We start from the raw sequence: 72,089 nt of genomic DNA on the forward strand, positions 1-72,089 counted from the left end.
CTATTTTCTTTATATAATGAGAATATTCCCTTCTCTCTGGTCATATGATTTGTTCATCCACTATCAATCACCCAACTTGATCCACCGAAGGAGTATGCTTATAAATAAGTTAAGCTTTTATTTTAGGTATCAAAATTTGTTTGGGTCCTTTCATGTTAGTCACAAGCACTTTTGGCACCCACACTGTCGGTGAATCAGGAACCAGGGGTCCCCGAATCCTGAGGCCGGGCCAGTAATCCGCCATGTGGCGTCCTCCCGCGGGGTCATCTCCGCGAGGTAAAAAAGACTAAGTCCCGGGAGAGGGCGCTCGGGGCCACAGTCGATGGTCCCCGAGTGCCCGGGTTCCCCAATGATCTGCAAAGATTAACTAACCGGGAAGAGAGTGCTCGGGGAGGTGAACAGTGACCCCCGAGCACCCAAGTCCCCCGACGACTAGGAGAACCGAGTACCGGGAGGGGTGTGCCTGAGGCTGCGAGCAGTGACCCCCCGGGGACCCGAGTACCCCAAGGACTCAAGGAAGGTAGTTCCGGGAGAGAGTGCTCGGGGCTACGAGCAGCGGCCCCCGAGCACTCAGTTTCCCGAGGATCCATACAGTCAAGTCCGGGAGAGAGTACCCGGGCCATGAACAGTGGCCCCCGAGCACTCAGTTCCCCGAGGACCAAGAAAGGGCGTTCTCGGGAGATAGTGCTCGGGGAGGTGAACAGTGACCCCCGGGCACTTGGGTCCCCGACGATCCCGGAAGCCCCCCGTCAGTGGCCCCCACAGGGGTCCAGCGATGAGGTGTCAGCCAGTGAAAGGCCCGATGCCGCATTTAAGAGCGCGCGTGGCCTGTCACCTCCAACTGCTCCCGCCACGCTCGGTGTTAGTTCCTGCCATATTCTGGCAGAAGGGCGTGGGGACATTTAATGCACGGGTCCCATCCCGCGCTATCCGGCATGCCTCAGGATACCATCGCGAGGCCCGAGGCATTCCGTCTGCTGTGCTGCTGTGGCAGGCGAACAAGATCGGGCAGGCACGCCGGGCCACTCTGCGGCTGCCCGGTGGGCCCTCTCCACGGCGCCCGTTGCCAGTGCCATCATGACGACTGAAGACCGGGCACGGGGCGCGTTTTCAACCCCCGTCACTTCGCGCAAAGGCTATGATGATGCCCTTTCCATTTATGGCGCCTTGGAACTCGCGCCCTCCCATTCGGGGCACGTTACCGTCGGCTGGTATTTAAGGAGCCGGCAGGCACGGACAAAGACAGTTAATGAATAGGAAGGCAACACTCGAACTCTCAGACAGGCGCACACAGAGTCCAACAGAGATCGAAGAACACCTTCGTACGAGCATAGAAACCGAAGAACAAGGAGCCCAAGGCTCTAGGATAGACAAACATTCTTGTAACTAGCACATTCCTGAGAGACATTCTCAGGGTATTTATAGCATCCACACATGAGTAGGGTGTTACGCGCAATGCGGCCCGAACCTGTCTAAAAATCCCCCAGCGCATGTACTCTTTTCTGCGTTAGATCATTCTACCCCACCTGCCATCGCATTTACGTCCATTTATTTCTCCAGCAAACTTATTCAGAATCATCCCCCCGGCCGAATCTCTAAAAAGGGGTCCCTCAGGATCCCTGCGATAGGAGCTAACCCTCCGACACACACATTCCTTTTCATAATTTGATCCTTTATATGAGCATCAACATATAGAGCAACCATTTTACTATAGTGGTTACTTTTCAAAACATAAGATGAATAAAAAGTAGATTGAGATGCATGCTCCTTGGGTTGCTTGACTTGTATGGTGAGATTATTTTGCTTGCCTCCCTTAATGAATTTGAGGCACTCATTGCTATTTATCACCACACGCTCACTTGACTTGCTTGTATGCATATGAAACACAAGGTATCTCTTTTGTTTGTTGTTCTTGACCTCAATGGTCTTGTATAGTGTATCCTTGAATTTGTATGTCTTGATACACCCATACTTAACCAAGGCATTTAGCATCTCATTCTCCTTTTGTAAGGCTAGCAAATATTGAACATTAGTAGCACAAATATTTATATCAACATTGTAACAACGAGAGCAATCATGACTAGTAGACACATTAGAGAGTAATGTTGCATCATTAGAGGGAGAAGAGCTACTCCTAAGAGCATCAATTTGCACTTTAAGAGTTTTATGAGTTTCATCTAAACATTTGAATTTCTTTTGAAGTGTAGAATTTCTACCCTCTAGACTAGCAATTGAGACATCGACCAGATTAAGATCTTTGGTCAATTTCTTAACTTTCTCCTTCTCTTTAGAAAGGAGCTCCTCGAGTTTAAGGTTTCTCTCATTTTCAAGGATGAGCAAGTCCACTTGCTTCTCGAGAATCTCCTTTTAACTCTCTATTGTTTTTATTAGCTCCTTTATTTTAGACATAATATTTTTACTTAAACCTTTAAGTAAAGATCCACAATCATTATCATCATCACTTAGATTGTGATTTTACATTGCGCCATTTTGCCATGAGACACTTGCGAGTGTCGTCGCCGTTGCTCATGTCACCAAAAAGTGATTTTGTTGGTGTAGAGGAGCGGATGGCGATGGTGACGACCCCTTCATCATCAGAGTGGAGTTGGAGTTAGAGTCTCACTCCTCGCTAATGTGAGCTTGACCCGAATATTTTTTTTTCTAAGGTCTTGTACTTGTCCTTCTTGAAAGACTTGTTCTTCTTTTCTTCTTTGTCCTTACTTTTCTTCTTGTTAGGACATTCGGCAATGAAGTGGTCAACTTCGCCACACTCATAGCAAGCTCTCTTATATGTTCTTCTTTTGGACATGTTTCTCTTGTGCTTGCTATAGCCACCCTTCTTCATGATTTTTTTAATTTTCTTTAAAAAGAAAACAATATGTTTATCATCGGAGCTCTCATCTTCACTTGAGCTCAATTCTTCAATTTGATTGCTCTTGCTTGCCTTGAATGCTACTTCTTTGTTCTTGGCGGTTGAGCTTTGCTTAACTAGGTTCTTAACTTCATTAGCTTCCTCCTCCATAAGCTCATGAACAAGAATTCTATCGAGCACATCAGTTGGTGTGAGTCTCTTGTAATCTCTTTTTTCTTGGATGAGAGTGACCAAGGTGGGGTTTCTTGGTGCAAAATCTCTCAGCAATCTTTGCACTACCTTGTGATCATCTAGATCTTTACTTCTAAACCTTTTAATCTTGTTCACTAACATCATTAGGCGGTCATACATTGCTTGGGGGTTTCATCATCTTCTATAACAAATCATTCCAATTTACCTTCAAACAATTCTATCTTGGACGCTCACGCTTGTGGTGTCTTCATGTGCGATTTGGAGTGTATCTCATATCACTTTGGCTTTCTCATGCCCATTCACCTTGTTGAACTCTTCGGGGCTCAAAGCGCCAAGCAATACACTTATGGCTTGTGCATTGTGGTGAAGATTTTGTTCTTGTTTGGAAGTAAGTTCTTTGTCCTCATCCGATAGCTCAAAACTTGTGCAAACAATCTTCCAAATACTTAGATAAAGAGAGATTAGATGCAATCTTATTTTGTGCCTCTAAGCGGCATAGTGTATGCAATCAAAATATGGAGCACGCTGGATGGTATGGATATAAAAGAATTAGATGCATTCAATTTATCATAAATTGAATTCAATTGCAACTCCCTTACTTTTACCGTTACCTGAAGTTGAAAGATCATCCTTTGGACTCTTTGGGCTTTTTGGACTTTTCTCCCTAGATGCTAACATCATAAATTTCTCCAAGCGGTGAAGCCTTATAGGAGATTAGGCTCTGATGCCAATTGAATATACGTGATGTAATCTAGAGGGGGTGAATAGGCATTTCTTGAAAATTAAAACTTCATAACGGTTTACATATTCCAAATACTTCGGGTCAATCCAGACACTCCTGGGTCCGAAGGTTCCGAGCTTAACCCAGACAGTCTGAATGGAAAAGAAAATCAAAAACTAAGAACACCTAAGCAAGTCTAGTTGAATCTAATAATTACCACATGTTTCAAAGGAATCTTAAGGACAATTTCACCAACCACCTATAGCTACAAATTCACAAACATATAGATCAGACAACTTTCCAAAAAGATCAACTAGAATGAGAAAGAATGTAAGAAAGTAAAAGAGACAAAAATTTGTTTCCCGAAGTTTGAATCAAACGATCCTATATCTCCATTGAGATGCTCACAAGAGACAAGTCTCTTTCAACCCTTATCCTCACCAAGCGACCACAAAGATCGAGCTTGCACTTACTCAAAGCTTCATCTTCCCTTGCGGAAGTGAGGATGACCTTCACAAACTTTCCAGGACACTCCACAAACTTAGGTGCTCTCCAAGTTACGCCTAGCCGTCTATGAGCTCCAGGCTCCAAGAGTAGCGAACGTGAATCGACAGCTTGATAATGAACTCAAGTGCTCAAAAGATGGATTTATGCTCACTAGTACTCAATCTCACTTTCCCAACCCAACTCTCTAAACATTGCAAGATTTAATGTACTAGAGAAGTTAGGAAGGCTATTAAATTGCTATGAATGTGTTTGTCTCGAGTTGGTTCGGCAACAGCAACACTCAAATGGAGAGAGGGAGGGGCATTTATACCTTTCCAAAAAAAACCAGCTGTCACAGTTTTTTACTAAACCAGAGTATCCAGGTTCAACCCGGAGACTCCGGGTTGGCACTTTAACACATAACCAATAGCCCTGTCCGGAATCCACACGGAGGGTCTGGATGACTGACAGATCCTGGAGTATCTGGATTAACCTGGAGACTCCAAGTAAAACACAAGGGCCCTAATCGATCACCCCCTGCCGGAGTTGAACTCAGAGACTAATCCAGAGTATCTGGGCCAGCTTGGAGACTCCGGGTACAGACTAAGACTTAAAACTTCTCGATGTTCATGGGGTGATTTGTGTCTCTCTTCTTTAGTCTAAATGGATGCCTTGAGCACTGAGACATCTTCAAGTTCATCTATACGCATTTCTCTTGATAGTACGAAATACCTGTACTCAAATTCAAAAATAAAATCAATTTAAATCTATTGAGTGACTACATACCGCTTCTCTTTTCCTTTTGAGGGACGCCAACGTCATTTAAATTCTTTGATAGGACTAAAACATATTCATAAATTTAATAAACTCATTAGTCCCTTAATTGTTTGTCATCAATTATCTAAAACCCACATAGGGGCCTGGATGCACTTTGAACTAGCCGCCACTTGCTTTACCTCAAGCAAGCGTTTTGACGTTGATGCGTGTCCTCTGTCTTGCAATCTTGACCGCCGGCAAGACTCTCCCGCTTCCGATCCATCGGGCCACCTTGTCACTTGCGTCGGCATCCCCTTCGCTTGACTTTGTCACATGCCGTCTTCATCCTTCATCCTCTCTATGCTTTGCTTGAACTCCATATGTACCGTTATGATCACCCTTGACTCCGTTCGATCTCCTTTATCGTCTAGCACCAAGTACCCACTTGGCTCTGAACATCCCATCATCTACCGTCAAGTTGCATCCATCACCTGCACACTATAAAACAACAAAACACATATCTCCAAATTCCAATAATATCTTTAGTTAGCCCATAACATAAATCCTCAGTTCAGAACTCATTCTGCAGAAAACGTGAGCACCAGATGTTCCGGCGTGTTCACTCACTGAGCACCGGAATATCCGGTGAGTATGTTTCCATTCAGCGCACTGAAAAATGCATTCTACAAGAATTGGTCCGGTGTGAAGCTTCGGTGCTCACTTTCCTGTCACCAGACCATCCAGCGCATTTATCTTTGCCAGACTCTCCTTCTGCAACCTCTTTGTAAAAATTAGTCTGGTGTATTATCCGGTGTTCATAAACTCCCACACCGGACTATCCGGTGGCTTCTTCAGATTTGGCGCCAAACTTAGAATTTCAAATTTTGCTGCGCACTAGAAAATACTCTGGTGCTATCAGCATTACATCACCGGATCATCTAGTCAGGTCTTCTACTTTTCACCAAAAATTTCTTCTCTGTAGGAAATGATTCGGTGCTCTCTAAGCCCATTGTCAGACAATCCGGTGTCTTGATCTTCATTTTTGCTTGAGCACAGAGTTGCTCCGGTATCAGCTTCAGTACCACATTGGACCATCCCAGTGAAGCCAACTTCCCAGATACTGGATATTTCGATAAATTCATTTTTCCTGGATCCAAGATAGAAACTCCAAGTTAGGTTAGCCATAAACAAAATCATGTACAAATAAGTTCATGTCAACCAAGTTTAACTCAAATCCAACGTTATCAATAACTCGTCAAACTAAGGCACATCTTAACTTGGTTTTTCAGTAGTTTTATGATAGTTAAATTAAAAGAAGTGTAGTTTTATGATAAAATAATGTAAAATAAGTGTGGTTTATAAAATAAGAGGAGAAAAATATAGTTTTGTGATAATTTTAACAATCATAGTGTAATTTTATAAAATTTACTGAACTCTTTAATTCATATCAGAACAATTTATAAGAGAACTTACCCCGAAAATAACATTAGATAGATATAAGGTACACTTTGGATATTTATCCTCTGGCAGTGGCGGGCCGGCCCACAGCACAGCACACACATGTGAGTGTGACACCCCTTTGCAACCTCTTTTTTTTTTTGGGTGCGGAGAGGTGTTTTATGCCAAAGTTGGCATTTGAACTGTAGCACCCTTGCCTCATATGCACATACACACGCACGGCCTGACTCTCACACTCACATAGCTAGAGAGAGAGAGAGAGAGAGGACAGAAAACAGCTCGATAGAGAGGATGGAGGTGGCCATGGCGGTGAAGGTGCTGCTGAGCCTGTGCTTCGTGGCGGCGTGCAGCCTCGCGATGTATCTCTACCACGTCGTCTGGGTGGCGCCGCAGAGGGTCCTCGCCGAGTTCAGGAGGCAGGGCATTGGCGGGCCCCGGCCGTCGTTCCCCTACGGCAACCTCGCCGACATGCGGGAGGCGGTGGCCGCCGCGAAGGCGGCGCGTGCGCCGAGCGCCGGCGCCGGCGGCAGCGGCATCGCGCACGACTACCGGCCAGCCGTGCTGCCCTTCTACGAGAAATGGAGGAAAGAGTACGGTACGTACATGTCTTCCATCTAAGCTCACATACCATCTGGTGCTTACTCATGTGGCAGCCATGCATGGCTTTCTTGCCGCTTTGATGTGTGCTATGATCCTTGCTCTGTTGTCTGTTGTTCTGCATGCTGTTGTTAGTTTTACTGTTTATGCTGTCCCTGGAGAGAGATCATGCGCTAATTCATCATTGGAACATACCGAAATTGATCACAGCTGTGGTAAAGTAGGAGCTAGTGATGTTGGGATCAGGATTCTCTGACATCGCAAGTCATCATCAGATCCACGCGTCAATAATAAAGGCACGAATGTCGACGTTAGTAGATTCGGATCCGTGATATTCATCCTTTCACTTACATTCAATGAATGTGTTCAGTCAGAAAGTAGTAGCTAGCAAACAAGTAGATATTGAAAAATAAGAAGTTGCTATTAAAAAAAACTAAATGTTGGTTTACTGAACCTCTGGGCAGCAACTAGCTTGGGGTAACGCTGAGTAGCTAGCAGCCTATGGAATCCAAGCCCCCAATCGTTGTTAAAAAAAATCAATGTATTAGTACATGTTTAGCTCAATAATTGAGCCATCACTAAGTTGGCCACTCCACAGGAATTCTTCCGTGTAGCGACAAAAGTTTCACCATTTTTTTTTATCTACTGTGCCATCCCTTTCAATGACTCGGCAATGATGAGTACATATCTTGTTGAGCGATATTAAATTGCCCAAAATAAACCCGTCATTCCATCTTGTCATCTTGATGTTGATCTTTAGTAATTATAGAAGTTTCAGCGCTGATAGCTCACTAAACTTGTTTTGAGGTCCATCTACGCAGCTTAAGCTACTTTTGCTGTTACTGTTACTGTTCGATAGCAGCATAAGTTAGGTGAGCTGGCCATCACCATGTACAACCCCTTGGACTGTAGTAGAACGGACATATTAGCGAGAGGACAAACGTACAAAGATTTGAAAGAATAAATCGTAAAGAAAGCTGAGATGGGTTAAGGTGATGATTTGGTTTTAGATGATCGTGAGCTGTAGTTTTGGCACAATGCAAAAGGACAGGGTTGAGGTCTTGGGGGTTGGGAGCTAGCCAAGTAGGAGTATATTCACCATGTGCAACTATGCTTCCGTGGAAGAAAGCTGCTTGCTCTTGGCTGGGTGCATGCATTACAATCTCATGCAGATGCGTACATGCGCTCGCGATTCTGTGCTTGGTCACGGGCAAAGCTCCTCTTGGAATGCACCGATTCCACAGCAAAACTCTATTTACCTTCAACCTGCTTTCAGTTAAATTTTCTTTGCTTTCGATTCTTCGTAAATGGCACACCAGCGTACAACTGCAACGACCAATGCACGGCGCAACGAGTAACCATCCAATAATGTTTGCACAATCAGGTCACACGTCACTACGATATGCAGTTACAATTGCACAGAACTACAGGAGTAACCAGAGGAAGAGACTACTGCCCATGTCGCTCCCTCGGACGACATGGGCGGCTCCCCACCACACCACCACCAGCCTCCCTCCCTCCCCCCCTCCTCCGCCTCACCACCGCTCGAGCGGGCTGTCGGAAGCTCGACAACTGCAAGGACGGTGGCGGGGGCTCACACCCCCTGCCAGATCTAGGTCATGGGGCGATGCGCGGTGTGGTGCGGTGACTCGAGCGACAACGGCATGTCGCATGGTGGTGGAGCTAGAGCGTGGTGGCTGGTCGACGCATTTTGGAGGATGCGATCGCAAGTTAGTCGACGGGTGGTGGCATCCTTGTGCAGGGTGAGCGCTCTTCACGGTGGAGGTCTGCGGGAGGCGATGGCGGTCGGATCTAGGGCGACGGCCTAGATCCACACGCTGGTGGCCTGGATCCGCCCGCTGTCGGCCTAGATTCGGTCGTCTAGTGGCGGGCCAGCAATGAAGGCGACCAGATCCAGTGATGGCGGTGGTCGGTAGAGTCGCACCAGCGGCGGAGGCACGACAGCGGCTGGTTTCGGCGAAGGGCAGTCGGGGCGACACTGCGGCAGTTGGTCCCACACGATGGCAACCAATTTGGTGTGATGATGTTGGTGGAGGCGACGGTGCGGTGATGTCGCAATTGCCTGAGGTGGTGCATGGCGGTCGAGAGGGAGGATCCACATGAAAGCAGCAGGGGTGGATGATGTGGCAGTTGGCTCTGAATGGCGACAGTCAATTCTATGCAACAACGAGGAGGATGGATCCATACAGAAGCAGCGCCCAAGACGAGGGCGTGAGCGTCAACGGTGGCGGTGGCGGAAAGTTGCCAGGACGAGGGCATGCATGCAGTGGATGGCGGGCATGGCCTCTGTATGGCAGAGTGATAGGTGGTGGTAAGACAAGGCCATCACAAGAGGCGACCACAAAAAACGGCAAGGCGCTCATGGTGGGACATGGAGGCTAGCAAAGGTGCAATGTCGCAATGGCTTACGCGGTGTGGCAGTGGGCGGACCCGCATAGCGGTGGCCATCTCAATGCAAGACGGTCTTCGTATGATGACTTGAGGTGACCAATTTGACGCGACCGATGTACTTGACGAGACGATAGGTCTGTGTGAAGCGCTCTGGTTCGATGCAACTATGGCTAGTTCCGCATGGTGGTAGTTGGTTTGGCGGGTGTCAGTTGGGCGACGAGGCGATCTCGGAGGTAATGGTTGGTCTGGCAAGGTGGACTGGTTCCTCCCTACAGTGGTGGGTCTTGCATGGTGATGACCGATTTGGTGCAGAGATGACATATCCGAGTTTCTAATTGGTGGCCTATCTTATTTAGCAACCGGTCACAGTCATTCTGTTGTTACTATTGTGTTGTACTAGTGATTTCTTTTTTTTCTGACTATAATTTTCTAGGTTATATTTTTTATTTGTTTATGTTTTTTTAATAGAAACATGCACTATCTGTGTCATTCGTTAAAAAAAAGGTCACTACGTTATCACAGAAGAAAATGACATTTCATTATCATCCGCAGCATGATTCCTGTCTTCTTGACGCAGAGCACGCGAGCAAACAAACATATAGAGTGGCTCACACAGTTCCATCTGGTCCCGGGATCGGTCGTACAGTTTTGGATCCTCACTCCCCAACGCGATCAGTTAGGACTCCTTTGAAAGAACTGAAAAATATAGGAATGAAAAAAACGAGGAATATGGTAGAAATATAGATGAAAAATAGGATTGAAAAACGTAAGAAATTTTCCAAAGAAGTTGTTTGGATAAGATGTAGAAAAAACACATAAATTATTAGTGAGGTAGTTTTAAGTCGAATAACATCTCAATCATAGTTAAAGTCTATTTTGAACAAAATCATCAATTAAGTAATCGATAGCATGCATTTGTTCATTTCATCAAATTAGAAAGCCACTGATTCCACTGACTTGTGGAGCAGCAAATAGTACATGAGAATTGAAATACACAGGACCATCGTTATTAAAAAAACCATCGTCATTTTCGCTGGCACTCTCATCCACTCGATCCGACGCTCATTTTTGGACTGTTCATTCCGCGGCATTCGCTTTATTTCACCGGTGACCAATCCGGGTGGCATCGTATTTACCACACTATGTGATCCTCAACGGGTAATTGTCACTTCCTGAGGCCCGTTCATTCCTATCCACTCACGACGAGCTGCGACGGTGGCGAGCTCAAGCGGCGCTGCGCGGGTGACTGCGGCGGGGACGAGCTGCGGCGGCGATGAGCTCGAGCGGTGGCGGGTGGCGGCGCGGCGAGCTCTGTGTGTTTTTCTTTTTGGTCAGTTCTTTGTTCCTGTTCTTCTGGCCCGGTGGCTAATGAGGATGGTGATGATCGATTTTGCCCTGTTCGTCTTCTCTGTTCTCTGGTTCTTCAGCGCTAATGACGACCTTCTGACTCGTTCCTATGCGAGCCATTCCTACGAACCAAACGGTGCTACAGTGACTGAACCCGTAGGAATTGAAATCATGTGTTTTTCCTCCGATTTTCCTCCGTTACAATGGACCCCTTAGAGTTGAAAGCAAGGTTGGCGTGATCGGTTGGGATGAAAATGAACGGAAACTGTTGGAAAAAATATCTAATCATTTTCATTTTTATATTTTCTCATCTAAACAGGAACAAAAACGTAAAAACCGAAAACGAACCCAACACTTCCGGTTATTCGCAAAAAGAACTAATCCGAATGGAAGTATGCTGATAACGATCGAAAACCGATAATTTATATCAGGAACATCGAACCATAGAACCATGACTTCATAGTATATATCATACAAACCCATAAATATATATTATATATGGTTGATTATAACAACTAAAGACATATATAACATTAATGGCTAAATCAAAAGACAATATCTCACAATCTCACTTAAATAAGTGTCCATAGCATCACATAAATATTTAAGTATCCATCGGTCCATACGATACAACCATTAAACCACACAAGTCCACGAAAATGATATATTACATTAATAGAATAGCAAAACACAAGGACAACAAGTGGCGAGACAAACATTATTCCTTCAAAGCTTCACTATGGGCCTAAAGCTCTTCCTCATCATACATCACTTCTGCCTCATCATACATCACCTCTGGATCACTTGCTTCTTCTTCCTTCTCCGACAATTTTGTAATGCATAAAAAGGAAATAATTTAGATAGCAATCTATGGTTGTACATGAAGAAACACTTATACTTTCGTACTAGCTTAAAACATGTTTCAAAGTATTTTCTATAGGTAGCAAGCATATATGTATATAACACAGCTGTTAACAACCAGCCAGAGGGAAATCAAGCACTGAGGAGAAGGGAGGAAGAATAGGAGGCAGGATCGAGAGTTCTATTCAGCATCCATAGGTTCCGAGAGAGAAACAGAGAGGATAGGGAGGAAGGGAAGGAGAGAGTTCATCTCTTTGTTACAGCTTGGTGCTTTTGGCCAGCACGCAGCCAGCTATAAGCGCGATGTCGTACCAGACACGGCTTCCTCTACGCTCTCTCTCTCGGGCCCGCAAGCCAGCAGGTGTTACAGAGCCATTCCGGCCCATGGACTCGCATATTAGGACGCCGAGCCCGTTTACTTCTTGGCTTGCTAGATGCTTGATCCTCCTCTTCTGTCACAGCCGCGCTCTTGCTTGCTGACGACTTCGGGTAGGCGGTGCTGACACTCCCCCGGGCTTGTGTGCCTGCTTGTCCCCAAGCAGGAGCAAAGGGAAAGGCTTGCCGAAGCTGTTCAGTGTCCTCCCATGACGCCATGGCGTTAGGCATCCTTGACCACTTCACCAAGACTTGCGGTACAGATTTTTCACCACGCCGAGCCAGCCTGCTCTGAAGAATGGTTTCTGGAATCTGCAGCTCAGAAGAAGTGTCAGGGAAAGATGGAATGACTTGTTTGTTACCTATAGCTTTCTTGAGCTGAGATACGTGAAACACAGGATGGATAGAAGTGTGAGGTGGGAGCTCCAATCGATACACCAATTTCCCAATCTTCTCAATTATACTGTAAGGCCCAAAATACTTGAAGGCAAGTTTCTAACAGGATCGATTTGCCAAAGATGATTGCACATAAGGTTGGATTTTCAGAAAGACCTTATCATTGACCTCGAAGGAACGATCTGAACTGTTCTTATCTGCCTGTTGTTTCATTCGGTGTTGGGCTCGGGTTAAGTGTTGGTGAATAACACTTTGCATGAGTTTCCTTTCAGACAACCATTGATCCAATTCTTGGACAGGACTGACCGAGAAGTGATCCAAACCGAAATGGCGAGGTGGGTGACCATACAGGACCTCAAATGGGGAATGCTTCAGAGATGAGTGGTAAGTTGTGTTGTACCAGAACTCAGATTGAGGTAACCATTTCAACCACTGCTTCGGGCAAGTGTGAACAAAGCAACGCAGAAAGGTCTCAATGCATTGGTTAACTCGTTCGGTTTGGCCATCCGATTGGGGATGGTAAGCTGAGCTCATTCTGAGTTGGACATCGGCCAATTTGAACAGCTCTTGCCAAAATTTGCTTGTAAAGACACGATCTCGGTCAGAAATAATAGATGCAGGAAGGCCATGGAGTTTATAAATGTGTGTCATGAATGCTTGAGCAACTGACAATGCTGTAAAAGGATGAAGCAATGGGACAAAGTGACTGTATTTGGAAAATTTGTCGACAATCACCATTATGCAATTTGCATTACCAGATCTAGGAAGTCCCTCTATGAAGTCCATAGAAATGATTTGCCAAGCATTGGAAGGAATAGGCAGGGGTTCCAATAAACCAGGGTATTTGGCTCGATCAGATTTTGCTTGTTGGCAAATAATACAGGATTGCACAAAGGCATGAATGTGAGCTTTCATACCTCTCCAAGCAAAGAGATGCTTGAGTCTTTTGTAGGTTGCAGGGAAGCCAGAATGCCCACCCACAGCAGAATTATGAATGGAAGCAATCAACTGCTGTTGCAACTGAGTATTATGACCTATCCAGATCCTATTTTTGTATCTGAGTAATCCATCATGCAGGACAAAATGTGGAATAGCCTGGGAATTCAGAGTGAGAGCTGCTATAATGTCCAAAGTTTTGGGATCAGCCTGATAGCTATCTTTCACTGAGTCAAGCCAAATTGGGCTGCAAAAAGAAAATGCCAACAACTGGCCTGAAGGATTAGGATGCCTTGATAAGGCATCAGCCACTCTGTTTTCACTGCCTTTTTTGTAAACAATTTGATATTGTAACCCTATGAGCTTTGTAAAAACCTTGTGTTGCCAATGTGTGTTGAGTCTTTGGTCAGATAAATGTACAAGACTCTTTTGATCAGTATAAATAAGAAACTCAGCAAGCTGTAAATAAGGCCTCCATTGATCAACTGCCACAAGAATTGCAAGGTATTCTTTTTCATAAGTAGATAAACCACTGGTTCTAGGACCTAGAGCCTTACTAATAAATGCCAAAGGATGACCTGCTTGCAACAGAACTGCTCCCACACCCTTGTCACTAGCATCAGTCTCAATCTGAAATTGTTTGTTGAAATTGGGCAAGGCCAGAACTAGAGCTTCAATTAAAGCGTTTTTCAGTGAAGTGAAGGCAGTGTCTTGAACATCAGACCAAAGAAACAATGTGTGCTTCTTCAGAAGTTCAGTGAGAGGTTTACTAATGATTGCGAAATGTCTCACAAATTTTTTATAATACCCAGCAAGACCTAGAAAGCTTCTCAATTGTTTGACATTTGTTGGTGTAGGCCAATCTCTTATGGCACTGATTTTAGAATCATCAGTAGCAACCCCATTTTCTGAAATGACATGTCCCAGGTAGGAGATCTGTCTTTGTGCAAAAACACATTTGGATTGTTTTACTTTCCAGTGGTCCTGAGCTAAAAGCTGTAACACTAGTTTCAAATGCTCCACATGATCAGTGAGACTTTTACTATAGATTAATATGTCATCAAAGAACACCAAAACACATTTTCTTAACAAGGGTTTCAATGTAGTGTTCATAGCACTCTGGAAGGTGTTAGGGGCTCCAGAAAGTCCAAATGCCATTACTCGAAATTCAAAATGGCCTGAATGTGTTTGGAATGCTGTTTTATATTCTTCTCCTGGAGCTAATCTAATTTGGTAGTAACCAGCCCTCAGGTCTAATTTGGTAAACCAGCTAGAATCAGCCAATTCATCCATGAATTCGTCAATGACAGGAATGGGGAATTTAGTTTTAACAGTAAGAGCATTAAGATGACGATAGTCAACACAAAAACGCCAAGAGCCATCCTTCTTTTTAACTAAGAGCACAGGAGAGGAAAAGGCACTGGAACTTGGCTGTATAATACCTGACTGAAGCATTTCAGCAACGTGCTTTTCAATTTCATCCTTCAACCTTGGAGCATATCTATATTGTCTGATGTTCACTGGTCTGGCCCCAGATATAAGAGGGATGTGATGGTCACAGTTTCTGCTAAGAGGTAATTCTGAAGGTTCTTCAAATACAGATGCAAATTCGTGAAGTAGGGCCTGAATTACTGCAGGTAATGGAGTATCAGCTGTATTGGAGCACTGATCAGTGATTTGGAATAATTCAATCATGGTACAAGCAGGTATATCAGGTATAATGCCTTGCAGCACAATTGAAGTGCCCTGATAGGGAAGAGAAATCCATTTTTGAGCCCAATGCACTTTCATAGGAGAGAAGGCTTCCAACCAATCCATCCCAAGAATTAAATCATAATGCTTAAGTGGCAAAATCTTCAGTGTAGAATGAAACAAATAATTGTGAATGAACCAATCAGCATGTGCTAGTTCAGAAGTGCAGAGAAGCATACCCCCATTGGCTACCTGAACCTTCAATGGTTGCATAACAGTTGAGACTCCCTGAAGGTGAGAAGCAACTGTTGAACTCAAAAATGAGTGAGAACTACCAGAGTCCACCAATATCAGTAGAGGAACATCCTGAATCCTGCCCGCAAATTTCATAGTTCGAGGGGCGTCCTGATTGGTCTGTGCAGCTTCAGAAAGGGCCATAAAGAGTTGCTCCTCTGGCATTGCCTCGGGTGAAACTGCAGAAGAGTCCACTGGTTCTTCTTGGAGCAAGTCCCACAATTCCTGCAAGACATGCAGCTGCACGGCGGGTGCGCATTTGTGCTCACGATTCCAGCGCTCACCACACTTGTGACATAAACCTCTTGCGCGCCGGTAAGCACGAAGGGAAGCAATTTTGTCATCCACTGATGGAGCTCTAGCTGCTTCAGTGCCACACCTGTCATCAACATTTGGCGCTGGTTTGGGAGGTTGATGAGCAGGCGGCGGTGGCAATGGATGAGGACCGCGTGGTAACGCCTTTGGTGCTGGGAAATCCGGCTTGTGGTACTCGCGCTTGCGTGGAGAGTCGGCCACCTCTTCCTGTAAAGCAGCGAGAACGAAGGCAGAGTCGAGGTCTTGGGGACGTTGAATCAGAACAACAGATCTAATGTCATCGTGCAATCCATCGATGAACCTCATGGTATAGTAGCGAGGGTCAGTCACTGAGTCATATGCGGTGAGCTGATCGATTAGTTCAGAGAACTGGTCGACATACTCCATCACAGACCCAGTTTGTCTAATATGAAAAGGCTAGCGAATAAGAATGTCATGCTGATCGCGGCCAAATCTATCATGAACTAGAATGCAAAATTGGGTCCAAGTCAGATGCCTAATCCGGTGCTCCATAGACTGAAGCCACACCGGAAAAATGCATGGTGGCAACCTTGATCCAAATTTCCTGAGGCACGCCATACAAATCAAAATAATCCTCACTGCGTGATTTCCACAGTTTGGGTGTCGTGCCATCAAAGGAAGGGAAATGCAATTTGGGAAGTTTACTAGAGACATCATGTGGTAGAACATGGTGATGCATGTGGCCGCGACCATGGCTGAATGCTCCAAGCGAATGATCATCCATAAAAACCTTGGAATGGGGCGAGTCATGCTTACCCTTGACCGGGAGATGAGAAAGGGTGGTGACCACCCCATGCCCATTCTCCCGGTGATGCGAGTCGACGTGGAGCCCAGCTGGGCCGACGGCTGTGTTCTCGGCAGATGAGGGTGCCGCAGCCGCCTCCGGTGTTGCGAGCAGCCTCGGGGAAGGGATTTCTTGCTCGAGCAGCACCCGATCGAGATGCTTGCGTAGCACGCCGACCTCCATCTTCAGATCGCCCACCGCAGCATCGACTTGCGGTTTCCAAGCACCCATGGACGAGAGAGTCTCCTCCATGAGCCTGAAGCGATCTTCGTGCTTCAGATCAGACTCGTGGAGTTGAGTCTCCAGCGCTTGCTTGAGGCTCTTCATCTCGTCGAGGATGAGCTTAGTATTGGGATCCATGGCGCCGGATCGCTTCTGAAATCTCGTGAAGTGATCGTGATGATCCAGATCGAGCAGCCAGGACCGGTGTCTCTGATACCAATGTGTTAACAACCAGCCAGAGGGAAATCAAGCACTAAGGAGAAGGGAGGAAGAATAGGAGGCAGGATCGAGAGTTCTATTCAGCATCCATAGGTTCTGAGAGAGAAACAGAGAGGATAGGGAGGAAGGGAAGGAGAGAGTTCATCTCTTCGTTACAGCTTGGCGCTTTCGGCCAGCACACAGCCAGCTATAAGCGCGATGTCGTACCAGACACGGCTTCCTCTACGCTCTCTCTCTCGGGCCCGCAAGCCAGCAGGTGTTACAGAGCCATTCCGGCCCACGGACTCGCATATTAGGACGCCGGGCCCGTTTACTTCTTGGCTTGCTAGATGCTTGATCCTCCTCTTCTGTCACAGCCGCGCTCTTGCTTGCTGACGACTCCGGGTAGGCGGTGCTGACACTGCATATAGCATTATTTGAGTTTCATAGTTGCAGCGCGTGCATAATAACAGTACTAAAGGGGAATTCTGCTAGTAGTAAAACTAGAATCCAATTTCCACAGTACAGATTACCAACCAAGATCGCACGGTGTACTCATGGCTATTGTAAATATATGCAAGATCAGGCTGGAGCGCAGCACTCTTTTATGCAGAGCATCAAATGTTATTGGGCAGCACTGAGTTGCAAAAAATTATACAGATCCGCAATGCACAAGTTATTGGACAGCAACAATGCGCAAGTTATTTTCATTCCAATAGCTTTGAACTACAAGAACTGCTTATCTGTTCCATTAACCAGCTCTCAAAAATGGTTAAGCACCTCCAGATCCGAGAGCCCCAAGATGGCCGTGCAACCCAATCTGTCCAGCCTGACCAAGAACAAGAAACTGCGGCTCATGTCACCCCTTCCGAAGAAACGACGATGAAATCTCTCTCCGGCGAGATGGCTGCGGAAGCCCAGAGATAGTTTAGTTCCTTTTATGTTGCAACCAAGATCGCACCGAGATGGGGCTAGATCTGGATAACATGATCTGAAACGAACCAGCTCCCATCCACCCACGAACCCACGAATTTGAATCCACTTTGCTAGCCTACAATCTACTCCAACTGCTAGTCTGCGGCTTCTCCGGTGGATGACATCGGCAGTTCGTTGCAGATGAGGGTGTCGAAGGATGGTGTGCCGCGTCGGACGGTCGGAGGATGCCGCACTGCGTCTCTCTCGGCTCTCAGCGTGGCGAGGTTCACAAAACCGTTTAGGCTCCGAAAACCGCTCACTGCTAGTTACCGGAAAATCATGATTACCGTGATAACTGGATAAAATTCGGCGAGAATTCGTTCAAAATTTACTCGATCAAATTTAAAATTCAGCGAGAATTCAGACCGAATCAATCGAACGGTAACCGGTCGATTTGCTACGGTTACCGACCGTATTTAGCGATTGATTGAGCGTTTTTTCGCATTTTTCGAATTGTCGGTAAACGTTCGGTTTAACAATTTATTGAGCGATTTTCTCAAATTTTAGTGAAGTTCAAAAAAAACCAAAAAATAGTTTAACCTTGTAAAATTAATAACTAATTCATCTGAACTTCAAATCAAATGATACAAATTTTGTTGGTTTCCTTGTAACATGATCTACATGAGAAGAGTATTTATACTCTAAAAAAATTGAATATTTTTGTGAGAAAATATATTTGCTAAGTCTAGTTAAATGCATAGTTTACTCTTTGTTAATCTAAAAATCATAAAACCAATTTTATTAGTCTTATTACATGATCCTATATCTTTTAAAAATACGAACTTATTAAATAGTTATTGTTACATGCAAGATTGTGTAAATGTGTTGTAACTGGATTAATTCATAGCTAACCTATCACACCTCTAAATTTAGTGAAACAACTTTTATTAGTTTACTTATACTATGCTTTATGTAGAAAAATAATGGTAGACATAAAATTTTAATTATAGTGATATTTCTTAACATATTCGCTTTATGTTTATGATCTTTGTAAAAATTATAGAGAAATTAAATAAATTCTAAATGAAATGAAATAAATTTTAAAGATCCTCTTAAGATACTTTAAAAAATGTATTTATATGTTAAGCTTTTTCTTAACATAAGGTAATAAATGAGCTGCACGCTTCAACTTTTTTTTTTATTTTCTCCCTATAGAATATGATGCAAATGATATTATTTTAAAAAAAAAATTCAAATAAGATCTTAGAATTATCTCTAATTTTTTTACGATTTTTTAATTTTTTTATTTAAATTCGAAAATCGATCGGTTTCTATTATGAACGTGGCGCGGTAATCTTGGTTACCGCGATTTTCAACGGTAACTGTCGGTCGTGTCGCGTCGAGTAAGCATGCGGCGGTGCAGTCGCACAGGAGTAGGCATGTCAACGGGGCCCGATCCCCGTTCCCCGACAGGAAATTCCCCTATTAGGAAACGAGGATGTGATCATTTTTTCCCCACAAAGAGTTTAATGGGGGAAAAATCCCCCCCCCCTCCGGTCAGATATGGCAGGGGCGGGGATGATTCCCCATCCTTCGTCCTCGTTTCTCCATAGGGCCCCGAATATCTATAAGCTTTACTTGTATTGAGCTGAGCTTACTTAACTCCAATCAGCTCAGTCCAAATTTTTTTGCCTAACTCCAATCAACTTAGCCTAAAATTCCTTATTGATAGCGGGGACGGGGACCCCGTCGGGTACCCATTCCCTACGTGAGGACGAGGATGGGAGAAATTTTTTTCCCTACTAGCGGGAACAGAAAATTTTCTTCCAATCGGAGACAGAAATAGTTACCCATTCCCTGCAGAAATTTTTTCAATTGACATACCTACACAGGAGTGGGCGGGCGACGAGCTGGCAAGTGGCGACGGCAGTCTGCAGGAGCGGCGGCGGATAGGGTTGGTTCTTGCCTCTTGGTGGCTGCTGGGCCATTGGCTGAGTAGCTGGTTGCCTCAGGTGGGCCTCAGTTGGGACAGCCAGCCAGGCTGGTGTTTCCGGGAGTCTAAACGGGACATACACCGGAAATATCTTGCCTAAATATGGGATATCGTAAAAACGGTCAGGATAAGATCTTAACCGTTTTCGGTCCCATGTTCCGGCTACCTCATCTCGTTTTTGTCCAGTTCCCGTATCGGTCCCGTGAAAAGGAAAACGAAAACGACCAAAAAAATGTAAAAAACGACACCAGGACGGACGGGATAGGATTTTCCCGTTTCATTTTCATCCTAATGATCCGGGGCACCGGGCACGTCACCGCCTGTCAGGCTGGCTTGGCCGATGCATCGTCCAACTATTGCGATGTGATCCCGCATTCCCGCCACGAGAGAGACGGCCGGGATGGGAATGTGATGGGATATTGGGATAGGAAACTGCGAGCGGGGACACCCGGACCGAGAATCCGGGGGGCCGGTCTCCTTCGGTTGAGTGGCTCGTCCGGGCATGCGAGCTCACCACCTTGTCGGCAAGCCGATAGGCCCCCTCGTGCCACGAGCCAGATCACGATCCTTTCGGGGAAAAAAGGGGGTAATAATAAAACTCCGCGGCTGACTCATGTCCACATCTATTTACAACCTGATGGAGATCCATACCGGATTCAGCTAATTTACTCTAGCAGTTTATGTTCAGTAACTACTCCTTTCGATTGTAAATGTAAGTCATTTTAGATTTGTACATAAAGATTAAGAAAATAGATTAAATGATCTTATTACCTTTCATTTATTCTGTATTGAAAAAGATAACTCATTCATTTGTGAGAGTAGTATTATTTATTAAACAAGGACAAGATATAAAAAAAAAAAGAAATAAATGCATAGAAGTTTGAGAATAACTTATATTTAAATAATAGTTGAAAAGGTTAAAATAATCTATATTTACAACCAGAAGAAATATTCAGTACTCAGTGACCGTTAAAGCACCATCAAACCCGTAACGAGCCTGACCTTAAGGGCACGCTTGGTTGATAGTATAATATGACAACCTAATTTCTTATTTAGTTGTATAGATAGAATTTGAATAGGATTAGCAAAAAATTTGTGAGAACCACTTATCATATATTTAATTTTTTATCAAAATATAATTATACGAGATCTTATCTTGTTGATTTAATTACAATCAATATAATGGTACAATCAAATCGTAAATTCGATAAACAGTTTAGGAGATAATATATTTGAAGTGTGCTAACAAATTTTTTTTACTCTAACCAACCAAAATATGCCACATTCGAAGAGATAAAGCTTAATATGAATATCACCGTCCAACAGTTTTTAACAGATAGATTCATCCAGCATAAGGCTATCTACAGCAGATACTTTAAAAATTCATCCCCTATAACACTATTACAACATCCCCTAATACTATTACAGTATCCTCTATTTTTTTCTATCTCCAGCAGCTATCATATTTTCTACCTTCTATTACTCTCCTCCTTCCATCAGACCCACATACATACTCTGTGAATAGTGATGATGACTCCCTCTTCCGACTGCAAAAATACCGACGCTTGCTTCCATTTGCCTCCTATCCGCATCACTATTGCCCTGAAAACCGAAGCTGCTGGAGCTCTGCCCGATCGGCATTTCCATACTGTAGCGCTGGATTCTGTCAGCATAGTAAAAAAACGATGCGGATATGGCAACGGCTGGAGATGGCCTTAGATTCATCTAGTATCTGAAATATTCTCTCTAGATTATCATCTCATACAACTTATGCTCTAAACACCTTAAAAAATTAAATAATCATTTCTCATCTAGAGATATCTCTAACCAAACACACCCTAAGTTGTGTGGTTTTACTTAAATGCAGGTTCAATATTCACTTACTCCATGGGGAACGTCGTGTTCCTTCACGTGAGCCGGCCAGACGTGGTCCGGGACATCAACCTCTGCGTGTCGCTGGACCTCGGCAAGAGCTCCTACCTCAAAGCGACGCACGAGCCACTCTTCGGCAGGGGCATCCTCAAGTCCAACGGCGAGGCGTGGCTGCACCAGAGGAAGATCATCGCCCCTGAGTTCTTCCTGGACAAGGTCAAGGTACGAGGCCATCAGCATCATGTCCCAACAGCAAATTAGTAATTTCAACATGCTGTACCATAAAATGATGCACAGAATACGGCGGTATGCAAACAGACCAATATGACAATCAAAACTCTTAAGGCTAGGGATAAAAACGAACGAAACGGTCGGAAAAACCCCCTAACCGTTTTTATTTTCATATTTTCTCTCGAAAATGGAATCGAAAACGGAAAAACCGAAAATGGGTACGAACTCGAGAATATCGGGATATCAAAAACGAACCAATCCGAACATAAATATGCGAGTATCAGTCAGGAATCGATAATTTAAAATGAGAACACTGATCCGTAGAACAATGATTTCAAGTATTGACGCGACACATAATTAATTCACACCAATAAAAGTAATTTATATCATACACAGATGAACCACGTAATGACATAAGTATCAACTGAAAAATAATTATCATGTTATAACTCAAGTACTCGACATAATATACAATCACATAAAGACTAGGATTGGAGGTGCCGCAAGAACTTGAACAACATCGTTAGGTTAGCAGCCGACTGAGACTGAACCACTGAGATCTGGTTAAACTTTAGGATAGGGGTTATGTTTAGACTGGTCGGCCGGGCTTGGTAGATGAGCTACAGTGTGATTTGTGAAGTCTGATCTCAATTATAAAAACGGGAAATTCTAGATTAAAAACGGAAAATCCGAAAATGGTCGGAAAAACCACGTAACCGTTTTCACTTTCACATTTTCTCTCGAAAACATAATCGAAAACGGATGAGAAAATATAGAAAATGGATCGGAGCGAAACGGAATTTATCCCGTCCATTCTCATCCCTACTTAAGGCCAGCATGTTTCTAATGTTGTTGACTCCACAACTGACAATCCTGACATGTTTGTTCAAAGAGACATGGATTGAAGAAACAGATTTAAAGGCCATATGTGGATAAATATCAGAGGTTTCAAAAAGAAGAGAATTTAAAGCTATTAGTGCTCAGTGGGTCTCAGCAATTAAGATGTGGGTCTATATTTTGCCGCTTATTTGCAAACATAATTCAGAATGACAGTTCAATTAGAGAGCTGGCATAAAAAAACTGCAACACTAGTCAGCTATGCGTGACAAAGATCCTAACTAGGACCACTCCCAACAGCAAAACTACAACAGTCTGGATATGATTCTAGTTAGGACCACTTCCAGCAACTCTGGATTGTTCCTGAGCTATATATTAGTCATTTAGTTCATAAGTTGGAGATTTGGAGGGGAACTTTTTTCTTACTGTGACCAGTGGTGAGTAAATTAGAATTTAGAGATTTGAAAACAGCAGACAGCTAGGTAACCATGAGTTTTTACCTGTTAGCCTAACTCTTACGTTTTCACATACTCAGGGTATGGTGGATCTGATGGTGGATTCTACACAAACGCTGCTTAAGTCGTGGGAAGAGAGGATTGACAAAAATGGTGGGATCACAGACATTAAGATCGATGATGACATCAGGGCCTACTCTGCAGATGTGATCTCTCGAACATGCTTTGGAAGCAGCTACATCAAAGGAAAGAAAATCTTTTTGAAGATCAGAGAACTACAGCAGGCTGTGTCCAAGCCAAATGTGCTAGCTGAAATGACTGGCCTAAGGTTAGGAGCATACCACAAGTACATGTTGTTTTGTGCAGGAGCAAAATTTAGGATTTTTGTCTATCCAAACTCCAAAAACAGCACATTCACCCAAAACGACCTACCTGTAAGTGAAATTTTAAATGCTTGCAGGTTCTTTCCCACAATTAGAAACAAACAGGCATGGGAGCTTCACAAACAAGTCCACAAGCTAATTCTAGAAATTGTCAAGGAAAGTGGAGAAGAAAGGAACTTACTACGTGCAATTCTTCACAGTGCAAGTAGCAACAAGGTGGACCTCGCCGAGGCAGAGAACTTCATAGTGGATAACTGCAAGAGCATATATTTTGCAGGATATGAAAGCACAGCTGTCACAGCTGCCTGGTGTCTAATGCTCCTTGGGCTACACCCAGAGTGGCAGGATCGGGTCCGAGAAGAGGTGCATGAAGTCTGCAGCGGCCGGCCAATGAACTCCCGGTCTCTTCAGAAAATGAAAAATGTATGCTTCACTCCTGTCCCTATCTCCTTTATATGCAATTTCAGAAATTCTGTGTTTTAATCTCGTAGAAAGAAAAGATACGAGACCCCTGCACTAGTTAATTCTAGAAGCTTTTGATTTGATCCTTATTTATTGCCCATAAGGATATGGAACTGTAATGAGACATAAGTAGGCGAATTGGGAATCCTTGAATTGGGAATCCTTCAAACAATGAACTGAATAAAAATGCGTACCATGCATGAGTGGAAGTAAAACGGCTTAAAACAGTAATATCCCCTCTGTAGCTGGTTGTTGACTAGGCTATATTAGCATACATTACCTGTGAGCTCGTGCCAGCATATACACCAATACTTCCTCTTTGTCAAAAAATTGATTTATTAAAACAGGCCACTAACTTCATGATCTGTTTGCCAATTTAGTTGACAATGGTAATCCAGGAAACCTTGCGGTTGTACCCAGCAGGGGCCTTTGTATCAAGGCAGGCTCTCCAGGAACTGAAGCTCGGTGGAGTACATATACCAAAAGGTGTCAACATCTACATCCCTGTCTCCACAATGCACCTCGACTCCAAGTTATGGGGCCCCGATGTGAAAGAGTTCAACCCAGAGCGCTTCTCTGATGCTCGACCCCAGCTACATTCATACTTGCCATTTGGTGCCGGGGCTAGGACCTGCCTAGGGCAGGGATTTGCTATGGCTGAGCTCAAGATCCTGATCGCTCTCATCATCTCCAAGTTTGCTTTGAAGCTCTCACCACACTACGAGCATTCTCCAACACTAAAACTCATTGTGGAGCCAGAGTTTGGTGTGGACCTCACCATAACAAAAATACAGAGTGCCTCTAGGGACTAAGAGGGGCATTGTGACTTGGGCACAATAATGTGTCTTAGTGATCATACTAGGTGATGGAAAGAAAATTGTAATATGATGAATGCAGCTTGGGATGGGGTGATTGTACAGAGACAGCTTATACTATTCAGGCTTGATCTTTCTCATGGGGATGTTCATAATTCAGCTAAAATATGATGATAGAGTGATGGTGCCAAATGAGTAAATGACTTGAGCCAACACTGAATGGGAAAACATTTACAGCTATTAAGTTTAGTACCAAAAAGCAATAACTGTTGGAAACATTGTCAAGGTGTTCAATGCACGCCAATACAGGAATCTAATTGTTTGTTGAGCAACAGGGATGCTGCATACCTGACAGATGAATATAAATCAAACCTCTCTGCAGCTTGCAACAAAAAAGAATGAATGGATCATCGTTCTTTATTCTCCACTTGATCATTATCTGAAGAATTCAGAGCCACTGACAAATATTAAAGCTAACTGAACATGAATTAAAACTAAATTAGACCCAGTATACTTTTCAAAGAAAAGGGTGTGCAATTGGTAAATAGATGGTAAAATGCAGACAACGCTGGATAGTGCAAAATGTTGGTTTATATCACCACTCAACCTGATGGAGGAGACAATGCCTCTAGCCGTAAGCATTATCCAACTGTCAAACAACACTGAGCATTAAAATGGTGAGAAGTCGCCAAAAAAATACACCATTAAGCAACAAATGTGTCAGCGATTCAGAAGTAAGACAAAGAAGAAATGGCATCACATGGTGCATAGGATAAATTTATACAAATTTATCACACTGGCACATAACACATACTTTGATAGTATGAATGTCAAAGAAACCATTTTCTGACCATAATTAATTTACCAGAACAATAACCGATATACACATTAGAGTCAACATGGACATATTTCCAGCAAGTTTGAGTATAATTAACTTTTACATAATGCTGGAACTGATACCAATCCAACCCAACAGCCAAAACCAGAGACAGTGAGGCTCAGCCTGACACCAATTTCACAACAATGATAAGAACATTAAGAGCTATCAAGGGCATCCTCAGAAATTGTGTAGCATAGATAAGCCCCACGATCTGGCCCTTCAATGACTTCGTTTGCCCATTTCCTGAGACTTCAGACATGCTCCATCCCCTAGGAGCAAGAAAGCGGTCTTCGTTCAGTATCGCCAATGCATTTGCAAGAAGCAAAAAACCCTCCAGCAACGTCCACAGGCCCATTCCTGCGTATCATAGCTCTGTTAGCTAAAAAAATTCTTCCTTCTTGCATAGTGCGTACTACAAGTCACCAAGCATCATAGCTAAAGTAATAATTTATTCCATATGCACGGATTCAATATAGCAAAAGGCAAAACCATCTGGACATATACACATAACTGGACAAGAAGATACAGCGAAACATGCAGTGTGGCATCCACCCGCACCAGATATGACAATGTAATTAAAATAATATACTACCATCAAATTTCAAGTAAAGTACAAGGTGAACAGTGAGAAAAGGAACTCTCTGATCTAGGATTCGGTTCAAGAGCACATCAATCCCAGCTCTAATCAACCCGAGAAACCCACCGATCTGCGCGATCCAGAGCCAACAAAGTAGCGATCCCGACCCCAAAGGCCAGGCAACCGGACCCAAACCCTAGCCCGCCAGATCTGACGCGAGATGCCACGGCCGACGGCGGAACGCATCTCAAATCGGAAGCTAACAAGGGAAGGGAGATGGTTTACCTTCAGAGCTGGAGAGGCCGCGGGGCCGGGACGGACGGCGAGCGCCGGCAAGGCAAGGAGGCCGGGAAGGGCGGCGTGCCGGCGTGGCTACGAGAGGCGAGAAGGCCCAATGCTACGACGCTGCGTGTAAGAGGCCAGGAGGTTTCTCCGCGGTGGGTTCGCGTTCGACACGTTTCGATCGCTGACTTCTAAACCGGACCTGCGCAGATCCAACCGCGGTTTACAAGTTACCCGGCCCATTCCAATCGTGGTTACAAGTGAACCCATCTCTACCCATGAAAAGGAATCCGGATGAGACCATTAGCAGGCCTGATCCGAGCGCAAAACAAAACAGCCAGACATCCCATCCATTCAACGGCCCAACCAATATGGCTTTCGAAAACGTATAGGATCGATACAAACTTACAAAATCAAAGCCATCATCCCATATATATCTTTTTGAAAACATCATCATCGCATCCACCGGATGACTGGAATGTTTGGACGCAAATTTCGAGACAATTCGGGGTGCTAATATATATTGCATGTACCTAGATGTACAAGTGAGTTTGCTGCTTCTTTTTTTCCCATCTAGTACACGCAAAGCTTATCTTCGTACTAGAGTTTAAATACAAGATATTATGATACAAGAGTTTAAAACACAATACACTTGGATCTACCGGTCTCACATCCTGCACCGTCGGGGAGAAAATCACATCGCGCAGGTGAGAAACAGCCTAACTGCCTTCGGCGGCCCATACACCGCCTGACGGCGCCGGCGGTCGATGCAGCAGAATCCTCACGCTACACTTTTTTTGCTTGTGAGACGTATCCTCCCGAAACTGCGTGCGCACCTCGTCATGTTTTTCGGTCGAGAAGTTGATGTGGTGCACCGCGACAACGAGCGACGATGACACGGGAGATTTTGAGCTACCAGCCTACCACCACACCACGCGCCGAAACACGCTACCGCCGGAGGCCAGCGCGTGTAAACCGCGTCGATCCCGCGGTGGTTAGCGACGAGCGTCGTCACGTCCTCGTGATGTATTCGCCCACTTGATGGGTTAGGTGACGAGCACGCGACGGCGACGGCGACCGCGGCAACGCGCTCGCTCGCTCGCAGTCAAATCCGCGCCCCCAGCGTCCGCTTGGCACCGGCCCCGCCTACCGGAACCGTACAAGACTACTCTATGGATCGTCAGTCTGCAGGGGCCTCCGTTGTCCCGTGAACTTTGAAGAGAATGGGGACCTGCTGGAGTTGCACCGAACACACGAGGGTTTCCTTTTTTTCCTAGCCAAGTTGCATCAGAATTATTGGGCTCCAAATGCAGATCTGGTAGTGTGCAGGCAGAGCTGGCGTGCAGCAATGAATGGATGGACTATTGCACAAGTGTGCCAGAGATGAGGAATGAGCTTTGTTTTGACGCAGATATTACTAAATTTGGTCTCGCCCGGTGTGTCGTGGTCGACGTAGTTGGAAAGCACGCACATGTCCGCACAGGACGACTTGGACCGAGTTAACCGACGGGCCTGAAGGAGGAAGCAGCCGGTGTGGTAGGCACGAGCCGGCCGGGCGCGCGCGCGCTGTGAGGTCAGAATATTAGCGGCGGCCAGGCAGCCGCGCGGAGACGAGACGAGACGGTGGCCTGACTCACGGGCACGTCGGTGCCGATCGTCGTGTTCGGCACTCGATCATGGACTCCGGGAACACGTTTTCCCCAGCGCCCGGAGCTCCGGCGTGCGCTCCGAAATGCGGCAATGGAGACCACAGACCACGTCGTCGGTGGCTGATCGGCCTTGATAATTTCGAGGAGCGGCAAGAGCTTCTGGAACGTGATAATTGGAGACACATGGGGAGGCAGTGGTCAACAACGCATAGTAGGATTGGAAGAATCTCACCGACGCACTGATCGGGATCTCTTTAATTTAAGGAAGAACATGATTGACGAAAAGGACCTCGCACTCGCAGCCCATCACCGTAGATGCATCAAGTCTGGTCTCACTAGATCAACGTTTACTTGACGCTAAAACAAGTCGACGGAGTTAGAATCACGTGTAAACTTTTAGGGTCACCACTATGTGGTGCTAGCAGCCAGCGCCAGTCTTTTCAAGAACAAACAGCATCAATGTGTAATACTAGTATTTTGAGTGGAACGAAGTGGGTACATTACTGCCCTATACTAAAAGGGCAATCCATTTCGTTAATAATGTAGTAACTTATTGATTAATCTCATCATGAGGCTCACGTAGGTATGATCCCTTGATCCCATATGACCGTATGTGATGAGGATTTGATAATTTAATAATTAAGAATTTACTAAAAGTACGGTATATCTTAAAGATGGACATCCACTTTACTTAGTTTGATGTGGTAGGTTTTATAACCACCATAAAGTAAATAAGGCATATGTTGATAATCCATATAGTTAATTGTGTTCTACACAAAAATAATCCATAAATTAGGAAGTAGTTATCTAGATATGCTGAAGTAATATAATCTGATAAAGCTACACTCAAAAACTCCTCCTTGACTCGACTATATAAGTAGGGAGATCAAAAGAAGCGAGATTAGAAGCCAAGCTGAACAAATAATACGAAGCAAGCTTAATTTGATAGAAGCAAAAACAACACATTGAGATATAACATATTCAAGCTACGATTAGATTCATCGACAATAGGTTCATGACTTAGAAAACAAGAGAACTCGTCAAAAAGGCTAGATCTAAGATGCCCCCATTGTAATAACATTAATCAAGAGAGAATATGATGGAATAAAATCTTATATCATTCTCCTTCGATATGTATAATTGGTGATCAGGTATCCCCTACTTTAAATAAATATTTATATAATTAATTAAATTTACCAATCATCAATAATATATCATTTAGATTTTTTTTAAAAAAAATGGGAGTAGTCGTAAGATGATACTCCTTTTAGTCTTAAAAAAAAGGGTTACATTTTGAATATCGATATAGTAAACAATACGATATTTAACCACTAATTACTAAGTATAAAATATAGCGAAGCTATACTATTTTGAAACTACATTTGTAGAGAAATCTAGTCAAATCATTTTCAAAAATTAAATCTAAATATGGATTATTAAAATTTAGACACGTTGATTACACGTACCCAAAACGATACTCGGAGGGACTATTCAATTCGCCGTCCAAAAAAGGAAAGATAGAGTTCGATTGGCCCGGAGCCGGAGTCCCCGCTGCGTTCTCTCTCTCTATAAAACCCGACCCTTTCGTCTCTTCGGAGACATCCGATAAAACCCGACCCTTTCCGACGACAGCATTCGCGCTCAAGAAATATTCAATCCTCCTCGCATCCGCAACCGAAAAGAAGAGAGAAACGTCCCCAGCTCAAGCGATGGAGAACGCCCCCGCGAAGCCGTCGCTGTCCAAGAAGCCCTCGCCGTCGTTCCGCCTCCGCAACGGCAGCCTCAACGCGCTGCGCCTGCGCCGCGTGTTCGACCTCTTCGACCGCAACGGCGACGGCGAGATCACCCTCGACGAGATGGTCTCCGCGCTCGACGCGCTCGGCCTCGGCGCCGACCGCTCAGGCCTGGAGGCCGCCGTCGGCGGCTACATCCCGGCCGGAGCCGCCGGGCTGCGCTTCGAAGACTTCGAGTCTCTCCACCGCGCGCTCGGCGACGCGCTGTTCGGCCCCATCCCCGAGGCGGAGACCGAGGAGGAGGACGACGAGGGGGACATGAAGGAGGCATTCCGCGTGTTCGACGAGGACGGCGACGGCTTCATCTCGGCAGCCGAGCTGCAGGCCGTGCTCAAGAAGCTCGGCCTGCCCGAGGCGCGGAACCTGGCGACGGTGCAGGAGATGATCTGCAACGTCGACCGCGACCGTGACGGCCGCGTCGACTTCGGCGAGTTCAAGTGCATGATGCAGGGGATCACCGTCTGGGGCGCTTGACGCCGGCGCGCCGGCGTGTGGCCTTCCTCCCTCTACTGCTTCTTGTCATGTATGTATCTTACTCGGCGCTGCTTCTTGACCGCGCTGTAGATTCTTTTTATTCTTGGCTTTGCTCTGCCTCTGCCTGCAGCCCAGCTTGAGAACTTCAACACTGCCCACATGCATCGTTTCCTTTTTCTTGATTTATTTAATTACGTTTAATTTACATGTAAGAAGAAGGTTGAACTTGACCAGCTCCCTCCAAGTTTGCCTTCATTCACTTTATTGGTGCTTTCGCTCACCTGTCCTTCCCTGTCAGTTTTGTCATTTAAAAAGGTTCTTTTTAGAGAACAAAATGGATTTTGAGGATATATCCGTACATACTTTACCCCTAATCATTCTTCCGTGTGCCAGTGTTTATGTGAAAGAAATAGCCAAAAAATAATAAAATAAAGTGTCTGGTTAATGACCAATTTAAAATGGAAATGTCTACTTCCACAAAAGAAGAGTTCTCCAATATGTACATATCTGCAACTATGACATGGGTCCTACTTTTTAGTAGTAAGCTGGTACTTAACAATTAAAAAACACAACTTTTCAATGCTAAGTGCTAACGACCCATCAAAATTGTATATTCGTCATTTGACATACCAACATTACCCCACATGCATGCACAAAAATGGAGCGTTCGCGGCTTCACATGGGCCCTGTCCTCTCCATGACTACCTACTAAGCAAATCATTTTCTTTAGTGACAGCAAGCAAACCAATTATTCAGAGAAAACCCACTTCACGACTGCTACACCAGCCAAGCAAATGTTTTCTTTAACGACTGCAAGCTGACCAGATACTCAAAGAAACACACTTCCACATGCTTGCATGATGAGCAGCACTTCATGCAGTTACTATCACTTTCTTTTAGTCATTACGCATTTCGCTTTCGGCTAAATTTGCCGCGAATCCTCAGGCATTGATCTCCCTTGCTTCTGCAGGTTATGGGGCATCTAAAGATCGATTGGAGGAGGAGCAATCACTAGCTCAGTAACTTGTGCCAGATTTTAAGTTTAGGTTTGTGCTAGTTTCGGTCGCTTGGGAATCAGCCATGTTGTGTGTTGTCAGAATGCAGGTGATGACTTGTAATTTCAGTGTGTCGCTCTAACTGTGGTTGTGGTGACTTTATCCTTCACTGATGTAGGTATTGTGATCCTGCCGTGTCTCACTTATTCTGATAAGCTTTCTGAACATGAGACATCTATCTCATCTTTGTTAATTAAAATTGTTATAAGCATATGTAGGTCTTAAAGTGACGACTAGATGAGTGAATAGGTATCTCAATAATTTCTTATAAAATAGATGATCTTCTTTTATTTTTAATCATCTAACGTATCTCAAAGCTTGAGCAGAAGCAAAATACTCAGAAAGACAAAATGAGATAAAAAGTTTCAAGACAATATGACTCTAAGGATGGAATATGAACCATAGGTTCCATTTAAAATCATTTCATGTGTCTTTGTGCTCAAAAGCTCGCAACTTTGAAGATGAACGAAACAAGACGAGATCAACGGGCTAACTTTTCAAGATGATGGTCTAGAGGTAAGGGAATTCAAAACCCCATCATATATGCATGTGTATGTAAATTATATGCCTCTAACATCCAGAAAAATAACTTCCTAAGGTGTTAAAATTTCAGCTCAAAATAAAAAACGAAAATCAACAACAAAACACCAAAAACTTGCAAACATGCAAGGGAACCAATAGAAGAAAACTAGAAGTAGGAGAATTCAAGCATATGCAAAAACTTAAATTTCATTACTCAAAGAGATCCGCACTATTTTAGACAGATTACAAAAATTTATCTCTTAAAACTCTCACCTATTACATAGGCTAATCAATCCTCTCACTTTCTTCTAAAACCCTAGGACAAGGCTCTCATGTGGATGGCTCAAGGGGTTGGCCTTTCTAACCAGCTAAACCCCTCTATTTATAGCCTAGAAAACTTGATCCCTAAGTTTTCTTAACTGTTTCCAAAATACCCCTCTCTTGTAGTACATTCCTACCTATCATATGGGGTATTTTGATCTATTTTCTCCTCTATCCATCGGACGACCATGACGCCTTCACGACTTAGCTTCGCCTCGATGCAAGCTTCGCGATGATATCACATTCACTCCATCCGTCGGCGGTTTTGTGGCCAAACCGGGAAACCGACTCGCACGCTTCTTAAGGCGTGACTCATAGCTTCTTGCTTTGACCTCAAGCAAGTTTTCTGATGTTGACGCATGTCCTCCGTCTTGTGATCTTGACCGCCGACAAGTTTCTCCCGCTTCCGATCTCTCAGGCCACCTTGTCACTTGCATCGGCATCCCCTTCACTTGACTTTATCAACACGCCACCTTCATCAATCTTCATCTCTTGCCTTGCTTGATATCCATGTGTAACGCTAGGATCATCCTTGACTCTGCCCGACTCCTTGATCATCTGGCACCAAGCACCCCGCTTAGCCCTGATCACTCCCCGTTGATCGCCAAGTTGTATCATCAACTTGCACACCATGAGACCAGCAAACATGCATCTCTAAAATCATATAACATCATCACCTGCTAGTCCAAATCTAAATCAAATTGAAAAAGATCATACGTAACAAAAATGTGAACACCAGATAGTCCAACGTTCACACTAGTGCATGGTGAGTACAACTCCACTGGAACCCGATTTGCATTCCTCTCTGAAAAAATTAGTACGATGATCATAAAATCCTAACACCGGACAATCCGTGAACACATCACCATTTGCCTCGGAACTAAAAGGCTCCGATGATACTCTCCGGTGTTCATACGCCCATCACCGAATCATCCGGTGAGCATATCATCATTGGAACTTAGTTTCAACCTCTCTGGAAATCTTTTTCCGGTGAAGCCTCCGATGATCACTAGGGTTGAAAACGGAACGGGAAAATCCTGTCCCGGTGCTGTATCCCGTTTTTTCCCGTTCGTTTTCGTATTTTCAGATCTTATTCGAAAACGGGACAAAAATGGTATAGGTCTGGCGAAAACGGTACCGAAAACAGTTTGAGATATTTTCGTCCATTTTGTCATTTTCCCGTATTTATGCTGGATATTCCCGTTTTTCTCCCATTTTTTCTTCACGGGATAAGGCCTGAATGGCTGAATACCTCTTTAGTGCAACCCTAGCCCACTAAGGCCCATGTGCCGTTTTCATCCCTGCTCGGTTCGGTCCGCCGTCCAATCGCTAGGGCCAAGAGCTCAGAGCTGAGCTCCGCTCCGCGCAGTCGCGCACGCTGTACAGCCGCAACCGCACGCCGCACAGCACAGGCGAACTCTAGCCGCCGCCCGCCAGGCCCTCCGCCGCGCCGCGCACTCCAGCAGCCGGCCGTCGCCCGCCTGGAGCTCCGCCGCTCCGCACACTCCAGCCGTCGCCTGCCGTCCGCCTATAGCAAAGCCGCTCCACGCACTCCAGCAGTCGGCCGCCTGGAGCTCCGCGCAATCCAGCAGCCGCCCGCCGCCTGCCTGGAGCTCCGCCGACCGCCGCTCCACGCACACAAGCAGCCGGCCGCCGCCAGCCTGGAGCTCCGCTGCTCCACGCAATCCAGCAGCTGGCCGCCGCCCGCCTGGAGCTCCGCCGACCACCGCTCTGTGCACACCAGCAGACGGCCGCTGCCCGCCAGTGCCAGGCGCTACGCGCACTCCAGCCGGTGCCCGCCAGCCTCCACTCCGCCAGGCGCTCTGTGGCTTCTGCGCGCCAGCCGTCCGTCTTTGGTGGAGCCGTGCCCGTGGAGTTCTGGCCCCTTCGGCCTTCGCAGAATCGCAGTCGCTGTCGGTGGCCGGTGCTCCTGCTCCAACCTCCACGGCTCCACTCCTCCAGAGCAACAGTCGGCAGCCGGCAACAGTCAACAGAGTTGCAGAGGCCCGAACTGCCGAGTGCTGACTGCTGACGCCCTCCCGACCCCCCTGCAGAATGCTACCAACTGGAGAAGTCCCATCTGGCTCGAGGCCACCAGAGACGTACTTGGGTTTGGGCCGCTTGCTCCTAGAGGCGCCGCCACCGCCGCCTACAGTCGATGGCAAGACGGACAGCTCTACTGCAGGTACCATCAATCCTAGCAATATATATCTGCAGAATTGGTTATATTACTCGTGGATAGAAGATGACTTGTGACGAAGTGTTAGGAAGTGTTCAGTGTTACAAAGTGTTCTAGTCAATGTGATGAAAATGAAATGATGATTTTAGGAAGTGTTCATTCGAATCCAGCTTGGCATTGGTGTGAAATTTGCTGCACGCTTGTTAATTTTTTTCATGTAGTACTGGTGTCATATGAGGCCAAGCACATAGATTCACATTTTATTTTTTATCTGAATCAATCTTATTCCCCATGACAATGATATAATGTCCTTTGTTCATTTATTTGTGTTTTTATCCAAGAATCTGTTGTGTCATCAATTTGTTTTGAAATAAGGATTCTTGTAATATCTAGCACATGAGTAAGACATTGCTCATATTCTCTAGTTCAAGTAGTAGAATTGTAAAAGCCTTTTATTGATTCTTGTATTATGGATTCATGTCAGGACCAAAGAGAAAGGCAAACGAAGTTCAAAGTGTTAGTTCGAGTGTACATCTCGGTGTGTCAGCATCATCTTCAACACCTGCAGTTGAGAGGGTTTCTATTGGCACCGATGGCAGTGGCACACATACACAGGAGCAGGGTAATGATGTAGCTCCAAATCCTAATGTTGTTATTGTTGATGATAGGCCAGAATCTCAGACAACTGCAAAGCGGCAGAAGAAGTGCACATCTGATGTCTGGCAGTACTTTACCAAGAAAACAGAGATAGTAGAGGTGGATGGGAAGAAGTATGAGCAGTGCTGGGGATATTGCAACTTTCCAAATTGCAAGACCAAATATAGGGCCGAGAGCTATCATGGAACATCCGGATTTCGGAATCATTTGAAGCCAGCTCATAGTATAGTAAAAGGGCAGCAACAACTCAAAGTGGAAAAGGATCATGGAAAAGACATTACTGTTGTTGAGCCTTACAGGTATGATCAGGAAGCTAGTCTCAAGAAATTGTATTTGGCAATAATCATGCATGAGTATCCTTTCAATATAGTTGAGCATGATTACTTTGTTGAGTATATTAAATCATTGCGCCCTAACTTTCCAATCAAGTCTCGTGTCACTGTTAGAAAGGAAATTATGGACATATATTTGGAAGAAAAGGATAAACTGTATGCACAATTTAAAAATATGCATTGCCGCTTTAGTGCAACTATGGACATGTGGACATCATGTCAAAACAAATCATACATGTGTGTCACCATTCATTGGATAGATGATGATTGGCATATTCAGAAGAGAATTGCGGGTTTCTTTCATGTAGAAGGACGACATACTGGTAAGAAGTTGGCACAGACCTTCTCTGAACTTATGGTGAAGTGGTACATTGAGAAGAAATTGTTTGCATTAACTTTGGACAATGCTAGTGCAAATGAAGTGGCAGTTAATGATATAATTACTGATCTCAAGGATGTTCATGCTTCTTTAGTTTGTGATGGTATATTTTTTCATGTGAGATGTGCCTGCCACATACTCAATTTGGTTGCTAGAGATGGTCTAAGTGTAATTTCAAAAATAATTGAGAAGATTAAAGCACTTGTACTAGCTGTAAAGGGCTCTCCGTTGCAGTGGGAGGAACTCATAAAGCGTGCCACTGAGTGTGGGTTGGATACAACGAAGGGTCTCTCACTTGATGTTTCAACTAGGTGGAATTCAACCTATCTGATGCTGAGGGATGCCTTGTACTACAAGTCTGCTTTTGTGAGGCTTAAGTCCTCGGATCGCCGTAGGTATGAGAAAATTTCTCCATCTTCTGATGAATGGAATATGGCTACTATTTTTCAGTGCTTGATGAAATTCTATGATCTTACTGAACTTCTCTCTGGTACTTCATATCCAACTGCAAATATGTTTTATAAAGGTTTCTGTGAGATAAAAGAATTGCTTGATAAATGGAAAGTTAGTGGAAATTTCATTATTAGTGAAATGACAACTGCTATGGATACAAAGTTTGAGAAATATTGGAACAAGTCTAGTACTTCTCTTGCAGTGGCATGCTTTCTTGATCCTAGGTACAAGAAAAAGCTTGTAGAATTTTACTTGAGAAAGTTCTATGGTGGTTTGTATCAAGTTCACCTTGAAGAGTTTGTTAGTGTTGTAAAGAAGGTGTGTCAATTTTACGCTAGTTCTGCACCTATATCTTCAAAGGCAAAGAGTAATGTGAATGAACCTACAAACCTAGTAGATGAGCTCATGGGAAATAGAAATGATGAACTTGAAAGCTTCTTATATGATGATTGTGGCCCTGATAGAGATGGCCTAAGTGAGTTGGAGAAATACATGGCAGAGCCACTTTTGAAGCAGAGCCAATTTGACATTTTAGCATATTGGAAGAACCGTACAGAAGATTACCCTATTCTTTCACAAATTGCCTGTGATATGATGGCCATACAAGTGTCAACGGTTGCTTCAGAGTTTGCTTTTAGTGCTGGTGGCCGTGTCATTGATCCTTATCGCAGCCGTCTTGATCCTGATATGGTACAAGCATTAATTTGCACCAAAGATTGGGTAGCTGCAGCAAGAAAAGGTGATAATTTAAATAGTTTGACATTTATAATTGTGCAATAATTGATTATTTTCTTTGACTGATGTATGTGTCTTTGTTTGATTTTTTAGATTCCAAGAATTTTCCTTCCATTGTGGATGATCTCGAGGTTCTAGAGACCATTTCTAATAAACTGATGCATGAGGTACTTACCGTACTTATACTATCCTCTCATAGTACAAGGCTGGAGGTGCATAGAATCTCTTAATCGTTTTGATGCATGGATGTCCGAAGCTGATCACACACTCTCTCTCTAGCTATGCTCTTTTTTTGTTGTTCTCTTAACTGTAAATATGCAATGCTATAACTCTATAATTTTAGGCCTTTAGCAATTAGCAAGTTATTTTTCTTCATGTACATCCTATCTAAAATGTCCTTTTTTCATGCATTGTAAAATTGCAGGAGAAAGAAGAAGAAATAGCAAGTGATCCAGATATGATGAATGATTATGAGCAGCTGTAGACCGAGAGTGATTGAAGAATGTTTATGTTCGTGTTTTGTTGTCCTAATATTGTCATATGTTGACATCGAATGTTTATGTTCATGTTTTGTTGTTCTATTATTGTCATATGTTGACGTCGTGGTGAACTAGTGGTTCGATGTTATTATGTTAAGACTTTGTGTGGTTGTATGGATATTTGTACTATTGTTCACTTATGTATCTGTTTGAGACTTATTGTTTGTGTGGTTAAACATATACATGTCGTCGTTATGTTGTATCACATGTTATCTCACTAAGCATGGATGATGTATTTATTGTAGTCATGTTAAACTTATACATGTTGACATGTCTTGATGGTTTTGTGGGTTCCTGTTTTCGTTGTGTTTTTTGAATCCCGACCGATACCGGCATTTTCCCTATCGGATTAGTTTGTTTTCAACCATCCGATTATGTTCCGACCGTTTCTGTTCCCGTCTATCCCGTTTTCGTTTTCGTCCGACTGAGAAAATGTGAAAGTGAAAACGGTTAGAGGGTTTTTCCGACCGTTTCCGTCCGTTTTCATCCCTAATGATCACCCATGCACACACCGGACCATCTGATGAGGCTACCGCACCAAACTTTCACATTTGCACCATTCTCTGGAAAAATTAGCCCGATGCTCACTCTCATCCACACCGGACCTTTCGGTGAATGAATTTTTCTTTGCCTCTGTGCTGAAAAGCTCTAGTGCTCACATCTACCACACACTGGACTATCCGGTGAGTTTAAGCTTCCTGCACCGAGACACCGATATAAACTCTAATTTTTTTCAACTTTGGTTAGACAAAGTCAATATTGCAGTATATAACAAAGCATATGCTAACCAACAAAAGTCACACAAACGTCGATCACTCATCACACAAGATAAAATCAAGACACATCTCAACTTGGTTTCTCAGTATGAATGTTCGTTTTCTGGTACAATGTAATTTACCCCTGCGTTGGCACAATTACCTTCATATGATCATATGTTTGTAGCAAGAAGAGCGAATATTTAGTAGTTATCAGTGTTTTGTGTGTCTAGACCTGGGTAGTATATATGAAAAAACACTATAAATACTATGTTGTCTTTGGATCTCCCAGAGCACCCATCAGTAGTAGCAAAGGGTGCCTGAGCAAGTCCATGGTGATTTTAAAATTGACGAAGTGGCAATAGACTTTTCTGGTGGTTTAGACTTTATATACGACTATCAGTAATAACATCATAATATTGGGACACAAATTATATGACTTTTTTAGATGAAAATTATATGACTTTTAGCAGTTAAAGTTTAAATTCTTTCTGTTGTGATTGGTAATGCTCGCCTGTTTACATCATCATTATTATTGCTAGACAGGAAACCATCATACCATGTGTGCCTGTTGACGTAAAAAGATGTCACGCTAAACACACTGAGCACCTCGCGTGCAAATCAAACTGAAGCTCCCCTAGGAAAACCGGAAGTTACGGTCTGAGTGCTCAGCGGGCAACACCATCGTCACCGTGGCACCGCACCATTGATCCTTCGTCGTCACCCACTCTCCGGAGGGACCCCATCGGAGCGTAGATGGCCAGTGCCTTGTTTTGGCTGTAGAGATCAAGAACGAGAAGCAAAGTAGGTTGGAAAACAAATTAGGGTAAAGGGGATAAAAGAGAGATAAAAGTAGATTGAATAGATTTGATTGGATGTTAGTCATCTTCAATCGGCCATGGCCCTTTATATAAGGGAGGGATGATCTTGCCCCGTTTTGAGTCGGATTCTATCAAAACTTTCATTCAAATCCAACTCTATCTCTTTCTAAAATCTCGGATCCAACTCGAACAGGAAGTTCCGGTTCCCGATCAGAAGTTCCGAACATGCCAAAATATTCGATTCTCCCCGGAATGAGGTTTTCGATTTGAACTAGAATAATAACTTGGAAGTTTCGGCCCTAAATCGGAAATTCTGACCATGCCGGAATATCCGATTCTTCGCCAAAATGAGGTTCTCGGATTGGAAAAAAAATATTTAACCGAAAGTTTTAGGCAATTTCTCCCCGTTAAGAGCTTTAGGCAATTTCTCCCCCTGCAAACCTTCTAGCAAATAAGAATTTTCAGGAATGATACCTACAACTTTGTATGGACCTTTCTAACTTGGAGACCATTTGCCAAACTTATTGTCCTTCTATCCAATAGGCAAAATAGTCTTCCACACAAGATCTCCATTCTGAAATGACATTGCTTTTACCTTCTTATTATAAGCTTTAGCTACCCTTAATTTGTCCCTTTTGATCTCCCTCAAAGCCTTCAAATGTTCATCTGTCACTTCATTAATCTTGTCCATCATTAGATCATAATAATCCATAGCCCATGGGTTATTCTTCTCGACCAACCTTAAAGCATTAAGATTTACTTTAATAGATAAAATAATTTCTTGTCCATAAATAAGTTCATACAACATTACTTTTGTGGCACATGTCTAGATATACGATGTGCCCACAAAGCCTCTGATAGAACCTCATCCTACTTTCTAGGATGTTACTCTATTTTCTTCTTGATAAGCTTAATAAAAATTTTATTATTAGACTCGATCTGACCATTACACTGAGCATAATATGGAGATAAATTAAGAAACTTAATTTTCAATGACTCAGTAAATTTACGTACCTGATCTGACACGAGTGAAACACCTTAATCTATAGTTAAAGTTTACGAAATACCGAATTTATGAATAATATGCTCCAAAATAAAGTCAATTACCTCCTTATGTATCAAGTTCTTGAGAGGAATAGCTACAGCCCATTTAGTGAAGTATTCTGTAGCAACCAAGATCAAACAATGACCTTTAGATGATGGAGGATGTATATGGTCGATGAAATCCAAGCTCTAACCTCGGAACAGCCATGGTTTGATAATAGGATGCATCATAGCATCATGGACTAATTGAATATCACTAAATTTCTGGCATGTCTCGTATCATTTATAATACCTGAAGCAATCATTAAGCATAGTAAGCCAATAAAATTTGTTACTTTTTAACAACCATTTCATCTTACGTGCTGATTGATATGTGTCTTCATGCACCTCACCCATAGCAACTTTTGCTTGATCCAAATCCAAGCACTTGAGAAGCACACCATACATCATTCAACGCTATAAATCGTCATTCAACAATGTATATTTGAAAGCTTATCGCTGAATCTTTCTATTAACACTCTTGTTTAGATCCTTCAAATAATCAATGAGAGATCTCCTCCAATCATTAAATTCAGCAAATTCAACATTTTCTTCCAATGAAGAAGACACAACCAAACTCAAAAATTCACATTCGGCCATACAATGATCAACACTTTCAAGCATCAATCTTTTAATCACAAAGAATATATCTCTATTAACTTGATAACCAGATGTTTCCTATGCTAAATCATTAGCTCTAAAATTATCATATCTAGACACATGCTTAATAGCAAAATCATCCAAAACAGCAATAATGTCTAGACACTTATCAAGATAGCTATTTAGTGATTCGTCGAAATATTGATACGGAAACTTGCTGAACAATTAGCAATGAACCGCCAAAAGCCTCTATGTTCTTTACACCTATGGAGCTTAAAATTTCTAATCCTAACAAGAGAGCCTCATATTTGGCTTGATTATTGGGACAAAAATATTCAGACGACAAGATGTTTCAAAAACAGCACCTATATATGACATAAAAACAAGATCAACACCTTATCCAACCCCACAAGTTGAACCATCAAAATAAATCTTCCATGGTTTAATAGATATATAGCCGACTCCTAAATTATGCTTATCATTAATCTAATGATCAACAATAAAATTAGTTACGATTTGGCCTTTCATTGATTTCAAAGATTTCTAAGCTAAATCATATTCTATACGTACATAAGCCCATTTACCAATTCTACCACTTAAAATTGATTTTTGCAACATATATTTAACCATATCGACTTAATATGCTACTACATAAGTACTAGATAGCAAATAATGTCTTAACTTTGTGCAAGCATAATATAGCGATAAACATAATTTTTCAATAAAGACATACTTTGTCTTCGCTTACAATAGACGTCGACTCAAATAAGTAATTGAGTGCTCTTTACCATCAACTTCTTGTACCAAAGCAACACCAATCACATTCTTTCCTGTAGCAATATATAGCCAAAAAAGTAATCTGGCTTTAGATGCCTGAAGCACTGGAGGAGTATACAAATATTTCTTGATTTCATCAAATGCAAAGCTCTTGTTCAGCCCTCCAACTGAATTCAGTCTCATTTTTCAATCGAACTATAGGTGTAAAAGCACTAATCTTTCCGGACGAGTTTGATATAAATCTTCTCAAATAATTGACCTTGCCCAAAAATTTCTACATATCCCATTTACATGTAGGTGCTTGAACCTTTTGTATAGCTTCAATTTTACTAGAATCTATCTCTATGCCCTTCTTATATATTATAAAATCCAAAAACTTTCTAGCCGACATACCAAAAGCACATTTGAGTTGATTCATTTTTAGACCATATCAACACTTCCTTTCAAAAACTAAACATAAATCAGCCAAATGAGAATGATTGTCATCCGATTTAACAACTATATCATCAATATATACTTCTAATATCACACCAAGCAAATCATGAAAAATTAAATTCATAGCCCTTTGATAAGTAGCACCGGTATTTTTTTAACCCAAATGTCGTAACAACCCACTCAAATAGACCAACAAAACCAGGACACCAAAAAAACATTTTAGACATATCTTCTTCAGCCATAAAAACTTGATTATACCCAGTATTACCATTAACAAAACTAATTATTCTATGTCATGAAGCATCATGAATTAACATGTCAGCTATAGGCATAGGATATTCATTTTTAGGATTAGCTTTATTTAAATCTCTAAAATTAATACAAACTCGCAACTTACCGCTACTCTTCTTCTCAACCGGGACGGTGTTAGAAATCCAATCCACATGTCTGCAAAGTCTTATAAATCCAATTTTCAATAATCAATCTATTTCTTCTTTAATATGATCAAACATGTTAGGATTAAATCTTATATGTGGTTGTTTATAAGGCCTAAATCTTGTTTTAATAGGCAATCGATGCTCTAACAATTCTCAGTCCAGCCCCGACATCTCATGATATTTCCAAGGAAAACAATTAATGTATTCTCTAAGTAACTCGATTACTTTAACCTTGTAATTGGCTTTCATATTTTTGTTTATAAACATCGGTCTTGGTATAGTATCATCTCATATAGCAATATTTTCTAATGGATCAACTGACAAAAAATCTTGACCTAACTTATCTAATTCATCCAAGTCTTCAATGGCTTCACAAATATCATTTTTATTTGACCGATATTGCTCCATATATTTTTGTAGCCATTATAAATTTCTATCCCTACTCATTGATACATTACATTATTGACCGATTGTCACAAGTCCGCTTTACAACCACGAGTACAAATCCATCCTTAGAAACACTAAGAAAATCATAATCCGAGAGATCAAGACCCGATAATGTCTTACTTCTAATAGTAAGCTCTATAGAGATAACACCTTTGGATTCATTAGAATCACCCACAAATCTATTGAGCATCAAATTAGTCTTCATCAATTCATTATCATCTCTACTAAGCTTCTTAAAAATTGAATACAACATCGAATTTATTGTAGCTCTACCATCAACAAGCATTCTAGATATTAGCTTCTCATTAATGTGACCTTCTACATATAAGGGCTTCAAGTATTGATCCGTCTCCTTTGGCTTATCAAAAATAGCCTCTTTTGGTCCCAAATTCAATTGAGCCACTTCATATTCATCCATAGCATAAAATTCCAAAGGTAACATGAAAATCATATTGATATTGATACCTTCAGTAGGTGAAGCATCATTGGTACGTACCTGTGAATCACCATATATAATCAACTAATTCCTCATCTTTCTTGTCTTCTTGCATAGGCACCGGTGTTGTTGTTGGTAAAGGAGTTGTTGTAGGAGTTGTCACTGTATCTAATTTTGATTTCCATACTTGCTTCATAGGTTGCATAGGTTTAACTTTATTGAAAGCATCATCCCACAATTTTTAGCTTGTTGTTCCATCAATTCTTGCTTGTGAAGCCACTGCAATCTTCTTCTTTTTTTGCGAGATAAATCAGAGAGACACCACCTCGGTTGTAGATATTTAGAAAGCGGTTTGTTGCTACTTGCTTCATGATTATTAGCCTTTGGAACAACATGGACAACAATAAGTACATTTTCATACTTGACCGATTTATTACTAATAACAATCGGTACTTTACCAAGCTCTCATTCAAAAGAGGTGGGGAGACAAGGCATGTTGACTACTTGGCTTTTCTAGTGTGCCTCGGCCACTACTTTAATTGATCCAATGCCAGTAATATCAGCAGCAGTGGTCCTCTTTTCATCAACATTAGAATCTGAATTTTGAATAAAAACTCCACCCTCCTTGACCCGGTATACTTTCTTCATATTTTTAGCATGTTGAACATCACTAGACCAATCTTTATGCCCCAATCGGTCGTGGACAACACGTGATATTCTATAAAAAATCAGCCCACTTGGTGCTATCCATCCCAGATGAAATGGAGGAAATTGCATAGGAGGAGGAGGCATCCACATATCGTCATAGCCCCAAGTTGGGCAAGAAGGAAAAGACATCGGAGGAGGCATCCATGGCCATGGCGCTAGCCCAATTGATGGATACATAGCAGTAGCACGGTCCTTCTTTCATTGATGATGATAATGAACTTCTTGCTTCAAAGGTGATCTTGACCGCTTAAGATTATTTAGCCGATTCACATGGGTCTAGATGGCCCTACTCATACTTAGCCAAAAATTGCTTGAAAGTAGACTTGAACTTTTCAACTTTGTCACGTTTCTTTCCTTCATTAACCTTTCACTTTCCAACCTCTGAGCTTTTTAGTTTGATCATCTTTGGTTTAGCATTGACATGCCCCCAAAAGTTGAAGTGTTTACCACAATCTTGATTGATTATTTACCTTCGGGAGTCTTCTCAAGTAGCAATTTTTGTTCTCTCACAAAAGTTTAGGTCTTTCTTCACCAACGATTACATTTTTTCCTTTAATTAATTCAGCTTGATTTGGCCGAATTAGAATACTCTTGTCTTGGAGATCAATCACATTAACCGAGAATGACTGCTTATCCACTTGCATCTCCGCAAGTTTCAATCGTCCTTCATTAATATCCGATTGGATCTGCCGACGAAATACACTGCAATCGTTAGCAGTATGAGAATAAGAATTATACCATTTACAATAAGCTCGCCTTTTTAACTCTTCTAATGGAGAAATTACATGACCATGAGACAGCTTAATTTGTTTTTCTTGCAGCAAGTAATAAAAATTATATCACATTTTGCTACATCAAAAATAAATTTAATCTCTTCTTACCGATTCTTAGAATGTATTGGCTTAAGAGAGGAGCAAACAAATAGTTTAGACTTAGAAGACCAAGCCCATTTGGCCACACTTACATCAACATCATGATCGTCTGAATTTTCAGATTCATTTTCAATCATATGCACATTGGGATGATCAATTCTACATTTATCATTTGATCTCTGAAAATTTGTAGACTCTTTAGCCCGACTTTCCTATGCTAGAGCTCTTTGTAAGACTTGACTAACATCCTGAAAATCACAACCTTCTAGTTTTTTCTTAAGATGAGATAACAAGCCCGAATAAGCTAATTTAGCTAAATCTTTTTTAGAAAGTGTCAAGTTAAAATATCAGTTCTTTGTATCTCTAAACCTCCTAATATAATCAACAACGAGTTCATTATATTTTTGTTTAATCGATATTACATATGAAAGCCTAAATTCAGTATTAGCAATATAAAAGTATTTATAAATTTTTCGTCTAATTGAGACCACACACGAACCGAATTGGGTGCAAGAGATGTAAACCAAGTAAAAGCGGTTCTAGATAATGACAAAAAAATATTCTAATTTTAAGTACATCATTAGAATTAGCTTCACCCAATTATACAAGAAATTGACCCACATGCTCTCTAATTGTTCTATTATCCTCCCAGTAAATTTCACAAAATCAGTAACCTTAAAACCACACGGGTATGAGAATGTGTCATAATGCTCGGGATATGGCTTTTGGTATGCATGAGCTCTTTTCCTAACTTCTAAGCCGAATTGTTCTCTTAGTACAGTAGCTACTTGTTCTCGCATGATTTCGATGTAATCAGCCACAATCCGATTAGGGTTAGCTATTGGCTCAAGCGGCGGTGTAGGCATATTCGGCAGATAGGAAGTGATAGGAGGTGGTGAAGTTTTGTTCACGTATTGGCCCATAAGGGATTCCCGATCCTTATGGCGGTATAGGCGGAACACTATATGCTACAGTTTGATAATAAGGCATTTGCACATTAGGATAACTTTCGGTTCTATGAGCTTGAGCCGAAATTGAAGCATGTGACCTAATATATGGTGTTTGATATGTGTTTTGTGTCACATCAGTTTTAATAGTATAAGAAAGAACATGATTAGGTGCAACACTACCCGTGTTAGTTGGGGCATCATGAGGATTACTCAAATACGCATAAGAAACGCTAGGTAATGTATTAACAATAGTAGGAAGCATTGGAGTACTAACATTACTAGCAAGAGAATTTTTTTTTCAAATTTTGTTCATCATGAATTTGTAAAACTAAAGGCTGAATCTTTTCAGCCAATGTATCATCAACCATCTTTTGAACACTATTAGCCATAGTTGCACCAACAGATTGATTAATCATACTAGCAACTTCTTCATGCAAGGGAGATGGTTGAACACTTACATTGGTCGGTATCTTATGGGTTTGATCTGCGGGTGATGGAGAATCTTCTTTTTGAACACAACTTGTCGAGTCTTCACATAGCATGAGAGCAACTGTTGCTGATGCTGTTCCAAGTTGGCTTCGATTCCAAATGCGATTCTTTCGGTAACTCGTCGTAGGATGCCATGATGATGTTGTCTTTGCCTATTTTCGAAGTAGACATGCCTAGGGTTTTAGAATTCGATTATGAGATAGCCGAAAAAACTTTGTCCCTAACGGAGTTGCTAAAAAGTTTGTTGACGCAAAAAGATATCACACCGAACACACTGAGCACCTCGTATGCAAATCGAACCGAAGTTCCTCTGGGAAAACTGGAAGTTCCGGCCTCCCAACCGGAAGTTCCGATTTGAGTGCTTAGTGGGCAGCATCATTGTCGTGGCACCGCGCCGTTGAGCCTTTGTCATCACCCACGCTCAGGAGGGACCCCGTCAGAGCGTAGATGGCCGGTGGCTTGTCCTTGGCCGTAGAGATCAAGAACGAGAAGTAAAGTAGGATGGAAAAGTGAATTAGGGTAAAAGAGATAAAGGGGAGATAAAAGTAAATTGAATTCCCTTTATATTTATAGGGAGGAATAGTCTTACCCCGTTTTGAGTCAGAATCTATCAAAACTCTCATTCAGAATCTCTTTCTAAAATCTCGGATCCAACTCAAACCGGAAGTTTCGGTTCTCGATCGGAAGTTCCAGTCATGCCGGAATATCCGACTCCCCCGCTCCCCCCCTCCAGAATAAGGTTCACGGTTTGAACTAGAATAATTAACCTAGAAGTTCCAACCCTACACCGGAAATTCCGATCATGCCGGAATATCCAATTCTTCCCCGGAATGAGGTTCTCGGGTTCGACAAAAAATATTTAACTGGAAGTTCCGATCCAAAACCGAATATTCCGGTAAAAACTTAACCGAAAGTTTCGATCCAAAACCGAATATTCCGGCAAAAACTTAACTGAAAGTTTCGATCCAAAACCGGATGTTCTGACCCAATGAATTTCCTAGCTCCAAAATTCTTCACTCTATGCCAATTTTAGTCATCAACAGTGCCTTACTGCCTTAAGGATTTATATGTTGGTGGCTCAAAAGCATTTTCTGGCCAGGTAGAGTGGGCAGTGCCTCATGTTATAAAGACAGCAATGTGAATCCATAAAGAAAAGATACCATCAGACATAACAGAACCACGACTTTCTCAAACAAAACCACTGATTATTTGGTATTACCAAAACTCTGCAACTAATGTCACTAACTGTACTCGCACAACATCATGGACTACATAAGCAGCAAGAAAATTAAAAATTACATTCATCACTTACATGGAACAAATCTTACATTGCTCATATGGATTGCTACTTATCTCTACGCCGTGCCATTGCTGGACTTTGGGGGCAAGAAAGGCTCCCACCATCCAAACTCGTATTTAGGGTATGGAGCTGTCCATTTCTCAGGCTTGTCAAATTTCAGCTCAACAGGATTAGAAGCCAATGCCTCTTCAACCGATTCTGCATCGAATTGGTCCGCTAAGACCCTGTCTAGCCTGAGCTTCATGAAACTGGCAACAGAAAAGAGAGTGAAATGAAGAGCATAAAGGGTTCAGTATTGCAGGCATGCTACTTTAACTGAGAAATAGAAAACCATACTATCAGTATCACTCTATCTGCAACCAAAAGATTAAAATGTATGCAGATGCTGATTAGCTCGGTGAGTCTTATGAATTATGATTAGTCATATTGATAGCAGCAAGAAAAAAGATGGTTGTAGCGATTTATACCATGTTGGCAAGCATGACAAGTCCACAAGGCAAGAGATGCACTGAGTCACAGACATCACACTTTTAGCAGTAGCATGTGTGGTCCAAATATGGTTGTTTTCATTTTCACTTTTCCAGTTTTTCCAAAATCACTCTATAGTTGTATCATGATCAGGTCCTAACAGTTAGTGAATTTGCAAGGAAAGGAAAGACATTGTTAGGCTCTACTCTGCAATATTATCAAGAATTCGTGATATAATCCAAGGATTCTATACATGAAGATAAAAGGGGAAAAATGCAGGAACACTCCAAAATTTAAAGAAACATCAAGCAAAACCTCGAAAATACGGTCATAAACTTCAGCGCTTATGTAGGATTGAACCATGTACAGGAAATGTGCCAGATGCAGCTAATTATACATTGGAGTGCACTGTGGATGTCACTTCCAGTCAATTTTGCAGTTTCTTCCACTGAACAATACGTGGGCAAACCTGACCAGTCACAGTAGCTAAACATTTCTCGTAATTAAAAACTATCTCTAAAAACATACTTGCATCTGAATCGACTGAAGTAGTCAATGTTCAGCATCCCTTTTTCTCACTGAGATAAGCATATTCAAAGGGAACTTGTTGATGAAAGTGGAACAAATATAACAATGTAGCAGGATCACCAAAGATAAACCCACATTTCAAGTGGGCGCCTTTGGTTGACAATGAACACATTATGGCTAGCAGGCCAGTAGCAATCAGATGCGAATTGCACGCATAAACCAATGCTGGATACAACAGCATGCAGGGTTCTGGCATTTACACTGGGAAGCATCCAGATTGCATGCTGTAACTGTATGTGATGCATGGCAAAGGCATATAGGCACGAGCGTACGGCACAACCATTCACTTGCAATTACTACCTGGCAAAGCATGCATTGGAGTGGTAATTAGCAATTTAGCATTGCTCGAGTCGATGGACGGGTACTTACGTGATCCAGTTGCCGTCGGTGGAGACGAGCGCGGCGGCGGGGCGCTTGAGGCGCTTGGTGATGCTAGGAAACCTGTCGAGGAACTTGGGCTCGACCACGAGCCAGAAGTCGCGCTCCTTGTCGCGCTCGGCGTAAAGGCGCAGCTTCTCAGCGAGCTGCTCCTGGAAGTGCTCCTCCTCGTCCAGCATGAACTTGGCATTCGCCACCAGGAAGTAGTACGTCTTCGGCCCCTTCTCCTGCTGGAATGCTAAGAAAATGACATGAGCGAGAAGTGAATTCTGCTTTTTTCTGGTGTGCAGAGCGAAATGTGAGGAGAGGTATTCAGGTGATCAATCGCGCTGTTGTTTACCTGCTCGGAAGGCTCCGAGGAGCCTTGCCGATCGGAGTCGACGGTGACGGCGCGGCGGAGGCTACCGAACCGCCTCGGCGGGATCGAGACGGCGACGGCCTGACGAGGCCGAGTAACGGGCGCCAGCCCGGCGCGGGAGCGGGGCAGCGCGGCCCGTGGCGGTGCGAGGGCCGCCGCGCAGGGGCGGAGGGAGAGCGTTGCGGGAGCCACCATTGGCTCGTCCTCTGCTGGGCTAGGCGCGCCGCCGCCGATGGAGTGACCGGAAGTGAAGTGGATTGGACAGCTCGTGCCGGAGAGGATAGCGGAGAGGGAGAGAGAGAGAGAAAGCCTTATCTGCACTGCACAGAGGGGATGTGCGCCTTGCTTGGCACTTGCAGTCGCAGTTTGTTTGCGTATTACACATCTTCAACTATTTTTTCTGCATTTCATTCTCTTCTTAATTCTTTTTTTTTTCTTATCACTAATAACTTTCTTAGTATCGGGTGAATTTGTTGTGCATGATCTTATGGCCTCGTCTGACATAATAAAAAATAAACCACATGAGTACTTAAAAAAAAAATTCGTTGGGCATAATCTTAAGACCAAAATAAACCACATGAGTACTAAACCACAGGGGATCGGTGAATTCACTCCCACCACCCAATCCACGTCCACGCTAGGGTGTTTGATCCTTAGTTTAGTTTATGTCATTTGGCAGTTGTTTGATAGGCTTGGATTGATACAGGTAGCTCTATATAGCATTATATACATGCATGTACTACTAGCTCATTCATGCTACAATCACAACACAAATTGTATGGCCAATATATTATCCTAAGTGATTGTAGCATAGTGTATCAACACAGTTGTAATGATAAAACTGAATTTTGATCGATTCTTCACCAAATGTAGAAGTAGAGCATGCTATATCACCCGCAAGGTCACAACTGCATGTCTATATGTGTGAATTCTTCCGATGGACTGACAGCTTAAGTGATTGAAGGGGATATGTGACCCACATGTCATAGTCTCTACCATATTGAATTGTGTAAAAATGTGTGCAGATTCAAAATGACATGCTCCATATATGTATTGTCATGTATGTGGATCTTGCTCTATCTCATTTTTTTAATAAAAATATTCATCAAACAATTGTCATGGAGTTGCATGAGTATTTGACATATTTGTTTAATTTAATGCAAGATCTTGTTCAATTTAAGTATTTGAAATATTTTTTTCATTGAACCAGAATGTGCTAGTATAAGATCATAACAATCAGTTTTATACAGAAAACAAATATGACTTAATAAAACCATACAAAGTACTACAATAGAAAACACATCGGACTGTCTTGACTTATTATCAATCACAAATATCTACTATTCTAGAGTTGAAAGACTGAAAGCATGACTAACCAGCCATTCAAATCCACTGCTACTGGTTTCATTATCTTCTAAAAGTTCTATATAGCTGAAATAAACCAATTCTCAATCCATCTAGAAAGTTAGGGCTTTTTAACCAACAAAAGAAGGCTCGGATGGATCTCCACTCCAGTCCAGCGATCCACAGCAACACCGAGGAGAGGGGGAAGAGAGGTGGATTTGCAGTGCATTTCACACTCTAAAAGACAAAGTAAGCATTCGCAAAATAAACTGGCGTGTGGCGCAACAGAGTCTTCGCCTTTAGAGAAAAATCCGTGTCTATGGAGTTGTCGAATAATGTAAACAACACTCATGCTGGGAGCATCACATGTTTGCATTTCTGAATTAGAAGTATAGAAGGAAGATGGAAAATTACAATATTCATTCATTTGTATGTTGTTTGCATTTTTGAATTAAAGTATACAAGGTAGAGGGAAATAAGTTTAACTCCGTGCTTTCCTCAACGTTTAAAGACATTATTATTCAAGACTAGGATAATAGTTGAAGTACTGAACAATTCCACCGATCTTTTTATCACAGTAACTTAGAAACTGAACTTGCCTTCCCTAGCTCATGCATGGCTAGGGAGAACTATATATATATACTAGGTGGATTAGCACACCTACGCCGTATATGTTTTTTTATTACACAGAACATGACAAAAGAAGGCTGAAAAAATTGGGTTCACTAATTTTGAACATCTCAATATTTATATTTAACACATTCATTTAATTATAAGGAAAATTGTAGTACTTTCATGCATGAACATAATTTTAATATGTAGACGATAGTAATACAAATCTAATAAAATTTGTTACATATATTTTTTGAGTTTTAGATATTTTTCTTTGCATTTTAGATTATTTCAGCCTATTTATCAATATAACTAATATTCATTTCTACATTTTTCTAGAATTTTTTAAAATAGAAATTATAATAGACCTCTATGTATATGTATATGTATATATACCTATAAATATCCATACATATATACGTACATACACGGATCATGTGAACAGTAGCTACAATATTAACATTCAGATTTTATCAAAACAGGGGAGACATCGCACTAGTACTTTTTTTGGTAGCAAAGGAACACTCAGATTGGATCCATTGTGTAACGAGCATTAAAAATATGCAAAATCTTTCGACATGATATTATCTGGCACAATACCTAACCATGAAACTGAAAAAAAAAACCACACTTTATTCTACCATCTTATCATCACTAGAATTAACAAACATCTGGAGGCAGGTAAAGCACCATCAACTACTAAGGCCATCTGAGGCTACAGTGTTTTCAGAGGTACTGTAGCTGTAGAAACCTCCACCGTTAGAGATGGCCTAAGCGAGCTAGTCATGCACAACTGAACGTAGACAATGTGATCTAATGACATAGGACAAGATAGTGCATTTATGAAACCTTTTGCTCATATGTATCAAGGACAAATAAGATGAGAAATCATTCAGTACGACATTAACTATAGTGTATTAGAGCTCAGAAGTTAAAAGTGAGAGTGATCTCAAATATTGAACTGTTAAGTATTTACTTTTACTGCAGTAGCAACTAGATAGCCACTGAACTTCAGAGGCAATCATCTCAAACGGTGCATATGTTGAACGATTCCTTGCATCTATTCCAAACCAAAAAGAAACCTATGTTGCACGATTCCTGCAGACACGGAATAATAAATTGCTTAATTGACTAAAGCCATTTGAAAATTCAAAGATAAGTCCATGCTATCTGAACCGGTGCTCAGTTTTTTATATATAAGATTTTCCTCTCACATAGAAGCAAAAACGAGAAAATTTGTTACCAAAGAAGTGACGAAGATATGAGATGCCACCGAGCATCGAAGATTTTGAGCAGCCTCAAGCTGCGGATAAGGGGGTGCCAGTGAACCCACGCAGCCACAGCAAGTGCTGCCCTCCTATGGTAGATATGTGAGAGACAAAGGCTAATCACTGGTGGCACGACGCGGAACCTTATAAGGGAGGAGGGTACCGGTAGCCATAGAGGTGAGTCGTCGAGGAGGAAGTCGCGAGTAGGGAGGCTAGAAAAGCCTCCGTAATCGAGGAAGGTAGCGCCGGATCGGAGAAGCGGGCAGCGTGAGAGGACGAGCAGGAGTTGCCAAGGTCGAGAAAGGCGTTGTCGAATGGGGGACGCGAGCGACACGAGATGACGAGTGGGTTGCACCGAAGTCGAGCGGGGCGCCGTCGGATCGGAGAGGAACACGATTTTTCTTCCTGCCCTCCGTAGACGATGCTCCTTTTTCCCTTGGAACGACGGGGTTCGAGCGGGGTTATTCTGTTCTACGCTGCAGCCAAATGCAGTTTTGGTTTGTTCAAAAAAAAATGCAGTTTTGGTGACGACATGGATCTCACCCCGGCGTGGGTTTCATTCTACAACAAGTTGGGATTGAGCCGCGATGGGCCCAAACGAGCTTTGGGTTGAAGGTTAGGCCCATGTATTTTGTGTCTTACTTGAGGCTTTGGGGATGGTACTACTTTGGACAGCTTTCGGCTCTAGTTGGGCCATCAGGTTATAAGGCCGCGTGATGTCGAGCTGAGAAGAAGCTTGGCCCACGTCCTACGGTCACTGTGCTGTCCGCATGGATGAGCACGACCGATGATAGCTAGCCACGACCCATGGACACCTCCTAGGCTACCTAGCCATCTACACCTCGCGTTTTCTGCTTCGCATGTTTTTTATGCAGATTCCAGCGGCTGACGAAGTAGCGATGAGCTTGGAGTTCAATTCGGGAGCACTATTGTGTAGCGATACCAGACGTCATAATGCTTGGGCCTTAACACTTAGCTTGATTGAGGGATCAACTCATTCTAAATGAGGTGGTCCATTATAAGGTTATCTCATAAATTTGAGAAAATTTCTTATTTGCCATCAAAAAGTAAGGTGATTTTTTATTTGTCATTTCACGAAATGAATTTTTTATTTGTTATTGATTCTAATTTTTATTCTTTTCTCATCATTGTTATCTATTTGACAAAAAAAAGAAGATATATTTGTCTTTAGGGAGGAAGTATTCACTGCAGTCCAGTCACCTTATTATTTTCATATCTATTTTTCTACGGTAGGAAACATAACAAATAAGTACACTAAAATTATTTACACAAAATTTTCTACAACTTTGGTATTCACCATAAAAATTAATTCTAGTTTTTACTATGCCTAATCATAGTCACAAATATAACTATACAACCCCTAAGAGTCGGCAAACAACATGACTTCAGACCTCTTGATCTATTCATCTAAATTCAGCGTTCAAAAACCTTATATAAGCATAAAGAAATTTTCTACAACCCTATAGTACATCCCATTCGATTCGACATCTAAAGAGCCCTAAATTTCGAGGCCACCGTACTCTCATCTCTAAGGGCAAATATGTCTTTTTTATGGATAAAATGTGCGACAGTAGTAAGAAAGGAATGGAAATTAGAAACAATTATAAATAATAAAGTTCATTCTGTGAGATGACAAATAGAAAATTAATTTATCTCCTAATGACAAATAAAAAAAATTCTTCATAAATTTTGGTGGCATAGTACCATTCTTTATACTACACTAATTATTTGCTTATAAGAAATGATGTGATGATGGATCAGCTTATTATGTTTATCGGAACCAAACAAATTAGTTAGGTTCGGAGCTAAAATCAGAATGATCCATCAGCACCTCACTTCTGGAACCAAAATGCTCTGATAGTTCATGTGTAGTGGACTTGTATAGTGACCGTCCGCGGCGAGGCAGGCAGGATGGCTGTGATCCGCGAGAGCGTCCCTGCATACCGGCACTTGTTTTGGAGGAATTAATGATGAACCATGATGTCCCTCTCGCGTCGTCCACGCAGTGGCCTGGCTACCACCAAATCCAATGTGAGATGCTCTTTAATTCGCTCGTCGACAATGCACATTACCTTCTTCCCTTGGCAAAATCTGGAGGATCGGACAGCAGGAGAGAATGAAGACCGTTCAAGCGAGACGCGCGGCCGCGTGTCTGTCTGCATGCGACTTGGCCGCTTGTTCATACACCCAAAGAAAAACAAGGGTGCCTCACGTGCTCAACCCTTGTTTTCCCCCTGCATTCACGCGATCCGGTTTTCGTGGAGCGTATTACGCGCTCGAAATCATCACGTACAGGTACAGCCCGTCCACGGTTAGGTTGGAAAAATCTAAAATTAGATAACATATGTGACTGTATTTTTTGAAATAGATAATATATTATTGTATTTACTATTTTAATATCTATATTCGGTACTCTATTTATCGAAAATTGAATTTCGGTATACCGTATGCCAAAAAATATAGGTCATGGCATATTCGGCCTCGTGTGTCGAATATGGCACTGTAACATATATTTGGCACTTCGTGTACCGAATATGGCATGGCTCTGATTGTCGCCCCTTTGATGCTATCATTTTATGCCGGGAAGTGTTGTATCACATAACACTTAGTGTTTATTATTTTATACCGGGACCAGCTGCGTCACATAACGTCCGTCGACAGAGACAAAAAGAGACGTATTATCATTTCATGTTTGAAGCTCTGTTATGTGGTCACTTCGTGTCTAAAGATACAGAGTCAGGATAGAGGTGTTATAATTTTATGCTTAAAGCTCTGGTCACTTCTTGTCTAAAGGTTGAGTCAAAACATTGGTATGAACATATGTCATGGTTTGAGTATAAGCACATTAATGTTAGAAATTGCCAAGTATCGATAAAATTAGAAATTATTTACTAAGTTAAATGTATATTTTAAAATTCTTAATTCACCATGTTGTCTTAAAGGCTATGAGAGAGACGTATTATCATTTCATGTTTGAAGCTCTGTTATGTGGTCACTTCGTGTCTAAAGATACAGAGTCAGGATAGAGGTGTTATCATTTTATGCTTAAAGCTCTGGTCACTTCTTGTCTAAAGGTTGAGTCAAAACATTGGTATGAACATATGTCATGCTTTGAGCATAAGCACATTAATGTTAGAAATTGCCAAGTATCGATAAAATTAGATATTATTTACTAAGTTAAATGTATATTTTAAAATTCTTAATTCACCATGTTATCTTAAAATGTAATAGTACAATATTCCCCCTTGTATCATTGATCTCAAGATGTATAGTGCATAACTGTTGATTATCTAGATCATCTCAAGATGGCGGTAGAATGTGGCGATGTAAACTAGTGAAAGAATGCCAGTTGTGCCAGTACATGCTATTAGGGTAAGATGGTTGTCGTCGCTGAGGTGGTGATTGAAAGTTGTGAGGATGGGTAGAAGCGAATCCATCATAATCTTCAAGGTCCTCAGTGTCTTTCGGAGATGGAGGCCTTGGAAGGAGGGGTCGTTGTGGCATGAAATCATTGTCGTCGTCGTCATCTTGATCTATCATGGTAGGAGCATGTTCTATTTTCTTGTTGATCGTACGCCATGTTGATGTGATGCGTGAACGTTCTCTTGCAGTGTTCCTTAAACATTCTCCTGTATTGCTGCTGGAACGTCGAGGCATTGGTGTCATGAAATAATCGTCCTCATCGGCCTAGTCATTTTCTGGTTGAATAGTAGAGGGCGCCCTTGTACCCCTTAGGTTCGCTAATCTTCATCGTCTTCTACGCGAACCAGGTATCACACCCCCGCCGAAGAGCATATACATCACCAAGAAATTTGGGATTTCTTAGTTGATCAACTCAGCATCTTCCGAGAACGCCTAATGCAAAAGACAAGCATTTGAATCAATGGAAAAAAGATAAGCATGGTGACCAAATAGAAAATGACGAACCTAGATGTGGGATGCATACTGCTCGGGCAACATCTTCATTCTTCTTTGCCTCATAGAGAAACCTAGCACAGAAGGATGGTCGGCTAGTTCGCACACCCTAAGATACATTTGACGTCGCTCATGCAAGAGGACCCTAAGGTTGTCGGTGGATACATGTTGGAGCGGAGTGGTTTATGCGGAACAGAAGGGTCTTACATGTAATTTGGACACAGCTTGGATTGTGTTGTTCTCCTTGAAGGGATCATCCTTCCCTCCACGCACAACCTGCAATGAGGTATTTAATGCTATATCAATCGTTGTAGGTGTTCACGAAAAGCCTGTACTAGAAGATCCTGCTATAGATTTATTGCTCCTTGACTACAACGTTCTGGCTTTGCACTAAAGCAGAATATCTCATTACTTAAGAAACATTAAATATCATAATTATGTAACAATGCTTAATAAATTAGTAATAAATAAAGTTATGTGACATAATTATTTGAAATTAAAAATAATTACATTAACAATATAGTGGATAAGACATAATAGAGATGACTACAAAAATAAAGTGAATAATACATGTGTAAAGAACAAGTACAAGTGCACTGCCTACTCAACGACGATAACGCCTCACGCAATCCCCAGGAGTGTAAGCGTCTGGCGGGTGTGTGGCTCTCATCCCAGCGGCATGCGCTAGTCCATGCCACGTGTGCCCTTGCTCGTCATCATCATCATCCTGCCCTGTTGGATCCCCACCGAACGTGTATCCAGAACCACTAACTCGGCCCTGCATGTACCATGGTGAAGGATCCTCATACGGAAGTGTGGATGCCTGTAGTACGTGCTCCGATGGAGTACGGTGTGCCGAAGGCTCACCATGCTGGTACCACTGCGAACCCCTGGGTGTATCGGGATATTGGGGTACTGGCCGCTTAGAAGCTAGACAAAGCTATCAGCCTGCATTGCAGTAGCCTAGTCAAAATCATGTGGGCCACTCCAATTAGGCGTCTGCTGCGTGAAGTCAATGACGTTCTCGTGATGAGTTGATACTACAGGTGTAGGTGTCATCATAGTCTGAGGAGGTTATGTCCACTACGGGGGCTGCGAACCCAGTGTACACTGCTCGTGCTCAAGATCCTCCGTGCACTCCTCGGCTTCAGCACCGGATTGTGACACATGATGCTTCGTAGCAGAAGGTGTCTCTCGCGACTGTGCCCGAACGGGTTCCTTATGGGTATTGGACGAGCGCCTGTTGTGGGAGACACGAGACGAGTCCATAGCTGGTAGGTCGTACCCCCTCGAACACGGGACACAACCACCTAGACCATGTAACACAAATAGCAAGCGAGACCTCTCGTCCTCATGTAGTCCTGAAGAGGGTTCCGAACCCTTCGCGTTGATGACCCGCTTGCTTCCCCACAAGCTTGATCTATTTGCGTATGCATTTCGTACACCGCTTCAGTCTGTATAAGATGAGGGTCATGTCAGTAATACATAGGTTTAACTAATGAAATGTGGACACGATAGAAGAAGGTGGACACGATCCTCAGGGAAGGTCTGGGGGCCGGCTGTACAAGTCCGCTGAGTAAGGTAGCACGCGTGCACGAATGGTACCAAAAAAGGTACTCCTGTTACGTGTCGTCGTCGTATTGTCCAGTCCGAACGACGACATCCACCACGGCTAACTCCGTCCACCTGTTTATGTGCTTGGCATTAATGGATGACCAGTCATGCATGCCTACGGTCCCCTGTGCGCTCCTCCTGTACGTGATATAAACAATTACAATTTCTTAACATGGATCACTTAAGGTAATAATGGTACGTACAGTAACACACTTACTCATGCGCTCGTCCAACGTCTCGTCTGGGAGGTACTGGAACCAACTGTTGGTACCTGAATTGCCTCTGTACACGCTTAGGAGAATAAACTTCCACGTTGTTCATGTACAACAAGAAGCATCTGGTCATCCATAAGTGTGAGTCACGCAAACAAGAGGATGCGATGAGGCCTCCAGTCACAATTTTGTCCACTCGTGCCATACGCCATGGATCTCACTCCACGATATCAGCACTGAGGACATCTAGATCACTGATTACCCAGGAGTAGTTACCATGGTCTTGCTGTTGACTCTATCTCAGCTTGGCATGAATCCACCGATATCCCATCGTAGTCCTCATGTCATCTGCAATGCCATCGGAGATGGAAACATGATAGTAGCTCTTTCTCACCCAAAGTCGACAAACCGGGAGGTACTCCCAGTTCCATAGCTATAACAGGTGTAGACAGCCTGTAACAGATCCCTTCTTCTTCGATCGCTGGGTTGCAACACACAATCCTCTATACGTAGCAACCGGCATAGCCGATCCCCAACTGTAAGATGTTGGCTTATAAGGACGTAACACGATCTGAAGTGCAAACCATACAATGTGAGGGAGGACATAATCGCCTGCTGTGTTATAGAACATGATGCCTCCCAGTAGGATGTATAAGTACACCTCATAATGCTGCATAACTGTAGCCTCGTCTGCATCTGGTGGGCATAGACCGAACTGTGGCAAGCCATGAATCCAGGACATGGGGATGCCAACGTCCTTCATGTCATATTGCACACCAAATCTACAAAATACAGAGGGTCAGTGAAGCATGAATAGCACTAAAGCATATGAAGTGAATTACATAACAAATAATTAACTGCACTGAATGTAACTCTTCCACTACTCCTTTGTTGGTCACAAAACTACTAACGGGGCACCCCTGATCGGCAGCCTGGTCAGCATAGCCACATCCTTCAATGTTATGGCCATCTCTTCAAAAGGAGAGTGGAACGTGTGCGTCTCAGGATGTCACCGGTCTACGAGAGCTATGAGCAGTGATGCCTCAATCGGTTGGAGAGGTGTCCTGCCACCTTCCGACATGGTAGCTTCAGCCATAAGAGAGCGAACCGTAGTAGTCCTACCCGTGCGAGTGGCTCGTGGAATCGATAGTCTAACTCCTTAATCGTGTGCACACTCTTGGCATGCAACGAAACCAACTGTAAAGGTATCCAATACATGTACTGAGTAAGTAACTAATTATCGTGGCAATTCAAAAGCACATATAATCGTTTTACCTGCTGCCCTGTGAAAGTCATCCTCCCCCTATTGTTCTCATCGCACCGCAGCTGAAGAAGCTCGGGAAGACGACCGTGAGCCATGACAACAATTTCAAGCTTCATGGTTCAATAAAAAAACAACGTAAGACAACAACTATTATATGAATAACAATGATACAGTATATTACATGAACATGTATGTGATGCCCGCACCATTACCATATATTACAAAATAGGTAGTACAACTAATAGGTGAATTACAATTTAGAATACAAACCATATATGCGATCAAATTCATAAAAACAACTAAATTGCAACAACTCTAATACAATACAGTTCGATTGTAGCCTGATAGTTTACTGCCAGGTCGGGCAAGTCCTCCTATCATGGCCAGGTTGTTTGCAAATATTGCACTTGGTAGGCTGTCAACAACATCTGCTATATCCATGTCACCTTGCAGCCTCGTGGTTCTAGGCCTTCCAGGATCCGTGCGACGTGCTCGGGGAAAGGTACCCACTTAGGCCCCTTGATCGCTTTGTAGTTGCTTCCGATGTTGAAGGAACGCATCTTTGGAAGCCATGTGCTCCTCAATGCATCGATCGTGAAGTACGGTGATATGTACTATCATCTATCGTTGCCGTCCATGTCCCTGCAAGCGGCGAAGACATGGGAGGACCGGAATGGTGTAATTTTGGCTTAATGCATGTGCACTTCACCTCGTGAGGCCCAATTTGATATTGTTGCACGGTGTCCCCCCGCGCTATACCCTAAAGCATACCTGCGATGGCACATGGCCTCAATTTCATTGTTGTAGGTCGTAGATCCTAGTCTAATGAAAGTGTGCCTTATTCCTCCTTCTGGATATGATTTCCTCCACCTTAGGTGCGAACCGCGTGCTGCACTCCATAACGGCTATAACATGGTCTCGAAAGTAGTCCGCCGTTCTATAGAATGTGAGCTCAATGATGGCACACAACGGGAGATCCCGTACACCCTTTAGGACATTGTTGAATACCTCCACTATGTTCGTTGTCATGATGGTGTACCTAACATGAGAGGCCATAATTTTAGAAGGAATATTTGCATAACAAATGGTACAATACGATCATTAAGATGTTATGTGCTAACCTAGCACTGTTAGTGTCATGGATTAGGGTCTAATGCTCCGCTGGCTTTCCCATTATCTACTGGCTAAACGTAGCACGTGAACGGCTAACGATAGTTTGGCCCCCACCATTTGCATCCACAGATGGTCCTCCTGTGCTTCCTGCTCTGCGATCATCTTGCGAGTGGTCTTATTTAACTCTCTTCATATCTCGTTGAGCTTCGACTGTTGGTTTTGAAGACACAACCCTTTGATCCTCTTTACAAGAGCCTTGTTGTGGTAACTTGTGTACAGATTTGCACCCAAATGTCTCATGCATCACCTTCTCTCCACATCAGGCCATGCAATGGAGTAGTTTGTGATGTCATGCAATACGTCCAACGCATACAGAATACCCTTGTTGTGGTCTAAGATGATGCAAACTCGTTCCCTATTGACCACGACACGTGTCCTCACCAAGGTGAGGAACCATAGCCAGCTATCATTGTTCTCACTCTCAACCATTGCAAATGCGAGAGGAATGATATGATTATTTGCATCCACCGCCATAGCTATCATAAGGTTACCATGGTACTTGCCGCTAAGAAATGTGGCATCCACACATACAACTGGCTTGCAATGTCTGAAAGCTTCCATGCACTGTCCAAAGGACTAGAAAAACCTAATTAGGTATCGATCAGTGATACTGTATGACTCATCCTCCAGCTTAATTGGCTCATCCGCCATGGCCCACTGAGTCCTTGAATTCGTCATGGCAATCTTCTGCAGCAGCCTCGGAGCATAATTGTAAGACTCTTCAAAGCTTCCAAATAACATCTTCAACGCCTTCTGCTTTGCTCGCCACGCGGTGTGGTAATTGATCAGCATACACGTCTTAGTTTGCACCTCCTCCATAATGGATTTTGGTGACAAATATATGTTCGTGCCAACAAGGGTGATGAGGAGTTGGGCTATGAACATCGCATCAACGGTGTGGCTCATATTCCTAATAGCCTCTTCGCTGCATCTATGTGGGGAGTGTCTACTGAGCATAAAATAGTTCTCATATTTTGCCTTATATGCTCGTACGAAGTAAGGACAATTCAGGTATTCGATACACCTGATCTCATACTCCGTAGGGTTAGACCGACATCACTTGTGGTCCCTTCTTGTGATTACAGCATAGTTGCTTATAAAGTGGATGACCTCCTCCCTGTTACGAAACTGTTATCCGACCTGGATGTCGCTATTATGGTATCCCCAGTTCGATAGGGTGTTATACTCAACGACGGCACAATCCAGCAGCCTAGCACCACGAAAGTACTGGATTGCCGGCACCAGGTTATTGTTGTCAGCAGCTTCTTCATCCCCGCTACCACCGGCTTCATCATCCATGCATCCTGCATCTATCTTAGAAGGGTCCACTCTAGCTCCCTCTGTACCGGAACTGCCCTCCCTGACATGCCCTCCCTCCTCTTCATGCATCACATGCTGGCTTGAACCTTCCACGCTAGTCACTGCATCACCTTGCACCAGTCATGACACTATGTTTACGTACACCCCTATTTCAAAGTTCTCCTCCAATGCCTTGGTTTCTTCTCATCTCGAATAACGTGTGGACAACGACCGAACTATTTGTAACAAGTCGTGGCCGCACACCCTCTAGGATAACATTATAGGACTGTTGGTTCACACATAAAAGGCTCATAATCTATATTAATTACTTATATAATCTAAGTACTTACTATAGCTGATCTTGCGCTGCTGCTCCTCCTCTCCTTGTGATGCTGCTGCCCCTCTCCTTGCAATTCTGCTCCTCCTCTCCTCGCGGGTCTGCACCTCCTCTCCTTGCGATGCTGCTCCTCACCTCGCGTTGTGTTGCTCGTCTCTGCTGCTTCTCGCCTCTGCTACTCCTCCTCACTCCTCATTTTATAGCGGGGTGCAGGCAACGCGACGCACCGAAAGCAGCAGAAACGACGCACCGAAAAGCAGCAACATGCATGCATGGCGGCCATTTGCGAAAAAGTAAACACTAAAGCAACGACGACGCAACAAAAGTGGATGCGACAACCGGGGCCAGGCTATATTCTATATTCGGCACATGAGGTGCTGAATATGGGCTACAATGCCATATTCGGCACCTCGTGTGCCGAATATGGTCTGGTCCGCGTTTTTTCGGTGTACGGTGTACTAAAAATCAATTTTCAGTAAATGAAGTGTCGAATATGAATATAAAATTATAAATACAATGATATATTGTTTATTTCAGTAAATACGGTAACGTATGTTATCTAATTTTAGATTTTTGTCCGGTTAGGTTCCCTGCCTGCCTTATTACATATAGTAATGCATACCTTGCGTCAGGACGATGTGTTCATACAGGCTACAGCTGAACTTGATCGATTCGCTGATGCATGCAAACTTCCCTTGCACGCGAGTACACGGCCGCATGCATATCCATGCAGCATCTGTGAATCCGTCATCCATTCGCATGCATCAACAGCAGCGACCAGCACGGTAAGTGCATCGGCAGGAGTACTCTGCTAGTGACCTAGGCGGTCTCACTGGAAGGGCTTCCGTTGCCCCCACGTGCAGGCAAACACGACCGTTGCTTCCGGCTGCAACTGCCACCACTGCCGGCTCGGCCTCGGTGGCTGTTGATATGATCGGTGCTACAAAAGCAACACTGTTTTATCATCAATACGTGGCAGCAACCAAGCAAAGACGATTAAACGAGAAAGTATTCATGAGAAGGTTAATAAACAAACATATGTCTAGGGAATTAGGGCCTAGTTTTTTTTTTCATGAACAGAGAATTAAGGCCTAGATGGAACCCAATAATTTTCAATGAAATTTTAATGTGGATTAGGGAACATTTTAAGTTCCGTATAAATGAGAAAGAAATTCCATGTTCCATTCGATCGAGGACTTCACCTTGTGGCGCTTTCTTAAAAAAAATGTGCCTCCTCTCCTCAAGTACTATCATCTAATAAAAAACCGGATAAAAACGTGTTGGAAGGAAAACCAAATTACTAGAGGGGAGATAGCACAACTGCTTCCTACGATCTCCGCATCTACCACTTCTCACTCCTGATTGCCGCCATTGTCTTTGAATCTTTTTTCTATCCTCTCGGTCGCCTCTCCCTCCCTCTAATGCCTCTCGTTCTTCCCTGATGTTTCTTCCTCCTTTGGCGACAGTGTCGAGCACAGCGGAGTGCGACAATGGATCTGGAGGAATCAAGGCGTCAGCAACGGATCTGTCGTGGTGGCATGGACGTTGGGGAGAGGGGTGCGGACAACATGCACCATGTGAAGAGGCTCAACACGTGCGGCTGTTGGCTATTGCTCTGCGCAACTTCATTATCCTTGCTAGCATATTTGTTGTAGCGGTGATGGGTCTCAGCCGAGTGCCGATGCGCTGTGGATTGGACATGGGTCGAAGGTGAGAGGCTACACAACTGTATAAGAACAGGTTGGAGAAAATCAAGGCTGGCTTATGCATGCTCGAGCTGGACATGAGAGCCTCTCCAATAGAGGTGCTATCATGCCCTCCATCACCAAAATAGCGTGTGCAGCATAAAAAAACACTCTTCAGCAGAGAAGCTACTACACACCGACGAGTCGCCACTGCATAGCTTGTTCCAGTCAACCAAGTGCTCGGTGTGCTAGTCCAACCCATGACTATACTTTGGCGCACATCATTTTGTTCTTAGCCCATCATCGGCGTGGGTCTCCGCAGTGACCAAGCACCGCCATGCCTAGGCTGTCACCGCCGGTTATGCCACGGCCAGACCCTCGGCTTGACGACCCCCTAGCCGACTTCCCCTTAGCACGCGCTAACTTCTTCTGCCTTCGGTCCGCCAATATTCGTGTTCCTCCTCCCTGCTTCTGTGCACACGCTGCCGCCGTAGTACAACCACTGCCTATCTCCGCTGCCAACTGCTCCTCACCGGTCGGCTGAACCCAAACAAGACCCCCTTCACACGCTGATCCCCCTAGTGTCTCCCTGGACGGGTGATGCCTCACCCCTTGCCGTCGGTGTGCCGGACCGAGCCGCTAGTGCCATCACCTGGCACCGTGCGAGCTAGGCCAGGCCAATTTTGACCTGGTCGGCATGGGTTTTAGCCCCACTCGTGAAATATGGATAATTTGTTAAAGGGTGAAGAGATATAGAGATAAAATCTTTTTGGATAGCTCTTTGTATGAAGATATGGATAATACAATTTAGCTAGTATGCTAGAGACGCTTTGAGCAAGGATGAGGAGGGGACGGGAACATAGTGGGCATAGAGGCAGGGCACGGCAGTCGGAGGCGGTTAAACCTCCTGAAACCACGAGGAGGAGAGAAGGCATGCCGCTAACTGTGGCTCATGTGCATAGGGTCACAGAACGGGCGTGTGGCGAGAACCGAGAAGGGAGCAGGGAGAGGCAGGCAGCGGACACGGCGGCAACATGTCGCAGCAGCGTCCGGGGCCAGGACGCGCTGCACTGCACGGGAGAAGCGCGCAAGGGGCAGAGCGGGCCAGCAGCGTGGACATCGATCTCTTTCTCGACTCGTAATCGCTTGATCGGTGCAGGCGTCGTCTGCAGAACAGCTGGGACCCACAGTGCACGACAGCGGGGTGACGCCGGTGGTGACCCGTGCTGTCGTGCATCGTGCGCGAGCAGCTCAGGCCGACTGGCACAGGAGGGCTAGAACCCAGAGAGCAGGTGGGTGTTAAACATAGTAATGTATATCTATAGATAGAAACCAACCCCTATTATGATGGAGCTACATCTCCATGATTTCCGTGTGTTGGTTGGCCACGGTTGTAATCTTCTTGATGTTCACCATCTATATATATGAAAGTCTAGACCCTAGAAGGGTCATCCTGCGCCATCCATTGTAACATGGTAACAGAGCCACAATTTTTCCTATAACGATGTCATCTTCCTCCTCCTCCTCCACCACCTCCGCCGTCATCTCCGGCCCCATCGGTTCTTCTACCTTTGCCCTCATACCTATCCACCATGCCGTTACCATTCGGCTCTCAAAAACCAATTACAATCTTTGGCGCGCCCAGCTCCTCCCCTATCTTCGGAGTATGAAGCTTTTGGGTTTTCTCGATGGATCCACGACGGCACCACCGAAGCAAGTTGCATCATCGACTGCCGTGGGTGCTGAACTCGTACCAAACCCGGCATACGACCGGTGGTATGACCAAGACCAACAAGTCCTCAGTGGCCTTCTCTCCTCGATGACCGAGGACATTCTCCAAGATGTGACCAGTGCCACGACCTCTAGAGAAGCATGGGACACCCTCCAGCGCATGTTTTCCTCCGCTACACGTGCTCGAGCCGTCCAGATCAGGATTGATCTTGCTACCACAAAGAAGCGAGATCTATCAGCTGCTGAGTATTTTCGCAAGATCAAGGGTCTTGCCTCGGAGCTCACCGCTGCCGGTATCCCTCTCCGAGATGATGAAGTCATTGCCTACCTCTTGGCTGGTCTTGGTTCGGATTATGATCCATTCGTTACATCCATGACCACCAAGACCGAGCCGCTCACCCTGGATGATGTCTACGCGCACCTGATGTCCTTTGAGGCGCAACAACTCCAGCATCAAGCGGAGATGCGTCTTCATGTTGGCGCCTTGGCCAACTTTGCCAGACGTGGCGGCCAGCAGCGAACCCGTGGTCGCAGTGGTCCGTGGCCTGGCCGGACTCGTGGTCGCGGTGGACAGCAATCTGGTCGGACTCGGGCCCTTCCCAGCCTGCTAGTTGTGATGGATCTCGTCGCCCTACATGTCAGATCTGCAGCCGTGAAGGACACACCGCGATAAAATGCTGGTATCGCATGGACGAATCTTATCAAGAGGAGCAACCATATGCTGCTGTGGCTGCGACATCTTCATACAAGGTAGATCCAAATTGGTATAGTGACACGGGTGCCACAGATCACATCACCAGTGACCTTGATCGCCTTGCTCTACGCAAACAATATCATGGCCATGAAACTGTACAAGTCGGCAATGGAGCAGGTTTGCCAATTATGCACCTCGGTTCTTGTTCTATTAATACTGCCACTCGTCCTCTAGCTTTAAATCATGTTCTGCATGTCCCTAACATCTCTAAACATCTTCTTTCCGTACATAAGCTTTCTCGTGATAACAATGTATTTTTTGAATTTCATCCATCTTATTTTCTTATAAAGGACCGAATCACGAAGAAACTACTTTTGGAAGGAAGATGTGAGTCTGGTCTTTATCCAATTAAGCCATCTGATGTTGAATCTTTCAAACATGCTCTTGTGAGTACCACTGCGCGCCCGGATCAGTGGCATGCCCGGTTCGGCCACCCCTCACCACAAGTTGTCAAGTCCCTGTTGTGTCTTCATAATCTTCCCTATGTCCAGGAGTCGAGTCTCTCAGTTTGTAATGCGTGTCAGCTAGCTAAGAGTCATCAATTACCATATAATCATTCTCTTCATCGTTCTAATTCTCCACTTGAACTTATCTTTTCTGATGTATGGGGACCTGCCCCTATATCTGTTGGAGGTTTTAAATATTACATCAGTTTTATTGATGACTTTAGCAAGTTCACGTGGATTTATTTGATGCATGATAGGACTGATGCTCAACGTATTTTTCTCCAATTTCAAGCTCATGTTGAACGGCTCCTTGACACAAAAATTAAATGTGTCCAATCTGATTGGGGTGGGGAGTACCAAAAATTTCATAATCAATTTTTTAGGTCTCTTGGCATAGCACATCGTGTTTCCTGCCCTCACACTCATCAACAAAATGGCTCAGCTGAGCGTAAACATCGCCACATAGTTGAAACCGGTCTTGCGCTTCTAGCTCATGCGTCGATGCCTATTAAATTTTGGGATGAAGCTTTTGTGACGGCCACTTATCTCATAAATCGACTCCCCACCCGCGTTATTGACAACTTGTCCCCCTTGGAACGCCTTCTCAAAGTCCCCCCCCCAATTATTCTTTACTAAAAATTTTTGGTTGTGCTTGTTGGCCTCACCTTCGACCCTATAACAAACATAAATTATCTTTTCGCTCCAAAGCCTGTGTTTTCATTGGGTACAGCTCTCTTCATAAGGGGTATAAGTGTCTTCATATGGATTCCGGCCGTGTCTATATTTCCCGTGATGTTATATTTGATGAATCAGTCTTTCCTTTCTCAACTACTCCTTCATCCAACGTTGCTAATAATCAATCTATCTCGTCCTCTTCTTTGCAGGACAATGGTAGTTTTAATTTGGACATTAACCCTATGCATATTTTGTCTCCTGCTAATTTTATGGATGCAGCAAATCAGGTCACAGATAATCCGGGAGGTCTGGCGCAAGCATCATCCTCGGGATCGCTCCCGACATCTCCGTGCGCAGCAGCCCCGGATCCGACGCACGCCAATGATTCGCCTGCGCTGGTTTCCTCACCGGCCTCCCCACGTGGCGCGTCTCCGTCCCAGGAACCCGCTTCCCCTGTCACGCGGTCTCCTCCTGCAGCTGTTGGGCAGTCGCCAGCTGACCCGACACCCTCCTTGACTGCACCGTCTGCAATTAATCTTCCCGTGCGCCAAGATGTTGTCGGCCAATCAGCGGCACGTGAACCTGCTCCTCCCGCCCATCCGTACGGCACTCGGCTCCAACACAACATCAAGCGCCCCAAAATTCGTTCTGACGGCACAGTCATGTATTATGCTATCCGGACTTCTCCTACAGAGCCTACTTCTCATGTGGCTGCTATGGAACATCCTCTCTGGCGTACTGCAATGAATGTTGAATATCAAGCTTTGGTCAAAAACAAGACATGTCATCTTGTACCTCCTCGTGCTGGTCTCAATGTTATTGATTGCAAGTGGGTCTTCAAACTTAAGCACAAACCCGATGGCTCCATTGACAGATATAAGGCCCGTTTGGTTGCCAAGGGATTCAAGCAGCAGTATGGAGTTGATTATGATGATACATTCAGTCCTGTCGTCAAGCCTACCACTATTCGACTGTTATTAACTCTTGCAGTATCTCGTGGCTGGTGTCTTCGGCAGATTGACATTCAAAATGCTTTCTTGCATGGTCTCCTTCATGAAGATATTTATATGAAACAACCACCAGGTTTTGTGGATGCAAATCATCCTACTTACCTGTGTAAATTGGACAAATCTCTTTATGGTCTTAAACAGGCTCCACATGCTTGGTTTTCTCGTTTAAGTGGGGCTCTATTACAGCTGGGATTTCAACCTTCCAAGGCCGATGTTTCCCTCTTCATATTCAATAAAGGGGGCATTCAGATTTATATTCTTATTTATGTCGATGATATCATTATTATCAGCTCATCATCATCTGCCTCGGATCGCCTTCTTACTCAGCTTCAAGCTGATTTTGCAGTCAAAGATCTTGGTCCTCTTGGTTATTTCTTGGGCATTGAAGTTCATCACACCGCTACTGGTCTTCTTTTGACACAACATAAATATATTCAAGATCTCCTCTCCCGCACCAACATGCTTGCTTCTAAAGGCGTATCCACCCCTATGCTTCCAACTGATAAATTGTCTTTACACAGTGGTGATCCTCTCTCTGCTAATGATACCACTCGGTACCGTAGTGTGGTCGGTGCTCTTCAATATTTGTCATTAACCCGACCTGACATATGCTTCTGTGTCAATAGAGTATGTCAATTTCTATCTGCCCCGACTACTGTGCATTGGGCAGCCGTCAAGCGCATATTGCGCTACTTACATGCAACCTCTGGTCTGGGTTTGTGTATCACTCAGACTGGTTCCTCATTGTTGAGTGCTTTTTCGGATGCTGATTGGGCCGGGAATCCTGACAATCGTCGCAGCACGGGTGGCTATGCTATTTTCTTTGGGGGTAATCTTATCTCTTGGAGCTCTCGCAAACAGCCGACTGTTTCTCGTTCTAGCACGGAAGCTGAGTACAAAGCTGTTGCCAACACTACTGCTGAACTAATATGGATTCAAGTCCTGTTACGGGAGCTCAGAATTCATCAATCACGGCCACCTAGCCTGTGGTGTGACAACATTGGTGCCACCTATCTATCGGCCAACCCTATTTTTCATCGGCGCACGAAGCATGTTGAGATAGATTATCATTTTGTTCGGGAATGGGTTTCTTCTCGACAACTTGATGTCCGGTTTATCTCTTCCAAAGATCAAATAGCTGATATCATGACCAAGCCATTTGCTACTACTCTATTTACACAATTTCGGCGCAATCTGAACTTGGTGGCCCGACGTCCAGATTGAGGGGGAGTATTAAACATAGTAATGTATATCTATAGATAGAAACCAACCCCTATTATGATGGAGCTACGTCTCCATGATTTCCGTGTGTTGGTTAGCCACGGTTGTAATCTTCTTGATGTTCACCATAAAGTCTAGACCCTAGAAGGGTCATCCTGCGCCATCCATTGTAACAGTGGGGATACAACTAGCCGGAACATCCCTACGCCACTTCACCTATTCCAATTTCTAATTGTTTGTTTGTTTTATTTCTAATTGTGAATGAGTGACGCCGCTCAGCGAATCGCGGCCAATGATTGATGAATCTTTTGTTGACATGTAGACACTAAACAGTAAAGACTTGAGAAAATGAAGAACGTAGATTTCAAATATTTGTGAGGAAGGATGGCAACTATGAGTGTTTCAAAATGCCTGGAAGCAAGCAAAACATTTCGAGGCTTGAGTGTTCGTAAATTAAAACATCTTATTTTTTTACAATCAGATAATTTCCATGCACAAGTTTTCGCTCTGAACTATTCATTACACGAATTCGTTGTCTGCATTAGATTACCTTCAACAATGAACTTGGAAAATGCTCGCATCTTGGATTAGGCAGCCTTTCCCGGTACAGGCAAGCCTGTCTTCTTTCACCTGCTCCGTTTATAATTGTGCCAGTATTAGGTGCTTAAATATGATGTTTGATTATGATTGTCAAGGATGCTAATTGAACTTAATACATACTTTTGCCTCATGTATTGAGAAATGTGTGTCCATGCTAACTGCAACGAAATAAAAGAGGTTTTTAATGGCAGTGAGATACTTAATCCAGTCATAAATACTTGTCGTTTTGACTAAGATCTAGTCAAATTTTTAAAACTTTGACCGTCAATAGCTTTTAAAATATTTTAGTTTAGAAACATAAAAATCACATATGTAGATTTATCTTGAAAAATACTGTTATAATATTATATTTTTATTAGATATTATAATTATATTCTAATAAAAAATAATGGTCAAAGTTGCACATAAAAATCGTAAAAAAAACATTATATATTTTTAACCGGATGAAGTATATGGGAAGATTGTGAGTGCGAACTACAGGTCGGACCTGGATAACAAGTGGGTGCAAAGAGAGGTGAGTCCATGCAATTCAATGACAAGATCAGGTATCTTTCTTGCAATGCAAATTGATGGTGCCTACGGACATGTTTGCGTTTTCTATTTGCATCAACAGACAGGTGGTAATCCCGCTGAGCTTGTACAGAAGTGTCAAAAGATTTGTGCAGGTGCAGTCTTGCCTCGGGATAAAGGCAGTGACATAATGAAAAGTGGTTTTGAGATGAGACTATGCCGAGTAGGTGAACCTGGATGAGCAACATGATTCTTCTTTGCTTGATCAGTTGGTCTTGGAGAAGAGTATGGATGCGCAATTTCAGAGTTGATCACTTACTATGTTGCATAGCGTTGTATCCATGTTAGAGTTATAAGACTGGTAATTTACAATAGCCTTTTGCAAAATTGGTTATCAAATACATTTTTATAGCTCTATGCTTGCAACAATTTCATGGTCACATTGGCTCTACTTCCATCTGCTTTTAAAACAGAAATCACCTGAAGGTTTTAGTATGATACAATTTGAGGAATCACTCCAGCATACAAGCAAAAGAAAGAAAGAAAGGCTTCTATCAGCCATTGCACACAATCAGGTATGCATGCTTGTAAAATGCCTGAAAAACACCTATGAACCCTGTGGAAACAGGTTTCTTTTGTTTACTATTATCTGACACTCCTATGTATGCCAAGTTTTATTTCTAGAGAGACAGAATGCGGCACAACACAGATGCCTTGATTTGTGTTAGAGTCGGAGATTCAGTCTGGATAACGGGCCTTTTGTAACACGAT

General features: G+C 43.4%; 4 protein-coding genes and 1 non-coding gene across 7 annotated transcripts; 3 read left to right on the forward strand and 2 right to left on the reverse strand.

Annotated features, from left to right (window-relative positions):
* Positions 1-6,716: 6,716 nt before the first annotated feature.
* LOC133916167 (cytochrome P450 714B3) lies at positions 6,717-25,076 on the forward strand. Of its 2 annotated transcripts, XM_062359711.1 has the most exons (5): positions 6,718-7,080; positions 21,711-21,937; positions 23,319-23,566; positions 23,699-24,044; positions 24,464-25,076. In XM_062359711.1, the coding sequence occupies exons 1-5, from the start codon at positions 6,777-6,779 to the stop codon at positions 24,893-24,895; spliced, it is 1,557 nt and encodes a 518-aa protein (XP_062215695.1). In that variant the 5' UTR covers positions 6,718-6,776; the 3' UTR covers positions 24,896-25,076. The 2 variants fall into 2 exon arrangements, with proteins under 2 accessions (XP_062215694.1, XP_062215695.1); XM_062359710.1 differs by having other exon boundaries at positions 6,717-7,080; positions 23,319-24,044.
* Positions 25,077-25,695: 619 nt separating this feature from the next.
* Positions 25,696-26,811, reverse strand: LOC133916169 (protein transport protein yos1-like). Its single transcript, XM_062359720.1, has 2 exons — positions 26,641-26,811; positions 25,696-26,135 (listed from the first exon to the last, which is right to left on the reverse strand). The coding sequence occupies exon 2, from the start codon at positions 26,131-26,133 to the stop codon at positions 25,897-25,899; it is 237 nt and encodes a 78-aa protein (XP_062215704.1). The 5' UTR covers positions 26,134-26,135; positions 26,641-26,811; the 3' UTR covers positions 25,696-25,896.
* A 3,060-nt stretch (positions 26,812-29,871) lies between these two features.
* Positions 29,872-31,819, forward strand: LOC133916170 (probable calcium-binding protein CML27). The gene is made up of 2 exons (XM_062359721.1): positions 29,872-30,602; positions 31,524-31,819. Exon 1 carries the CDS (start codon positions 29,996-29,998, stop codon positions 30,551-30,553), a length of 558 nt encoding a protein of 185 aa, XP_062215705.1. The 5' UTR covers positions 29,872-29,995; the 3' UTR covers positions 30,554-30,602; positions 31,524-31,819.
* Positions 31,820-47,719: 15,900 nt separating this feature from the next.
* LOC133916171 (uncharacterized) lies at positions 47,720-49,989 on the reverse strand. Of its 2 annotated transcripts, none has more exons than XM_062359723.1 (3): positions 49,610-49,989; positions 49,261-49,496; positions 47,720-48,083 (listed from the first exon to the last, which is right to left on the reverse strand). In XM_062359723.1, the coding sequence occupies exons 1-3, from the start codon at positions 49,820-49,822 to the stop codon at positions 47,891-47,893; spliced, it is 642 nt and encodes a 213-aa protein (XP_062215707.1). In that variant the 5' UTR covers positions 49,823-49,989; the 3' UTR covers positions 47,720-47,890. The 2 variants fall into 2 exon arrangements, with proteins under 2 accessions (XP_062215707.1, XP_062215706.1); XM_062359722.1 differs by having other exon boundaries at positions 49,261-49,499; positions 49,610-49,988.
* Positions 49,990-66,400: 16,411 nt separating this feature from the next.
* Positions 66,401-66,539, forward strand: LOC133917238 (small nucleolar RNA Z247). Its single transcript, XR_009909641.1, has one exon. It is a non-coding gene; the product is annotated as a small nucleolar RNA Z247 (small nucleolar RNA).
* Positions 66,540-72,089: the final 5,550 nt, after the last annotated feature.

Source organism: Phragmites australis, chromosome 4 (assembly GCF_958298935.1).
Source record: "Phragmites australis chromosome 4, lpPhrAust1.1, whole genome shotgun sequence".
Classification (NCBI taxonomy): Eukaryota; Viridiplantae; Streptophyta; class Magnoliopsida; order Poales; family Poaceae; genus Phragmites; species Phragmites australis.

Excerpts from the sequence above, each read along its gene's own strand:
- LOC133916169 (XM_062359720.1), bottom strand. The coding sequence starts at position 26,133 with ATGGGCCTGTGGACGTTGCTGGAGGGTTTTTTGCTTCTTGCAAATGCA.
- LOC133916170 (XM_062359721.1), top strand. The coding sequence starts at position 29,996 with ATGGAGAACGCCCCCGCGAAGCCGTCGCTGTCCAAGAAGCCCTCGCCG.
- LOC133916167 (XM_062359710.1), top strand. The coding sequence starts at position 6,777 with ATGGAGGTGGCCATGGCGGTGAAGGTGCTGCTGAGCCTGTGCTTCGTG. Across the intron at positions 21,938-23,318 it reads TCTTCCTGGACAAGGTCAAG|GGTATGGTGGATCTGATGGT; the intron begins GTACGAGGCCAT and ends TCACATACTCAG. Across the intron at positions 24,045-24,463 it reads CTCTTCAGAAAATGAAAAAT|TTGACAATGGTAATCCAGGA; the intron begins GTATGCTTCACT and ends TTGCCAATTTAG.
- LOC133916171 (XM_062359722.1), bottom strand. The coding sequence starts at position 49,822 with ATGGTGGCTCCCGCAACGCTCTCCCTCCGCCCCTGCGCGGCGGCCCTC. Across the intron at positions 49,500-49,609 it reads CCTCGGAGCCTTCCGAGCAG|CAGGAGAAGGGGCCGAAGAC; the intron begins GTAAACAACAGC and ends TTAGCATTCCAG. Across the intron at positions 48,084-49,260 it reads ACCGACGGCAACTGGATCAC|TTTCATGAAGCTCAGGCTAG; the intron begins GTAAGTACCCGT and ends TTCTGTTGCCAG.